The sequence below is a fragment of the Manacus vitellinus genome, unplaced genomic scaffold, assembly GCF_001715985.3.
Source record: "Manacus vitellinus isolate BGI_N305 unplaced genomic scaffold, ASM171598v3 scaffold_84_pilon, whole genome shotgun sequence".
NCBI lineage: Eukaryota > Metazoa > Chordata > Aves > Passeriformes > Pipridae > Manacus > Manacus vitellinus.
The window spans coordinates 1201006-1272484 of record NW_021940840.1 but is presented as its reverse complement, the minus strand read 5'-3'; positions in this window follow the sequence as shown (position 1 = coordinate 1272484).

The window sequence follows — 71479 nt, the reverse complement described above, 5'->3', positions numbered from 1 at the left end:
TTATGCTAGCACAGCTAACATACCACTCCACATGAGCTGTTTGCATATATCTCTTTCCTGTTCTTTATCTCTCCCCTGTCCTCCCTCCCTCTCACACATCCCGTCTGGAGCGCTGCTCAGTTCTTAGGAAGATCACCTGGATCCCTGGATCCAGCTTGAGCTTCATACACCATGGATAGGGGAGATAATCTCATTACCCCTGTAAAAGACCTCAGCAAATTTCTGCCTTCAGGAGCAGAAATCAGCCTCATCCCTTCCCTTGGTTCTTTCCTGAGTGATGTGGTGGTTCCTCACTTGCACAGCGATGAACACTTTGTGTGTGGCTTTCTGCCCAGAGCGACAGTGTGGGATAGGATCCTCCTCAGAGACAAGCAAGACCTTATCCTCTCCAGGGCATCCCCCTGCTCCGGTGGTGGCAGGGCTGTGCCGCAGACATCGTGGCACCAGGAGATGGGAATTAGTTCCTTCTTTTGTGCTCTTACAGCCTTGGCATTAATGACTTCCAAATCTGGAGTCCTGAAGGTGAGAGCTCTGTGATAACACACTGTGGAAGCCAGAGAGTGGCAATGTCAGAGGAGCTTTTTAGGATGCAGTAGTGTGGCTGGAGGATGCTGAACACCTCTGCTGTGCTGAAGCCTCTCTGTGGCTGCTGTTGGATGGGTCTCTCTTCTGCAAGCAAAGCCAGGAGCAGCCATGTGCCAGTGGTGTGAGTCCCATCCTAGCACTGCCCAGGTGAGTCTGCTGTGCCCCTGGAGAGCCTGAGGTGCAGACACAGACTGCTGAGCATGTGCTCTGGGATGTAGCTGTGCCCCTTTTGATGAAGACATCAGTGATCAGGTGTCATAAGGGATTATTTGGGCTCATTGTCTCTGTGTATCACTGCAGGTTTCACTGAAGTGACTCCAGTTTATGCCTCATCAGGGATGGAAAAGTCAGTTCTTGCACTTTTAGCTGTAGTAAATTATTTTTAACAACCACAGCATTCATCATGGAAGGCTCTCTGTCTCCTCCTGCAAGGAAGGAAGAACTGAATAATGAATGAACACAGAGCTGGGCTAATACCTGCAGCTCAGCCACGAGAGCAGGTTGGGCAGTCTGTTGGGGACTCTGCATCCTGGGAGCTCCAGCACATCCAGGAGCCCTGTCTGCCCCTTCCAGCCCAGCCCAGCACAACTACAGCCTTAAATCACTCTGACCCACCTCCTTTGGAGCTTGGATAATGAGGTGTATTAAGCTCAAAGGTGAGACTTTGACCTGGGTTATGAGTTGCTTTGCCTGGCCTGTACTTGCTGATTTGCCTTTGGATATCCCTTATCACCATGGACTTGCTTGGGCACTGTGAGACTGCCACATTGTCACCCTTGGTTTGTCTGTCCCTGAAAAACAGTCCCACTTGACCCCACATCCCTGACAGCTCAGGATTCCTGGTCCTGGCTCTGAACCTGTGCCCCCACAGCTACCTGTAGCCCAGGGCTGACCTCCAAATCCTGCAAGACCTTGGGAGAGGTCACAGCTCTGCAGGACTCAGTGACACTCCCTGCAACCATAATGACCCCTGAACCCTTCAGTGGGGTTTTGGAAAGACTTTTGGGAGTTTATTTATCAGATCTGGCTGATTTTTGCTGCCTACATGGAAGGACTGTGCAGAGCCAGGAGCTGAACTAAATGATCCTTGTGGGTTCCTTTCAACTCAGGATGTTCTATGATTTTATGATTCTATGTTTCAAATATCAGTTGCTCAATGAAAATAATGGATGGATGCTCCAAGGGCAACTAGACCCTCTTAAAGTACTTGGAGGCTGAGCAATCTGTCCTTCTTAAGGACTGCAAGAACTTGCTTTATGGAGAAGGCTTTGAAAAGCACTTCCCCATGCCCTGACTCCTTGTTGCAGCTGAGCTCCAGGTACTTGGAGCGCAGACCTTGCAAAAGTGCTGCCTGTAAACTTTGGTTGTGCCTGGTGTGTAGGACTGGTGACACAAACCCTGGTGTATCCTCACAGCTGATGCCCTTCAGCCAGGTTAGGTTCTTTAGTTTTCCATAACTATTTCAGGTCATGTACTAATGGGCCTGGAATCAGCTGCTGTGCAGGGAATGATAAATGACTGTACACTGCGGCTAACGAAGGCATGGATTATTGGGTTATAAATCAATTAAGTGGTTCTGAGGAAGTTGCAAAACACAAGAAGAAACCACAAAGAGGGAGAACAACATCCGATGTGTGGGGAAGAGAGGGAGCCACCAACTGCCATCAGCTATTCTGTTATCCCTGGAGGAGCAGGACACCACTGCCAGCAGTGACCCCTGATTGCTGGGGAGTGACCTCGGGGTGCTCTGTGGTTTTTGGTGGGTTACTGGCACCAGGCTGCCTCCAGGAAATTAATCCTGTACTGCCTGTGGAAATTGGACTGGTTTTAGTGTGGCCAGAACTGGCTGTGGTGGCTGTTACCAGGGACTGGCGCTGCAGACACACATCTGCCAGATGTATCCAGAAAGAGAGGAGACCTCGCCAGGGTCTACAGCATCCTCCTGAGGGACAATGCCCATCTCTGCCCTCTGTGACCAGGGACAGCAGCCAGGGAATGGCTGGAGCTGTGTCAGGGCAGGCTCAGGTTGGATCTCAGACAAAGGTTCTTCCCCCAGAGGCTGGTTGGGCACTGCCCAGGCTCCCCAGGGCAGTGGGCACAGCCCCAAGGCTGCCAGAGCTCCAGGAGGGTTTGGACAGTGCTCTGAGGGACAGGGTGGGATTGTTGGGGTGTCTGTGCAGGGCCAGGGGTTGGAGTTGATGATCCTGGTGGGGACCTTCCAACTCAGGGGATTCCTTGATTCTGTGATTCTATGATTATATGACTGTTCATGTTCCCAGCAGATCAACCAGCACCAAGGTTTTCACTGTCTGGCAAACTGCTCTCTTATGGGAGAATATTAAAGGTTAATGGGCACCCTTGGCACAGCAAGGTCCAGGGCTGGCTCAGGATGGTTGGGGCACTTGTGACCAGGTCCCTTCTGAGTGGCTGTGTCAGAAGGATGGGCCTGGCCAGAAGGACACCCAGCCTGTACGACAGGAACCAGCTGTGAACATGTCTCTGGAGTGCTGGATGAGGTCCATTAGTGTCCCACCACACAGTGGTCTCAGCATGGCCAGTCCCAGAAACCTGAGGGACCTGTGTTAGTCCTACCCACCCACCCCTGAAACAAACAGCCTGACAAAACCTCATTGTCTGGGAGTTTTACTGGGTCCAAACTCAGTATTATCTTTTACTGGAGGAGGGCAATCTCATGTATGAAAGTTTGGTTCCTGTTTTCTTTGCAATAAGCCCAAACTGCCTCCTGTGCAGAGTAGGACGTGGGTAGGATGGTGAGAACAGAGGAAAATGGGCACAAACACACCTCTTTGCCGGTATGGGCAGAGTGATGGGGCTCAGCCTTGGCTGTGGTCACTGTGGGGACCAAAGACAACCACAACACGAGCATTACTCAGGTTCCAGCAGCTGCAGGATTATTACTGCCAGACCATGAGGGCATGGGCAGGTTGATTAATCCACATCCCCTCACTAGACTGGTCCATGCAGCTTGTATCCATCGTAGGAAAGATTCTCCCTATGGCATCTGTAGAGCCCAAGGCTCTCAAGCAGACATGCAGAACATGAAATGTGTAACCTTTTCTTTCTGAGATGGTTTTCAATCCAATGCTCTTTAGGACAGGGCTGGAAAAGTTCCTAGTTTCAGACTAGTGGACCCTGACAAGAAACCACTGTTATCTAGGAGTCATATGGCTCCTCATTGTCCTCTAACTTCTTGTTTTGCTTTATGAACAAACCTTCAAAAAACCAGCAATGCAGCATTTTCTAAATTCTAATGAGCTGTTTTCTAATAGTTATCTAATGAGCTGTGGCAAACAGCAAAGAAGCCTGTGTTTGCTTTAATCTCTTTAACTACAGCCTATCCCAGAGGCAAAGCATCTCAGGGGAGAAGTGGACTTGAGGCTGAACAGACATCTCAGAGAGCAGGGCTTGTCTCTGTGCCTGGGATATGCCAGCATGTGCTTTAAACCATGTGTGTGTGCCTGAGCTGTGGGTCAGGAGGAATCAACCTGCAGAGCCCTGATCTCACCCACAGAGGAGACAGTGTCTCAACTGAGGTTTGGCTGCTCTTGAACAGTTAAATTTTGCTGAAAACAGAACATCTTCAGGGAATAGAGGTGAAATGAGGAGCAGGGAAGAACACAGACATCAGGGAGGTCTCAGGAAGACCTTGTTGCAGCCTTAGAGTACCTTTAGGGGCCTTGTAAAAAGGAAGAAGGACTTTTCACATGGGCAGATAGTGACAGGACAAGGGACAATGGTTTTAAACTTACAGAGGGCAGGCATAGATGGGATATTGGGATGAAATTCTTCTCTGTGAGGGTGGTGAGGCCCTGGCACAGGTTGCCCAGAGAAGCTGTGGCTGCCCCATCCCTGGAAGTGTCCAAGGCCGGGTTGGACGGGGCTTGGAGCAACCTGGGCTAGTGGGAGGTGTCCCTGCCCATGGCAGGAGGTGGAATGAGTTGATCCTTAAGGTCCTTCTCAACCCAGCCAGCCCATCCTGTGATTCTGTGGTCTGTATGGGTTGTACTCATCCAGGTTGGGTGCTTGGACCTGTTTCTGCAATGCCCCTGACACAGATCATCACACCCAGACATCTTTAACCCTCAGGCTCTTGGTCAAACAGAGCTGCTCATGGCTTTCCAGCAGACACCTTTTGTATTCAGAGCAGCCTGGAAGGCCCCTCTAGCAGGAGAGGGTGACAGTGAGCACTGGAATGCATTTTGTCGTGGTGGGTTATTGTAGGAAGGTTATTATAGGATCAATCTGTTTAATACTTTGGGATATTAAAGAAGCCTCCAGAAGGGATGAGTTGATCCTCTCTTTGCCAGTGTTTACCTGCTTTATGAACAGTAAGAGTTCCACGTAATCAGACTATAATTCCTCCAGGAGGCAATTTTTCTTCTCATGATGAGAGTACATCCAGTCAGGCTGCAAGAAATAAAGGGCCTCAGCTTTCCTCATCTATATAGAGAGGCCCAGAAGAGGAGGTTCCACCTGCAAAATCCTCCAGGAAAGCCTTGAAGAAATGCTGGCATCTTCAGTATTCAGGAGCTGAACTTCCCACCAGGGTGAGTGCTCAGGTGATAACTCTTTGCTTTTGATCTATTGGATTTTGCAGTGACTTTGGTATGGTGATGAGACTGCAATATCCAGTAATAGATGGCTGTTTCTAGCAAGAACTCTGCTATAATTGTATTTATGAGCAGAATACTTATAGAGGCCTTCAGGGAGCTTCAAGTGTAAAAACATTCCTATAACAACATATAGACAGCCAACAGCCAAGCAATTAATTTCTTGCCTGCAAGTGGTGTTGGGGGCTCTGTCCTGGCATGGAACATCCATTAATGCTGCAGAGGCTCAGCTGAGGGGAATGAGGGAGCTGCTGGCTGGACACTCGGTCTTTCCTCTGTGCTTTGTGGATTTAAAATTGCTTTTAAATAAAGTTCACCAAAGCCAAAGGAGACCACTAAAGTTTAGGTGTGTTCTGGGGGAAACACAGATTTTTGTCACAGAACATCCCAAGTTGGAAGGGACTCCCCAGGATCATTAAGTCCAACCACTGGCCCTGCACAGGACCATGCCCAACAATCCCACCCTGTCCTTGAGAGCATTGTCCAAACATTTCCTGAGCTCTGGCAGGCTGTCTGTGCAGTTTATATAGTAACAACCCTCCCTCCCAACTTGTCCTCCCAAAGGAAGAGGCAGGTACAGACCCCTGAGGTCCAGACACCAAAATAGAAGGTGAGATCAGTTTTCTAAACCTGATCCTGACTTGCTGGGAATCCTCACCTCTATATTTCTCTCTGCTCTTTCCCTTCTCCCTCCCCGGTTACAAAGGTCCAGATGATACCATTGTTAATAAGCTCTGGTCAAGTCCAAAAGAAATATCCATCCTTTGACAGGAATCTCAGTGCCTGTGTTTGTCACTACTTTGGCTGAAAGTAACTTACTAATGGGATATCTCACACCATTGAAATCTCCCAGAGAGTGACATTAATCAGCCTTGTGTCTGCAAGGAAAGAAATTATATTGCTGTTAAAGATCACTTACTTAGAGTTTCTGATTAGTAGGGTGAGGGAAGGAGACTGTTTTCATCATTTTATGGAAAAAAACCCCACCCAATGGGCTCTTCAAATAATTATAAAGTTTTAAATTAAAATTGTTGGGAAAAGTTTCCTTTCAGTGGACAAACTCTGTCATGGAAAATTGCAAGGACTTGGCAAGTGTGAAAGGGCTTCAAAACGTACATAGTAGGATTACAAATAATTTCTGTTCTTACAATATGAACAGTTCCAGTATTATAAAAAAAGTGTACTAAGAATTGAGTTGTATCCTTCAAACACCTTGGGAGGTGTTCAAGCTTGCAAGCAGAGACTCCAGATACACCAAAGCTGCACAGGCCTTCCCAGAGCAGATGTGGAGAGAGTTGAGCCTGTGCTGCTCAGTGCAGGGATTAAACTCAGGGATTAGGACTTTGTTGTGCCCTTCTGGTTTCTCCCATAGCTCTGACTGTGGCAAAGCAGAGGAAGGCAGAGAAGTAGAAAGTGCTGTTTTAAGGCTGAGCTGCTCATCCAGAGAGGAAGAGAATTAAAGGTCCCTGGCTCCCAGGTACAAACCCGGGTGACACATGAGCCTTTTCTCAGAAGGATCAGCTCAACTTTGAGAACATGTCTCTTTAATAATCACACGTGTCTGGGCTTCAGCTGGCCTCCTGCAGCTGCCAGGATGAATTTTCCTGCAGAGACCCTGTTTTCCTCTTTCAGGGAGAAGGTATTTCTCCTCATCTCCTCTAGTGCACAAGGATAACTCCAGCTGGAGACGCAGCGCTGGATGAGCCTTTAACTGGAGCACCACTACTTGGAAGTTCTTAAAGCCCTACTAGAGAAGCATGTTTGTGTTTATAACTGAGCCTGGCTTGACGTGTGCTCCCACCAAAGTTGTTATATTTACACAGAATATAGTTTGCAAACCCACATTGTGTTTTTGTTGTGTAATAAGGAGATATGAAACATTCTTAGGGATGGTGGGAGAAATAGCAAATGGAGCTGGAAGAGAGAACCGTTACTTCCTTTAGACTCCTGGTTCTGCTTTTCCGGGGCAGGATGAGCCCAGGCTCCTCCTCAGCAGATGACATCCCATGGGATAGGAGCTTCAGCTCCCATCTGTACCTACAGACCCCTGGGACCCGCGAGTGCCGGCACAGCAAACGGAGGGGCAGGATTTGTTCTGCTGACAGGGGGAGGAAGGAGGCAGCAGTGCCTGGAAGGGACCAGTGGGCAGTCCTGAAATGCCAGCTGGCCTTTGACATTTCCCTGAGTTTTGTGGCATTTTGAGTGTAGGAGTGGCAGAATGGTGTGGACTGGAGATATGTTCATAACAGCAGTGATGTCCAAAGGTCAAGGCTGGCTGAGGATGCTGGTGACACAGGAGGGAACAGCAGGTGCCTTCCTACCAAGGATAACAACTTCCAACCTTGTGGAGTAAATACTATAAATTGAATGTTTTTTTCCTTTTTTTTTTTTTTAATGATAGGGCATCTTGAAAAGTTTCACTGAGCCCACAGCAGAGATGAGCAGCAGGTTCTTGTGCTGAACAGGATTTGCCAAGAGACCAGCAGTACTTGGGTCAATCTCAGGTGGTTACTGGGGCCAGTGGAAGAGAACTGGCCAGATAAAAGCTTATCAGCTGCAGCTCAGGTGAGGCTTTGGCAGCCAAAGCCAATGGATCAGGTGGTACTAAGGGTAAGAGGAGGCTTGACTGAACAGGGAACTTATGGCTGAACTTGAGAGATAAAAGGGTGTGAAAGTGGGGAAGGTGATGAAGGATGAATAGAAAAAAAACCATTTCCTGCCATACAATGATAGTGTTGGGAAGGGCAAAGCTCAACTGGAAGATGATGCACAGGGCAATAAGAAGAGATTCTACCATATGTTAATGGCAAATATAGGTAATAAGGAAACTGGGTTTGATGCTCAATAAGAAGGATGTGATTCAATGGCAATGGGAACAGAGAAGGTAGAACTCAATGTCTCTTTTTGTCTTCTACACTGGCAATGTCTCCCAGACTTTTGGGCTTAGAGAAAAGGTTCAAGAAGAATAACTACCAGTAGTGAAGGAGGGCTGAGATAGGGATCTCTTGGGAAAACTCAACCCTACGAGTCCATGGGAGAGAAGAGGTTTCATCTGAGTGGGTATCTTCCAGGACAACAAGCTGGTGCTTGTGTGACAGATCAGGAGAGTCTGAGAGAACTTGCTTATTCTTCCTGGGGAAGAGAAGAATGAACCTAAAAACCAATCCTCCAGTACTTAGAAGTAGGCTTTGAGAAGAAAACAGGATCTTTACTGAGGCATTTGTGGGGAAAATTAGAGACTATGATTAAAGTCTGAAATCAGGGAGGTTTTAACTGAATATAAGAAAATAAATGTGTATCAAGACAGTGAAATATTTGACTTGAGCCCCAAGCAGATCATGAGATCTCCTCCTCTGGAGGATTTCAAGACCCAGCTGGACAAAGACCTGGCCTGATACAGGACCTGAGCCTGGAAATGGTGTAGAGGACTCCTGGTGTCCCTTCCTGACTGAGTCACTCTGTGATGCAGCTCACATTAAACACTGACATCTTTAGCTGAAGGTCTCTAATGGAAGCTTTAAAGGTGAGTCCTGACATGGGGTTCCTCTGTGCCCCTCCTTTGGGGCAGCTGGCGTTGACCTGGCTCAGGGGTACCTGCAGCTCTGCCCTGGCATCCCCATGCTGGGGGCCAAGTCCTGACCAAGGCTCTGCTTTTGCTGTGCCTGTTGACACAGCTGAAGAAAGTGCAGGTTGTAGAGGTCACTGGATCTGCAGTCTCACTTCCCTTGCCAAAACAACCTTCTCAGCATGAGCAGAGCATTGCAAATACTTTGGAAAAACTTTGCCTACTTGTGCCTTCCTAAGATGGCCCCTTGGAAGTGGAGTAGATGTCTTTATTGTCCTTCTCTCCTCTTGGGTGTTGGCCCAGCAGTTGACTTGAAATATGACTTTGTCCCCAGTAAAATGACCATCATTCCCTTTCCTGGCTGGAAGTTCTTGGCACACCTGTGTCAGTGCTTCTGTGCCAGGCTCTCTGCAGACACTGGAAAAAGCCCACACCCGTCTGGCTCATCAGGAGGGGATTTCTGCCTCACCAGCCCTCTGTGTTTGGTGTGTGTGTGCTGGAGGGTCACAGCACAGATGGAAGTTACCACACCAAGGTCTGTTCTTGGGCTGCTGGTTCAGGGGAGTCTGGGCAGACACTGCTTGCTCAGGGTACAGTGGTACATCCCTGAGTGTTTGCACTGCTGGCTCCTCTCCTCAGCCTCCCAGCTCCCCGTGGGGCAGGCTGGACACACGTGAGGTTTGACACATCTCCAGGGTGCTGCAGGGGCCCTTCCTCACCAGAGAGACCCTGCAGGGACGTGGGAGCCTGGGGGCCTTGATGAAGGGGCTCACCGAGCTGCTCCTGCCTCCTCCTTGGGGGGCTGCTGGACGTGCAGAGCTGCTTTCCACGGGAAACTGCCACTAATTGGACCTTATTAAAAATTTACTACTGTTTCACAATAAAGCTGGAGTATTTATCTTCCCCCAGCCAAGCCATTAATTAACGGCACGAAGGGGCTGCGCTGGCAGGAGCAGGGCAGAGCTCTGGCTGTCGTGCAGCCCCTCCTGCCTGTCGGGGGGAGAGGCAGCGCCCACGCAGCCCAGGGCAGCTCCACACGCAGATGAGGAGTTTCTGCTGCTCGTCCCTCGTAGGGTGCAAACTGTAGGATATCCTATTTCCTCCAGGAAAGAGGTGGGTGGGATGCAGGGATATGACCTGGAAAACAATTTTTTTTTTTTTTTTAACTGAGAGTTAATCACCTGATTGAAGCAACCTGCCCAAAGGTTGGAGAGTAAGAGGAATGAAAATGCCCAGGTATCCCTGCAGGATATCCCCTTCCTGGGGGACATCCCTGGGGCTAGTTTGCACTGCAGCAATACCATACTTCCATCCCTGTGGAGATGCTGAAGATTTGTCACTTATATTTTAACTGAGGTTTTTGGCTGTTGGGTAGAACTACAGAGTGCCAGTGCCTGAGCCTGGGAGACCTGTGGGATTTTACATGCAGACACGGGACTGGAGCATTATACCAGGAAAAATGTATCTTCATAGAATCATGGAATGGTTTGGGTTGGAAGGGACCTTAAAGATCATCTCATTCCAATCTGCCTGCCATGGACAGGGACACCTTCCACTAGCCCAGGTTGCTCCAAGCCCCATCCAACCTGGCCTTGGGCACTCCCAGGGATCCAGGGGCAGCCACAGCTTCTCTGGGCAACCTGTGCCAGGGCCTCCCCACCCTCACAGGGAAGAATTTTTTCCTAATATCTGATCTAAACCTACTCTTTGTCAGTATGAAGCCATTCCCCCTCGTCCTGTCCCTCCACCCCTTGTCCCCAGTCCCTCTCCAGCTCCCCTGGAGCCCCTTTAGGCCCTGCAAGGGGCTCTCAGCTCTCCCTGGAGCCTTCTCTTCTCTAGGTGAACCCCCCCAGCTCTCCCAGCCTGGCTCCAGAGCAGAGGGGCTTCAGCTCTGGGAGCATCTCCGTGGCCTCCTCTGGAGCTGCTGTAACAGGTCCATGTCTTTCTTGTGCTGAGGATTCCAGACCTGGAAACAATAGTGCAGGTGGGGTCTCAAAGGTGTCCTTCCTTTGGCTGAATGTTCCTTCACAGTTGTCCATTGCACTGTGGTGAAGCAAAATGTCTGAGTGTGAGTGTGACTGTTGAGTGGCCCTTTAGTGACTGTTATAGTCAATAGACCACGATATTTAAATTTGAAAATATCGAAAAATTTATTAAAGGCAAATAAGCAAAATGGCGCGCCGGGGGACCGGAGGAATCACCGGGTTCCTGCCGTGGTCTCCGACCGTTACAGGCAAAACCAGCCCTTTTATACCCTTTGCAATCACCTCCCCCTTAGTACATGTCATCCCATCATTGGTCCTCGTTTCGCGGGCCCAGTTCTGCTTGGTTCCCCTTTTTGCAGGCTTGTTCTGTTGCTGAGGGGAATTAGCCAATAGTTCGATTGTCCATAGTTTCTAAGGCTTGCCGTGATGGAATTTTCCACTGTAGGTAATGGTTCCTCTATTCAATCCTCGTGGTCGACCCCCTTCGTCTTACTTTCTCCCTTTAATTCCTTATAAGTACACTTAGAACAAGCACTTTTTAAAACAACAGGATATAACATGACACTTCATCACAGCGTTGTGGTTTTGTTAGTCCGCAGCTAACAGCATTGTGGTTAGTTATTACACAACTTCTCAACTTGTAACTCAAGCAAAGTGTTAAATATAACATTACAAACTTTATTAATCCAACTTTATTTGATTAGCAAATTTTCCATAGTCTTTGATTACTTATTACAGTGACCAAATGGTTTTGCTGGGTGGGGTTTGGTACTCTCTGTTCCTGCCTCCTGAAAACCATGCCAGTTCTGTTTCCATGCAAGATTCAGAGTTGAATCTGCAGAAGATGTTGGGGCTCAGCCTTGCCCTTCCCGTGCAGCCTGGCTGGCTGTGTCCATGTGCAGAGGGGAGCACGGGAAGGGAGCTGTGTTTTTCTTTTTTGCTGGAGCAAACTGTCGGATCCCAAATTCTCCATTACCCTGGTAGATGGTTCAGTGACTGGAAGTGGCATAACTTCACGGAGTCATGGAATATCCTGAATTGGAAAGGACTCACTAGGATCATCAAGTCCAACCCCAGGCCTTGCCCAGGACACCCCAACAATCCCACCCTGTTCCTGAGAAAATTGTCCAAACCCTCCTGGAGCTCTGGCAGCCTTGGGGCTGTGCCCACTGCCCTGGGGAGCCTGGGCAGTGCCCAAAAACCCTCCAGGGAAAGAACCTTTTCCTGAGATCCAACTTAACCCTCCCTTGACACACCTTCATGCTGTTCCCTCATAGATGCAATAGCCCTTTCCCAAGGCCCTTTCCCCCTGCTTAGACACTCAGCAGCTGCTGTTTGCCCTCCCACAGGAGCCTGTTACCCACAGAGACCTCTATCACACCAGCAGAGCAAAGGCATCAAGGAGACAGGTGAGTGCAGACTCCCCTTGAACTCCCCAGGCCAGGTTAAGTGGCAGAACACGGGCCCTGGGCAGGGGGTGGTGACATGGGCTGCTCTGCTTCATTCTCCATCCCATTTCCCAGCTTGGATTGCTCTTGGAGCTGCTTCCTGCTCTGCAGCCAAGAGTGAAACCATCTGGTGCTCCACTGCAGCCACAAACTGCAGTATCTTTTCAGCCTGGGGGAGGAAGGGAAGAAAATTCCTCCAGTTACACTCGTGCAGCAGCAGTTGTGGGAGAGATGCTCCAAACCAGGTTTCCAATTAGGAGCAGCTCCGTGGCACCTGTCTGGATGTGACATGATAATGCACCTACTAAACATTACAAGAGGCTTCAGAGATTCAATGTGACACATGCGAAGCAATAGCTGGAGTTTAGTCAACACTCCATCAGTTAAAAGTCTATATTTCCAATTACCTGCGGACAGTTTGCCTTCAAGGATAATTGGCTTCCCACAGCTCTCTGGAACAGATGTCAGGGAGCTCCTTCTCTTCCATGGAGGAAAATCTGGAATGGTTTATAGTGTGCAACGCATGGGGGTGTCAGTGTCAAGGATTTGGGAAAGTGTCCTGGTGCAGAACTTTGCAGAGGCACCAGTCTAAAACCTGAGGGGTGTGAGTTACCTCACCTGGTCCTGAACTGTTGGGCTTGGGAGCTGTGCTGGTTTAAAAGTTAACCAGCAGGGGAAATGAACTCAACTCAAAAGAGAGATTATAAGTCAGAATAACTATTTAATAAAATAATACAATAAGTACAATTATACAGACAAACAATTGGTCTTAACCCACAAACCCCAAATGTATAACCCAGTACCCTGGGGCCTGAACAAAGTGGTGTTCCTTGGCCCCCCCCCGAGTCCAAAGTAAAGGGAGAGGGGAAAAACCTGCTGGTGGGAGAGCTGTTGCAGTCTGGTCAAAGTGGTGATTGCGGTCCAGTTGAGGGTGGTGGTCTCAGGCTGGTTGAGAGCGATGAGCTGCAGCCTTCCTCTGGATCCCACGAGTGGTAAAAAGGTTCCAAGACTCCAAGTTTATATATTCTCCAGTTCAGGCAGGAATGCTCAGTGCTTCCCTCAGAGCGGGGAATTCCATAAAAGGGTGTGAGGACAGGAACATCCTCCTATCTCACAGGCCTCTTAATGCCTAGTTTATAGCCTGAGGAGTCAGGCTGCTCTGGGCAGAGGGTGTAAATGCTCTATTGATAACAGTTTCTGGGAAATGGCATGGAAGGCTATAGAATACACAGTTTTGGGTCACACCCATCCAGTGATGAATTGGTCCCAGCTGTTCTAACTAGGACAGGAGCTTTCACAGTGACAGACCTGGGACAATGTCCCCATCCTCTGAGGACACTGCCACGAGGTTTTGGTCCTGGGTCACTTGGCCAAGGTGGGCTGAAGTGACATCCTGACAGGATGACTTTCCTGTCTCCCTTCTTGATGCTGCCCATGGAGGGCTGGAAGAAGAGAGGATATTTTATTTGAAAATGGGTATTTGGGGAGCTGCACTAACAGGTCTCCTGTGCCCATGCCTGGGGCAGAGTTCGTGCCTGACAGGCTCTGTGCTGGCTCTTCAACAGCTTCAGGATGCTCACACTGACCTCCAGCACATTGTCACACCTGCATAGACAGGCTGCACAGGCCAGGCAGGAGAACCTGTAGAGGAAGCAGAAAAGCACAGCAGGAAATTACATCAGGACTGTAGAAAATGCCCAAACTCCAGTAGGGAACTGAAGTTTAAGAATTTTCCTTGCAAAACTTATATATCTGCGTGGAAAATTGGGGTTTTATTACAACTTCCTACTGCTGTGCCTTATGGGAATCCACCACTCCAGGCTCTTGATATTCTCTATTGATAAAACTTGTTGACTAATCTCCTGTCTTCTTTCCAGAAGCCACAGGACCCCTTCTCCAGGCTGTGTAGAGGCAGCCACTGTCTGATGCAGTGGCCCCTGTGGGTGTTGAGAGATGTAAACCTGCTCCAGTGTGAGTGTCCAAAGAAGCCCAGAGGGGGGCTAAGGGGGAAGGCCCCCCAGGAAGACTTGTGCAGTACTTCAGCTCTGTTTCTGAATTAAAAATTTTGATATTCAGTCCCTGGACTTTGTTTTTAAGATGAAAAATGTGCAGCTTGCAAGGGAAAAGGATGGGAAAATTTACAGCCCTTTCTTTTTCCCCTTTGGGAGTAAACTCTGGTTTGTTGGTTTGTTTGTTTGTTTTTGTTGGTTTTGGTGAGTTTTTTGGGTTTGTTTTTTTTTCCCCTAACAAACAGCCATTTGCACAGTGACATCTGAGACCGTTCCTTCACAACAGCTAGAGAAAGATCATTTATGGGTGGGAGGCCTTCCCCAAAAATGCTGGGAAGCTTGTGGTGCCACTGGGAAGGAGTACACCCCAGCACAGGCTGGGAGTGCTTTTGGAATTTTGGGTGACAGTGGAGGCTCTGAGCTACCACAGAGGGATCTGGCTGCTGTGGCCATGGGGAAGGGTGACAAGAAGGGCACAGGGTACAAGAAGGAGCCCCAGGCCGTGCACACCCACAGGGTGCAGGAGCAGCTCTGACTAAACACAGGCCTTTCTTCCAAGGAATTTCCAACTCGTTTGTGACCCATCCCTTTGTACATCCCACCCCAAGGCAGTGGGTTTGGGCACAGCACAGTGTGTGTTTGACTGTCATCTCTGAGGAGCTCTGGGTTGATGCTCCTCTGCAGTTCCCTGGAGAGCCAGGGCAGAGTGAGGTGCCCCAGGGCACTGAACACACCAGTTCTTAGTGGTGGGTGTGGGATCATGACATGAGCCACAGTGATATCACACCTAAGCAAGCAGAGGAGAGGCAAGGACATGTGTCCTTGTGTTTTGTGGTGCTCTCCTTCCCACCTGGCCCAAGCTGGCCCCCAGCTGGCTCTGGACCTGCTGTTGTGTCTGAGGTTCGGTGCCTGGCATCGGGAGAGGTTGATCTGTGCAGCAGCTTTGTGGTCTCCTTTGTAGTCTGAGCAAGATCCTGCATCCCCTGCCTTCATCAGCTCTGCTCCTTGTTCTGGTTGCTGCTGGACTGCTAATGAGCCAGTAATTGGATCCATGTCAGCAAGGCAGTGACAACCAGGGACCACAGGCTGCATGTTCCCAAGAGGAGGAGCCTTGAGAGAGCAGCACTCTGCTGTCTGGCCATGGCTGCAGCAAACCAGACACCAGGATTATTTGCTGTATAGTGACTTCCTTCTGACCACGTTTCAATGCTTCACACCAGGGGGAACAGGCTTCTGGTGGCAACAGCACGAGGGTTTCCCCCAAACAGCTGCAGGGCTTCCTCTGGACAAATCCTTCTCCAGCCATGGTGTTGCTGGGCTGGGGCATCTCTGCCCTGAATTGTCATGTAACTTCCAGAATGCTTTGGTTTGGAAGGGACCTGTTCCACCTGGCTCATCGTGTTCCTACCCCTGCCATGGGTAGGGACACCTTCCACTAGCCCAGGTTGCTCCAAGCCCCATCCAACCTGGCCTCGGACACTTGCAGGGATCCAGGGGCAGCCACAGTTTCTCTGGGCAACCTGTGCCAGGGCCTCCCCACCCTCAGAGCCAAGAATTCCTTCCCAAAAATAAGAAGAATTCCTTCCCCATAATAGCCCTGCCATCTGTAAGTTTAAAACCATTCCCCCTTGTCCTGTCCCTCCAGGCTGTTGTCCCCAGTCCCTCTCCATCTCTCTTGCAGCCCCTTTAGGCCCTGGAAGGGACTCTCAGCTCTCCCTGGAACCTTCTCTTCTCCAGGTGAACCCCCTCAGCTCTCCCAGCCTGGCTCCAGGGCAGAGGGGCTCCATGTCCCCTCTGTGCAGGCAGCAGTGCAGGGTGTCAAGTGACTGCCCAGAGCAGGCAGCCCCTCCAGGAGGGTCTGATTCCAGATTATTCACAACTGATTTTTTGCTTCTGTCTGCACAACTCCACCATCTGGGATGATCTTCATTCCTGCAATATACTAGTGAGGTTCCTGGGCCTGTCTTTCACTCCAATTCATCACCAGCAGGAGCAGGATCATTCCATAGCAGTTTGCCTGGGCATTTTGGCTCCCCAGCATGGTGATACCACACTATGAACCTTCCAGTGCAGACAGATGTGCAATGACTGCACTAAGTGTGCCCAGCCTGCTTCCCATGTGTGCTGCCTGTAGCAATCCCATCCTGTCCATCCATTGGCTTTGCTGTGTCAGAGCAGTGGTGTGGAATTCAAAGTCTTTTATCTCTCAGCAAAGGGGCTCATGCAAAACCAGACTTTCTGTTCCCATCCTTTGCCTATTTTTGCACCAGGAGAGTAACATTTAGCAACGTGTCCTTTTCTGTGTAATCAAACTGTTTCTCTTACATAGCCATGTGTTCAGAGAAACCCAGGTGTTTCTATAGGAAATGTGTAAAATATTCCTGAGGTGTAACCCAGTGCAGCACAGCTTGAGAAATGAAAAACCACCATTAAAAACCAGGGGGGAACACTCTGAGGCTGAATTTCCCTGTTTTGGGCATGAGAGACTGAGCTGAGCTTTCTCTATCAAATACGGGAAATCTTTATTTGTGATGAACAAAGCTGAACAGGTTCAGCTTGCCTGGGAATTAAAAGTTTTCTGTGGGCAGGAGTTATGCACATAACTGATAATTACCAGAGCCGTGACTTCTATTCAAGGCAAACAGGAACTGGGGTGGAAAAAAGCACTTCAATATGTGGGCACTTCAATAACCATTTCCTTGCTGCTGCCATTCCCCAGGTCCTGCCCCCTCAGCTCTGGGAGTGGGAAGCACAGGCAGTGCTGTTCCTCTGGCTCTGACCCCCAAAGGCTGAGTGAGGGCCAAGCACAAGAGTCCCCCAACTCTGTTTTGCAGAGGGGCTTCAGGGTTTAGAAATCAGGGCCCTCCTGAGCTGTGGGTGTCACGGGGACACTTTGGGACTCCTCATGCAGCTGTGTCTCCAAGGGATTCATCCCTCTGGGCTCTTTGGTGCATGTCCAGGTGAGCTGGTCACCTCCACTTGTCCAGAGGCACCTTCTGTCAGCCACCCTCCCAAGGATGAGGAGACATTCTGGCTCCAGTGCAGATGTGGTGCATTGACAGAGGGCAGGGTTAGATGGGATATTGGGAAGGAATTGTTCCCTGGGAGGTTGGGGAGGCCCTGGAACAGGTTGCCCAGAGAAGCTGTGGATCTCTGGATCCCTGGAAGTGTCCGAGGCCAGGCTGGACGGGGCTTGGAGCAACCTGGGCTAGTGGAAGGTGACCCTGCCCATGGCAGGGGGTGGGAGGAGATCTTTAAGGTCCCTTCCAACCCAAACTCTTCATGATTCCATGATGCTGATGGGGACATTGCAGTTGTTTCCATGAACTTCAGGACTCCAGGGGAGAAATGTTGATCCTTGGGAACAACACAACCCAAAAGCCTCCCGCTTTATGCTGTATTTAGGCTTCACGAGTGTTATTCTAATTCTTCAAGTCCTTGCACCCCGGACTTCCCAGAGTTGTGCTTATGTCACTAGGACATTGTTTCTGCAGTATGGAGCTGAAAAGAATTTTTTCCAAAATGAAAATAGAAGACTGAGCCAAATTGCTAATATTTGTACTGACCTCCAGATGAAGGCAACACCATTCTCCAAGTCTAATTATGCTTGGAAAAGGCCAGGTTTTATTCATTTTTCACAAATCTGATGGATATTGACTTAAATGTTTCTACTGGTATGATATAAAATAAAAACAACTCTGATGCTAATTGCTATTTAGTCAATCAAAATGCTGTGACTTTGGGAAATAAAATTCAGAAATTAGCTCCGATTGCTTCATAGTATTTTGGAGTGTTAAAGAGACCCTCTGGCAAATGAGGAGAAAAATAGTCTCCAAGCTGAGCGTAGGCTGGACTTGGAAACACCACTGCACCAGCGAGCCCTGAGAGTGGCCTTTTCCACGGCTGGGCTGGCAGGGGGAGGAGAAGGGGCTCATTAGACATTTGCAGATTAACTGTCACCATCACCATTGCTGGAGTCAGTGCCAGCATCTGGGGGCTGTTACGTCTCCTTTGGAAAAGATCTGGATGTTTCTATTTTGCCTGTTCAGTGACTAGTGCAGCTGACCTCAGATGGCCTTTGGTTCCTTGTGCTGACAGTCTCCAGTGCCCAAACATCCACAGTTAAAAATCCTCTTCAGAGCAAGGTTCCATTCCCAGTGAATCCCTGCCCTAAGCTGGGCAAACAGTTAAGATTTTACATTTCTTGGGCCAATAAAGGCATAATTTTGGGCTGAACAGAATATTTCACTAGAACATGCCATTGAATGTTTCAGCTGTGTGGTGTCAGGGCATTTTTTAACACCTTTTTTTTCAAAGCATTTAAAAATGAAAGGGTGGAACTGCAAGAAAAAATATGCAGTACAGAAAAACTGCAAAATTTTGGATCTTAGGGGCATTTTAAAAACTTCATCTTTTGACTGAAGCAGTTTGACAGCTTTGCAAACTGTTTACATTGATGGTTACATATAAATTTTCTGAGGGGAAAAAATTATCTGCAGCCAAAATAAGTAAGCAATCTGTAGCTGTGCCACAGATGGGTTTGGCACTGCTAATGCTCTGTGGTTCTCCTGTTTTTAGTGGCCTGTGCTTTTGTCACGTGGCGACAGATTGGGCTGATGTCTCCCATATCAACCATCTCAGTCCAGGTGAGTGTGTGTTTGCACTGAAAGTCTCACTAAAAAAAAGCAGTTCAGCTGTTCCTGAAAATGGGGCCAGAGGATGGACAGAGTGAGAGCAGCTCTGGGAGGTCTCAGGGGTGCTGGTGGCTGAGAGGCTGGACCTGCCCCAGCACTCAGAACCCCCCTGTGCTGGGCTGATCCCCCAGCGTGGGCAGCAGGGCAGGGGGGATTCTGCATCTCTGCCCCCTCAGGTGAGACCCCCCTGCAGAGCTGCCTCCAGCCCTGGGGAACAGCACAGGGAGGACGTGGAGCTGCTGGAGAGAGTCCAGAGGAGGCCACGGAGATGATTGAAGGGCTGGAGCAGCTCTGCTGTGAGGAAAGACTGAGAGAATTGGGATTGTTCTGCCTGCAGAAGAGAAGGCTTTGAGGTGACCTAATTGTGGCCTTCCAGGACCTGAAGAGACCTGACGAGAAAGATGGAGAGAGTATTTACAAGGGCCTGGAGTGACAGGACAAGGGGAATGGCTTCAAACTGACAGAGAGTAGGTTTAGATTAGATATTGGGAAGGAATCCTTCCCTGTGAGGGTGGGGAGGCCCTGGCACAGGTTGCCCAGAGAAGCTGTGGCTGCCCCTGGATCCCTAGAAGTGTCCAAGGCCAGGTTGGACAGGGCTTGAAGCAGCCTGGGCTGGTGGGAGGTATCCCTACCCATGGCAGGGGGTGGGAGGAAATGAGCTTTAAGGTCCTTTCCAACCCAAACCATCCTCTGGTTCTATTATTCTATGAAAAAAAGAATTCCTTTGCATGCTCCTGGTTTTAAGAGTACCCCATGGTACCTGGGCACTGCAGATACCAGGTAACCCAATAACTTTTGATGATCCTGTTTGATTAGTCTCTTGGAAAATTCTCATAACGTCTCATTCTAAACAAACCGAGTAGGAATTTCCTGGTATTCACAAGCAAAACTCCCTGAAAATCCCATTTTCACAAAGCACCAGTCTGTTCCTTCACACTTTCTTCACGTAGTGCTGTGGGCTCAGTGCGTGTCCTCGACTCGTCCCTGTCAGCACCAAGTGCTGCAGGGCTCTGCATGTGGAGGCTGCTGCTGCTGCCTGACCTGGCCTGGCCCTGGGTGTTCTCTCAGCCACGTGTGCAATGCCAGAGCCAAAACCTTGCTGGGATGAACTGGTGCTGAACCTTTCTCTCTTTCCCATCCCTTGTTGCAATTACAGTCGTCCCTTCCAGATCCATCTCCCTGCTCTCTGCCTGGGCTACTGCTGAGCAAGGAAGGCTCAGCTTTGGTAGGCTTGGCTGACCTCCCCAGATGACCTCCCTCAGAATCAGGGAACTTTCTGAGACAACCTTGTGGTTGTCCCCTCTCCCCAGGGCAGTGGTGAATTTACTGTCCCTGGAAGTGTTCACGTAACATGTAGATGTGGCACTTCATGATCTGGTTCAGTGGGCATGGGGGTATTCAGTTGAAGGTTGGACCTGATAATCATGGAGGTCTTTTCCAACCTTAATGATGCTGTGGATGTGCCTTATGGGGCCTATGGGATGAACCCAGCAGAGTGCTCATATCTGCACTGCAGTCTGCAGAGGGTCCTGGAGCAGGTGAGTTGTCCTGGTTTCCCTTGTGACACCCCAGCACTGTGGGCGAGAGGGTGCAGCCAGGCAAGTTTGGTTCCTGGCAAGCTGGGAATGACAGCATGGAGCTGCTGGTCCTGGAGTGGACTCAGGGCTCCAGCACCTCCATGGCTCCAGCACCAGCATCCTGGGGCACTGCCTTGGGAGCCTAGTTTGTACCTGCATAGCTTAAAAGCAAAGGGAGGGAAGGCAGCACCATGGGCACCACCAGAGCTCTGAGACCAGACCTCAGCTGGGACTTGTGCCCTGCTCATCCCAGCTCAGCCCTGCTGGGGAAGTAAAGAGCTGACAGGTTGCTCCCATGTGGCATTGACTGGGAATCCTGGGTGTCTCCATGCTCTTCTGGGCTCTGGAGGAGTCTTGGTCCTGACAGTGAAGTGAAGCACGAGGCTGGTCCTGCTCTCTGCATCCCCTGGTCCCAGTGAGAGCCCACTGAGCACCTCTGTGCACACCCCAGTGTGACTGCAGCCACCCTCCTGTGACACCAGGGAACCTCAGTGGGGCACGGAGCAGGCACAGAGCTGCAGGAGCTGCTGGACTGAAACATCCCTGGAGAGAGAGCTTCAGAACCTTCAGAACCGGGTGAGAGTCATCAGACACTGACACAAAGGGAACTGGGACAAAATACAGGAGTAGCAACATTAATCCTAAAGACTGATTCTGCAAATGTAGCCAAAGAACCAACTTTCTTATGGTTTTAACTCAGAGGCAAGTCTGGAGAATCTGCCCTTATCTATATATTCAAGAGAACAAAATGGCCCGAAACATGGTGCTACATTTTCTTAAATACTTGTCTTAAAATTAACACAACCATTAATTAGTCATTAGAGTTGTGTATTGCTTGAAAACCCTTTATTTGAAGCCTCCTTCCTATGTAAGGAGCTGTTTGAATTGCAGATTTAGGCCCAAAACTCAGCCCTAGCCTTTAGCTATGCAAGAGCAATGGCACATCCATAATGTAATAAATACAATATAATATAATGTAATATAATTTGTCTATGTAATATAATATAATGTTTATGAGTATAAAAGTTTAGTGCATCAATCTTTAAAAGACAGGCAATATGTGAAACCCCTGGGACTATGGAGCATTTAAGCTTCAAAGGAGAAAAAGATGTGATCAATTCATTTACCTGAGACAAAAACAGCTTGGCAATTTGAAGTCCTTGTCAGCTGGGGAGCTCTGACAGGGTTTGTTTCCTCATCACGTGCCCCAAACCATGATCTTTCCCAGGCTCTGGAGTGACAAGGAGGAGCACATGCAGATTTGTCCCTTGCCAGGGACATACCAGGAAAAAGTTTATTTAATGCAGAGGAGCTTAAAGTTGCCTTATCCATCCATCACTGCTGTCCAGAGTGAAACAAAGGTGCCCATTGATTTTGTGTTTGAGGGTAATTAATTGTTGTGCAAAGCCCGGTGTAGTTTAAAGGCCACATTACTACAGCCAGGACCTCTGGCTGCGTCGGCAGCATCTGGCAGCTGAGAAATGTTCCAGAAGGAGCAGAGTTTGCCCTGCACAGTTGCTCTGTGCGCTCCCCAAATAGGAAGAATTCCCAGTGAGATGATGAAGGATGGAGTGGGAAGTGAAGAGCACGTAAAAACAAGGCCTCAGGACTAACTGTGTGCTTGTGGCAGTGCTCAGGGCCACGCTGCTCCTGCTTTACTCCTGCCCACTGAGAGCAGAATCAGGAGCAGTAGCTGAGTGAGGACACTGAGGACACTTGGTGTGTTCAGCTGGAGCAGAGGAGACTGAGGGGAGAGCTCAGTGCAGTTCCAACTGCCTGGGCAGGGGCAGAGGAGGGGCAGGGACTGAGCTCTGCTCTGGGGGGACCAGGGACAGCAGCCAGGGAATGGCTGGAGCTGTGTCAGGGCAGGCTCAGGTTGGATCTCAGGCAAAGGTTCTTCCCCCAGAGGCTGGTTGGGCACTGCCCAGGCTCCCCAGGGCAGTGGGCACAGCCCCAAGGCTGCCAGAGCTCCAGGAGGGTTTGGATGATGCTCTGGGGCACAGGGGGTGACTCTTGGGGCTGGGCCTGTGCAGGGCCAGGGTTGGACTGGATGATCCTTGTGGGTCCCTTCCAACTCAGCATATCCTGTGACTCCGTGATTCTCTTTCTTCTCCAGCCTCCCTTTCATGACACATTTCTTTATCCAAAGAGCAGCACCTCCCCTGGGGTGACATGGAGCTGTGTGGCTGCCAGGCCTTCTCACCTCTATGGTCCCAGGGGTGCACGTGCAGGGGGTCCCAGAGCGAGAGGGAACAGGGTGGGTGGGGTCAGTGTGATATGGGGGATGGAAAACTAGAGCAGCCCCCCTGACAGGTGTTGGAAACTGGACTGACACAAACATTTAGCTTCAATCTCCCAGATTTTACCAAAGAATATAAGTTTGAAGAGAAATACAGAGTTACCTTTACTGTCATCCAGCAATTGAGCTGAACAGAAGCACCTGACTCTGGGTGGAACACAGCGGGAGAAGGGTGGGTGGTTCATCCTCTTTTTAGGGCAGCCCAGAGCCCCTGCACTGCTGTCCCTCTGCCAGCCAGACACCCACAGTGGGACTGTGAAGCCACCAGAGCCCAGGCTGGGTGGGCCCAGGACAGCATTTCCCATCTGCTCTCCTCCTGCTCAGCAGCACTGGTGCTTCCGAGGCTTTTCTGAGGTTATCTTCTAACCCATCCTCAGAGACCCAGAGTCACCTGGGATCCCTCTCTCCATTATGTCCATGTTCTGCTCCATCTGCAGGGGAACAGAAACTCCTCCCAGGCTGCGCCCACGCTGGGGGGCAGTTCCTGGTGGTGGTGGCAGGGCCTGTTCTCTCCAGCATCCACATGCTGTGCCAAGGACAGCCTCTGAGCACCAGCGGGGGACTGGCATCAAGTGTAGCTTGGAGGGTGGGCTGTGACTGCAGATGGCAGGGCATGGCCAAACAGCCTTGTCTTTCTGCAAAGGTTTCCATGTTCCAGGCAAGAATAAGCAATAATTTTTTTGCCATTTCAGGCAAATTTTAGGTTCATTTTAGGAACTGCTCAGCTACACCATCTGTCTCCCACAGCACTATCCTGCCTTCAGGGTGAGAAAACCTCTCCTCAAGGCACTGCTGAGAGTGCTCTGCATTCTGATGCAGAAAAAAGGCTGGTCGTGCTCCTCCTCAGGACACAGCTCTGGCAATGCTGAGCAAATCAGTCCTGCAAAGAATCACAGAATCATTGAGGGTGGAAAAGCCCTCTAAGATCACTGCAAACTGCCAAAGCCACTGCTAACCCCAAACTTCTACATGTTTTTTGAACCTTCCAGGAATGGTGACTCCACCATGGCCCTGGCCAGCCTGTGCCAGTGCCTGACCACTCTTTCAGTGAAGAAGTTTTCCCCAATATCCAACTTGAGCCTCCCCTGGCACAGTTTGAGGCCCTTTCCTCTTGTGCTGTCCCTTGTTCCCTGGGAGCAGAACCTGACCCCCCCCCGGCTCCACCCTCCTGTCAGGGGGTTGCAGAGAGCAAGAAGGTCCCCCCGAGCCTCCTTTTCTCTGCCACATCACTCCATGAGCCCTCACTCCATTTTCTCAAGTGTTCTCTGCCTGCAGTTGCAGGAGGAGGAGGAGGAGAAGGATGGTTCACCCACGTGGCTTTGGCTTACGGCCTTCTCTGAAGAGCAGATGGACCCAGAGCTTACAGACAGCTGACCTGCAAATCAGATGTCTGCCCCTGGCAAGGACAGCCCCACCAGGCAGTGCCAGGCTCTGCCCCTTGAGCAGCCCCAGCTCCTGCACTTGGGTGACCACTCTGTGTGACAGATTCACAAGGTCCAGAGTCCTTCCGAAGCTATTGCTCACCCAGGAATCCATCCCAGGAAAGGCAGCATTTTCTCTGGCTTCCTCATCCTCTTTTGACATCTCTTTTTGAGGCCCTGTCTTGTGAAATTACTGTGCTTATCTCTCAGTGTGGTGCACCCAGGGTGCACCCAGCACTGCTGGAGTGAGCTCTGCATTCCCAGCTCAGGCTCCTGCACTGTGTTCCCCCTGGACACAGCTGCTCCTCAGAGATCCAGGTTTTGTGGAAGCAGCATCACCTGAACAATCTCCAAACTCAGGGTATGAGACAGCAAAAATCTGGCTGGCTGGCTTCCAGGCTACCAACAACCAAACTGCAAATCACTCCTCCAGATGCTTTTCCAGCTGTCAAAGCCCTCAGAGAGGTTTCCTTGTTAAATTAGCAAGAAAATGGAATGCCAGGGAGCTAGCACGGGAGAGAGACCAGAGAGATGTGACTCGTGGTGAAAGAGAGAGGGAACGGGAGGATGTGTCTGGCTTTAAGGTTTGAACAGCAGAGCAGGTAAAAAAGGCCACTGAACAACCATCCCATTTTTGGTGAAGCCAAGTCAATCACATCTGTAAACCTTCACACTGGCTTTGCAGCAGCTCTCCAGATCTCACCAGGGTCAGGTCAATGCCAAGAAAAGTGTGACATCAAACTTCCTAAGTGACACCTTCTGTGGCAGAAGAGCCAAGGTATGTGGTAGCGGGAGTGGGACCTCGCAGGTGCTGCATCCCCCGTGTGCCAGGTCAGTGCTGCCACCAGCAAACAGCAAGCAGAGCATTTCACACCCTGGTGGGAGGCACTCACAGGGACTGCAGATGGGAGGCCGAATGGATCCATGGAAAGGAAGCTTCCACCAGATTCCCCCCATTGATTGTGCTCTGGAGCAGGTCCAGGGGCTGCCAGGGTTCAGGTCTGGTGCTGAGCACAGCAATGCCCAAGCAGCCTGTGTGTCTGTTGAAGGGATGCACAGGTCTCTTAAGCCTCCCCTACCACTGTTTGTGAACAGAGGAGACTATTCCTCAACACCATTCCCAACCCATGGATTTAACTTCTCCAAAGCTGCAGCTGAAGCAAGGCCCCAACACTGCAACTTGGGCAGCACATGAACCAGGGCTCTGCAGTGCATCTGCTGTGGCATCTGGTCCCTGAAAAAACTAGAAATCCTTCAAGGTAAAAACAGATAAATATTTCCCATTTCATCAGAATAAACAGAGAATAATTAACTCATCTAAAAGAATAACCTCAAAGCAATTAAGAAAGGCAGAGGAGAGATGGAAAAGGCTTATAAACAGCCTCTTGGTGGTCGTAGACTTTTAGGCAGGTTTTTTCTCCCTGTGTGAGTTGTAGGGAACTCTGACCCTTTTCTCCCTCACCTACTCCACCCCAGAGAACCTTCTCCAGTGGGAGCAGGCTTGGAAGCTCCTCAGGGAAGGACATCCCCATCCCTTCTCTATGCAGAGATGCAGCAGAGCTGGTGAACAAAGCTGAGCTGGCTGTCCCAGCTTGGCTGGCAGCTGGCTTCCAGGAAGGCTGTGAAGGCAGCGCTGGAGTCTCCCTGCAGATTCTCAGCTCACCTTTTCCAAGCCCCAGGCTTTAGTGTCCATCACGGTTTAACCATGTTCCTCAGGAAGGAGGTTCAGCTGGCTCTGCTGTGCCTGGCAGGGTGGGCAGCACAGGGAGGGCACCAGCAGGTACAGCCCCCAAAAGCTCCTCAGGATGGTGCAGTGCTCTCCCAGGAATTCCTCAGCCAAGGGCAGGCTCCTCCCTCTGGGGGTGCAGGGGTTGAGCTGCAGAGCTGACACACTGATTCCCCCCGTCCTTCATCACAAAGTGGCCCCAGTTTCTACAGCGTGACAGAGAACTGACCTGTGACAGCTGAGTCCAACCCAAATTAGCCTGGCTTAGGACACCTTCCTTTGCATCTCCAGCCAGAGAAAGTCGGTTAATCTGAGCTGTAAAGAGTAGAAATCATTAACTCCTTGCTGTTGAGTCTTTTGCGTCTGCCCAGAGCAGATGTGACCAGCTGGAACCCACAGGTGCCTGTGGCACTTGGATCACACCACCTTCTGCTTTGTCAGGGGCAGCAGGATGGCAACAAGTGGGGCTGGGACAGTCTGGCCACCAGGACCTTCAGCACCTGCCCCTGTTTACAGGCCTCAGGCCCTGCCTTCCCAGGTTGGCTTCCCACATTTTAACACCTCATGTGTTACACCTGTGTCACCCCTCCAGCTGCCCCTCTTTGAGCTGTGTTGGGATAAAGTGAAGTTTTCTGAACATTTGGTATTTTGAGTTCTTTCCCAACTGAAGGCAAATCTTGGTCAAGGTGAGCCAGTGGAAGGTGCCCAGGATGTTGATGGAGATGCAGCTGCAGAAGGGTCAGTACCTGCCTTGTGCAGGTGCTGCTTGTCCCAAGGCACAGCCCCAGGTACCCAGTGCCACCAGCCTTACACACGAGGGGTCAATCCATCAGTGGGCCTCATCACCTCTCCACTGCCACCAGCTCTGTCCCAGCTTACCTGGCTGCCCTCAGCAGGAGAAGACCCTTCTAACCTGGTGGTCAAACAATACCTGGAACCAGGTATTGTGATTCTTTCCCCTTCTTCCAAAACTTACCTTCACTGCAGAATCATTCTTTTTGTCTCAATGGGCATCTCTAGGGGAGTGTGAATATTTACTGGGAGCACATATGGGGTGTGGGGGGGAAGGCATCGATAAACCCCCGAAATTGAAATTTTTTGCTTTTAATTTTGTCATTAAAAAAGTTATAACTCACCACTGCACATCCCCAATCTGCTCTCAAAGTGTCCCCAAGTGGTGCTGTCAGATGTGAGGGGAGGGTCATGTGCCTCCCACTGGACCCAAGGGAATGGCTGGAGCTGTGTCAGGGCAGGCTCAGGTTGGATCTCAGGCAAAGGTTCTTCCCCCAGAGGCTGGTTGGGCACTGACCAGGTTCCCCAGGGCAATGGGCACAGCCCCAAGGCTGCCAGAGCTGCAGGAGGGTTTGGACAATGCTCTCAGGGACAGAGTGGGGTTGTTGGGGTGTCTGTGCAGGGCTCAATTGGGCTCAATGATCCCTTCCAACTCAGGACATTCTATGATTCTCATTCTAGAGACACATCCAGAGGTGTGACCTTTCTACCTAATTGTGGCAATGATGGCAATGAAGTAATTCAGGTGTTATTTTACCTGCCCAGCTCAGAGTTAAGATTAAAGTTAATTAAGATTAATGGCACTGGTCACTAAGACAGTAGAGCTCACCTAGTCTGGGCACTTCAGCCACCACCATCTGCACCTTCACCCTGCCAGCCCCCTTGGTGCTCCACAATGTGCCAGAGTCCTGTTCCTGCTGAGGAAAGCTTTGTCCTGGATTCACAGCTGCCAGGTAGATAGATCCATGCTCTGGTACTGGCTTTATTTTAACTGCTTTCTCCCAAAAAGCCTCATATCCAGCCACTTCCCTGGGCAGAAAAGTACTAAGAGAACATCTCATTTTCTTGTCATTTGGTTTTGCAACTGGATGTTTGGCATCTAATACATGCCAAAAATGAAAATATCCCCGGCATTACATGGGCTCAGAGAGCTGAGAGCTTTGCATTAATGCTGTATGCAGATGATGTGTTAATATACTTATCTGATCCAGCTCAATCTCTCCCTAATCTATTAGCATTAACAGCTGAGTTGGGGGATAGAGCCACACAGAACACAAGCTGTGCAAAGCCCGACTCCATCGCCTCCGGACACTCCCGACGAGGGGTTGGCAATGCCAAACTCCAGCTCACAGCACCTTGAACCTGGGACAAAGCAAATACCATGAGGAGCAAAGGACTCCTAAGCCAGACTTGCCACTGTGGAAAAATCTCTGGGCTTTGGGTATGGTCATTTTTAAACACCTTTGAGCTGCAAAATCTCCCTGGCACCTGGGAACATCCCTGTGTGGGACAAACCCTGCCCCAGCTGTGCAGGCAGAAGTTTCCCCTTTTGCAGGTCCTGTAACAAAACCGGCAAAAATAAGAGCTGAAGCCTTGGATTTTCCAAGCTGTAAAACATAGACAGGACAAAGCCCTTCCCCTTCACACTCCTGCACAAATCCTGAGGCTCCCAGGCCTTCAGCTGTCGAAGCCATGGATTTTCAGGAACATGCAGCAGCAGTTCTCTGGCAATAAGGACACCTGGGGATTTTGGGGAGTCACTTGCAGCTCATTTGCATAAAAAATATTGTCCCATAATGTGATTTAAAGGTCTGAGACCCTGTTATATGAAAGTGGGCTTCCTCTGCCAGTCCTGCAGGTCCCAGCAGGCAAATACCAGTGTCACATTCACCCCCACCACTGGCAGAGCAGAAATCTGCTGTGCTCAGATTCTGGGGCCTGGCTCTGTGTGTGACCAGCTCCCAAAGCAGCACCCTCCTGCCTCAGCCTGGGGGTAAATCCCTTCCAGCCCCTCCTGCCACAACACACTGCAGACCATGGCGGGGGGATGCATTACACCTGCAAAATCTCTCTTACTTCTGACCTGGGGAGGAGGAGTAGTGAACACTTTCCTGAAAATGTTCTGCCTTCAGTGGTGGGGTGAATCAAGACCAAGAGACAGGAGACAATGCTGCTGCAGTAGAAATAATTAGGATGTGATTGCTATGTTTATTGAGCCCAATTTCTGTGATTCTGCTCAACCACTGTGATAAGTTTGGCCCAAATGATGAAATCTCTCTCTTTGGCTCATGAATCAATGATCTGGAGATAGAATGATCTGGTTCTGCAGTGTGTCCTTCACCTGAAACCAAAAGTCAAACATTTCTCTGCCTTGTGAGTAAGATAAGCCCTGGGTGAATAATGCCTCTGTCTCTGCTGTGAGCCCTGACAGTTCCAAAAGACAAAATACAAACATGGGGAACTGTGGCCATTACATTTACAGGAATTATAAAGGTGTGGTTTAATCGGTTTGAGTTTGTTTTCCAAATGGTATTTGCACTCTGGAAATGACAAAAGTTGCATGGCCTGAAGGAAAAAACAATGTTGGAAGGTGCAGGCATCCAATCCTGACCTGCCTTTAGACACTGCTGGAAACAAAGACCTGCAATTAATGGCCAGGACAAGTAAAAAGTGATGCAATCAGTGGAAGGAATAAGCTATCAAAGCCCTCTGACTAAAGAGCATGAGAGGTATTTTGTGAGATGCTGCCTCTAGATGACCCCACAGGAGCAGTGCAGTGGGAAATGCAGATACAGGGGCAAACAACCCCCAAACAGTCTCCATAAACTCATGGCAATATGGAACCCTGTCAAGTGTGAGCAACCCTGTGGTTTCTAGAGGGGTTTGAGGCCAAACCACATTGTTGTCTTCCCAAAGAAGAGCAAAGTCCAAGAAGTTCATACCAGCTGTTTGGTAGGATGTGCATCCTCATCCAAAGGGGACAGCTGTATATTGTCCTTGCTGTCCTTTTAATCTTTGAAAGGTCTTTTTGTACCTGGGCCCTTGCTGGATTTCAGTTGGTGACCCTCATTTCATATCTATTTATTCTGTATCAGTCCAAGAAAACTTCCCCCAGATGACCTTGATCAATTGTTCTCGATATATTTAATAAATTCTTTTCAATTCAGCTCTTGTAACAGCAGGGTCCACACTCCCAAATGTGCCATCACAAATACAAGCTTCCTCCTTGGAGACCTGTTACAAAGGTGAAATATGTATCAAATATCAAAGAACTGAGAAATGGCAATTAAATGGGAAGGCAAACAGAAAGCTTCTAGATTTGCACTGTTTTCTGATAAAAAAGTCTCCAAACTGAATCTGTGTGCTCGGACAGACAGAACTGGATGTACCTTTATGTCACACCCTGTTGACTGGATTTGCAGACGGACTTGGAGGTGGACACATGCCCACAGACACACGTGGATGCTCCTGCTCATCCCAGCACACACCTGCAGGCACACCCAGCCCTCATTCCTTACAGGATGGCAAAGCCAATCAGCAGCTAACCCTGAGACTGCCTGCAGAATCAACAGTGAGGCCTCCTGGGAGTCCTTCTGAGGAAGTTGAGTTTAATCATATGATTATTCACCACTTTTTACACAAAACACCTTTCCCATTCAGCAGCAGAATGGACTTGCCTGGGAATTAGTCTGGGTTGTGTCATAAAAGGATCTGAAGATTCTTGTGACTCTGATGTGGAACAAAGGTTTGGAAAAAACAATCTGTCTCTGCTCCTCCCACAGGATCATATCTGCTTCCTCATTAGTGACTTAAGGTAAGAACATATTGATGTAAAGTAAGACAAGTGCTCTCAAAACATGTACCCTTCATTTTCTGGCTGACCAGCTTCAGACCCAGGTTTGCAGAAGAGCCAAGTGCTCACACCTGCACAAGTGTCAGACAGACTTGCACACTAAATAAGCAAAATGTTTTGAAAGACATACTTGTGAAGAATTAGATCCTCCACGTCTCTTATGTGAAGCTGTGTCAGGGGAGGGTTTGGTTGGATCTCAGGAATAGGTTCTTCCCCCAGAGGCTGGTTGTGCACTGACCAGGCTCCCCAGGGCAGTGGGCACAGCCCCAAGGCTGCCAGAGCTCCAGGATCCTTGTGGGTCCCTTCCAGGTCAGGATATTCTGTGACTCTTACCGAAAAGCAAGGAGAGGTTGTGATCTGGGTGCCTGGAGAGTGCCATTGTGTCCATGGGACAGTGCCCTCCTGGCAGCGAAGGACAAACCTTCAGCAATGGCACACACACTGCAGCAAACCCTGCAGGGACATTGTGAGCAGGGAAGCACGAGTGTATGCAGCAAAGGAAGGCCTGAGGCAACCAAAAGAGGTAAATTATTACAGAGCTGCCTCTTTAGCACCTTCCAAGCAACACACTGACTGAGGCAGAAGTTTGTGGGACAAATGGTCTGTGCCTGTGACATTTAAGAGTAGGGAACAATACATATAGATAAGGGAGCTGGGATTATTAACACACAGGTCACCCTAAGCCTGGTATTTCCCAACTGTTCTCACTCCTTTAAATCATATCTGGTAGGCATTCTCCCTTTTCAACTGGAGCAGCAGCCCACAGACCCACTGCAGACACCACCCAGGTTTTCTGCACTGCAGAGTCATGTGGTGGGACACAGCAGCTCAAACACTCCCTAAACCAAAGGCCATTCCTGAAACATTGACTTATGTCTCCTCTTTCAGCCTCAGTTCAGCCTCAGTTTCCAAAGGCAGAACCCTGCTGACCCCACTAGACAATCCCTCCTTCTAGCACAGTCCACTGGTGGCCTTTCAAGAGCTTGTCCTCAAGAGCTTTCTGATCATAGCCCTCAGTTCATAGAATAATAAAATCATGGGTTGAAAGGGACATTAAAGATCATCTCATTTCAACCCCCTGCCACGGGCAGGGACACCTTCCACTAGCCCAGGTTGCTCCAAGCCCGTCCAACCTGGCCTTGGGCACTCCCAGGGATCCAGGGGCAGTCACAGCTTCTCTGGGCAACCTGTGCCAGGGCCTCCCACCCTCCCAGGGAAGAATTACTTCCCAATATCTAATCTAAACCTACTGTCCTTCAGTTTAAAGCCATTCCCACTGGAATCAGACCCTGCCCCTCAGCTGGGGTGGCTGGGAGCTGTCCCTGGGACTCAGCAGAACAATGAGGGATCGTGTCCTGTTTTGTCTCATGACAGCAGCAGCACTTGGACAGGCAGCTGCCCTAAATACCCCCTGGGGTGTTGCTGTGGCCCAGCTCCCTTTGCTCCATAGGTGCCTGTGAAAGGCACAACACCAGCCCACACAGAGTCACCAGGGCACAGCAGAAAAAAACCAGAAACACAGAGGCCCCAGATCTGCCCCAAAATGGAGCTCCTTCAGCCTCCAGGGAGAGCCAGGGGGATTGCCAGGGTGTCTTAGTGGAGCAGCACACAACAGGAGAGGATGGACAGCAGAGCTTAGGGGAGAGCAAAGGGGCATTTACAACTCTGATACTCCAGACTAATGGGTGCCCTGCCAGCACCCAGAGCTTCTCTGTCCACAAAAACAGCCAAAGGATGGAGGGGACATCCCAACACTGGGCAAGTGACACTCAGCAGATTGAGCAGCCCTTGCAGCACAATGGGCTGAATAAAGTGATTTGCAAGGAAATCAAAGGGGAAATAACAAGGCCACCCTTCTGTCTCCCTTCTCCTTGGACAGTGCCTTGCATTACCACCAGCTGTAATCCTCCTCAACCAACTTACCATACTCATTGAGGGTTCCTCAGAGAGCAAATACCCCACTGCCCTGGTGGCCCATCCATCCATCCATCCATCCATCCATCCATCCATCCATCCATCCATCCATCCATCCTGTAATAAACCTGCTGCAGTGCTGCAGTGACAGAGTGATGAAATACAGAGCCTGCTGCCTCTGAGCAAGTGTAGTTTTGTGTTTACAGCAGAGAGCAAGCTCCTCACGTAGCCAAGCTGGGTGATGTGCTCTCCCAGCACAGCTAACTGCTGCATTTTGATGTGCTCCTCAGACACAGGCAGCTCCTCCAGCAACAACTGCCCAGGAATCGTTCCAAATGACAGGGAAAGGGTTATGGTTGAGCCTGAGTCTCTGGCAGATGGATCCAGGGGTCTTCCATGCTGGAGAAGAAACCATGTCCGTGTCCAGACCCCCACTCTACCCACAGCCAACACATCCCTCTTCTGTAGGGCTCTCTGGGCTGGGTGCAGGGGGAGATTTCCAGCCTTGCTAATCTGACGTGATGGACAACTCTCATGGCCTTTGACCAAAAGAGTTCATTGCAATATCACTTGGGGGTGCACAGACCAGGGCAGGCAACTAGATTGTCAGAGAGCAGTGGGAACCATTGCTGTGATGAGATACCAGGCCAGCACAGAAGGCTGGAGAGCCAGGAGTCCCTTTGGAAGCCAGTGGAACACAGACAAGCCCCCAGGCTCGCCGTGCTCCACCCTGCTGGCAGAGGCTCCCTTCGTGCCTCAGGCTGCTCGGGTCTGTGCCCGCACTGCCACGTTCCTGCCAGGACAGGAGACTTGTTGTGTGCCCTTCTGAGTGTGCTCAGAGGCAACTGGCTGCTCAAGGATGTCATCCTGCAGGATCAGAGCACGTTTACTAACTCAGAATTGCAAAGAAAGGCTAAATAAGAGAGTTTGGTCAGAAAGCAAGAAATGAAAAAAACTGCTTTTCTTTCATGAACTATGCGGACCTTGGGCAGTTACAGGGATTATTGAGGCTGGGCTGGACCTCAAGGTTTGTGAACCTGATGAAATGCTGCAGGATAGGGCCTGCAGGGTACAAATACTGGGCTGGACGCCCTTCTTTTTCCCAGACAGCATTGCCCATGTAAATCCCCCTCCTGTGTGTTCCCAGCACAAAGGCTATGCATCCAGAAGCAGATGCTGCTATAACAGGATCCCAGAATCTACAGACCCTTTTTGATGGCAGTGAAAAAGCTACAGCCTTTTTTAAGGACATCCCTTCTAAGTCTAACCCTGGTAAATGAATTTTCCCTCTTTACAGACCTGCTGGGAAAGGGTCTTTATCACCCTTGAGGCTCTGGATCCTGCGCCTGCAGTGAAACATCGAACACTCACTCGCAGTTACACCCGAGTTATCCTCTGGGAGTACAGAGGTCTATTAACGATGGATAAGTAATCAATAGGACATCACATTGCTACCAGTAGTAGGGCCATTAGCACACCAGGGGGGTTTGCTGAGATAGCTTTCCAAACCAGACCCCAGGGCTCATGTAGAATAAATTGTCCGTGACATGTTGTTGCTTTGAACATTCCTAGTCCAAAATACACTGTCTTCACAGGAAAAGAGAATGCAGCTCATTGTGCCTTTTGCATGGGGAACCAGCAGGTCCCTGCCCTTCTCTCTTTGCTCTTCTCCTTGGGGCTGCATTTATCAGCCAAAATCCCAGCTCAGAGCCAGCCAACATGGGAATTAATTTGCTGAATGACTGAGTTATTGATGGTCACACCTGTTGTCTTACAGAACTGCCCCTGCTCAGGAAAACAGGGCTGAAGTACCCACTTACACTGCACAGCTCTGATTTTAAAGGATTGCTCAAGTACTTGAGCTCTGCAAGTACCCGACCCCATGTGCTACCAAGATGCAAATGCTCTGGGGTGGAATCAGGTGACATTTAACTTTAAAAACACCTTGTAAAATGAAGAGAAGGTAGGGGAGGGCTCCTCCAGTAGAGGTTCCTGGGGGCTTTAATCAGGCAGAATGTTTTATGGCAGACTGGTATTTCAAGCAAAGCTTCACAGATGGTCAGTTTTTCCCTCTCCTGAGCTGTGCCAGCCCCTCCAGCAGTGCTACAGCCCTTGCAGTAACTCACTGGGGCAATCAGAACCTCCTCCAGACAACATGTGGCCATGAGAAGCTTCTCATCAAAGCCCAGAAATACAGAACAGGGTTTTTCAAAATCTTTCTAAAAGTGTGTTGAAGTCAGAATTCCATCTGCATTAACTGTGCAAGGGAAACCTCCCAATGAGCATCAACAGGATCAGGACTCGTGCCTGTAAAACCAACCTTTACATGTGCAGCAGAACGTGACAGCACTTTGGATGGCTGGGAAGGTGATGAGACATGAGGTAGAGATGGGAAAGAGAGAACTCAGAATCCCAGAATGGTTTGGGTTGGAAAGGACCTTAAAGCTCATCTTGTTCCCACCCCCTGCCATGGACAGGGACACCTTCCACTAGCCCAGGTTGCTCCAAGCCTCATCTAACCTGGCCTTGGGCACTCCCAGGGGATCCAGGGGCAGCCACAGCTTCTCTGGGCAACTTGTGCCAGGGCCTCCCCACCCTCTGAGTAAAGATTTCTTCCCAATATCCCATCTAACCCTGCTCTCTGGCAGTTTAAAACCATTCCCCTTGTCCTGTCACTCTCTGCCAATATAAAAGGTTGCTCTACCTCCTTTTTAGAAGTCCCCTTTAGGCACTGGAAGGAGCTCTCAGGTGTCCCTGGAGCCTTCTCTTTTCCAGGTGACCCCCCCCAGCTCTCCCAGCTTGGCTCCAGAGCAGAGGGGCTCCAGCCCTGGGAGCAGTTCCGTGGCCTCCTCTGGAGCTGCTCTGACAGGTCCATGTCTTTCTTGTGTTAAGGACCCCAGACCTGGATACACACTTATTCATACTTTGAAGCCAAAATGTGGACTAATTTGTAAGACACTAATCCTTCTAGGATAGGAGAATGGAGATTTCATCTAAAGATTATCTCATCTATTGTTTGTTCTTTCAGTTTATGCTATAACTGCCTGGGCAGGGGCAGAGGAGGGGCAGGGACTGAGCTCTGCTCTGGGGGGACCAGGGACAGCAGCCAGGGAATGGTTGGAGCTGTGTCAGGGCAGGCTCAGGTTGGATCTCAGGCAAAGGTTCTTCCCCCAGAGGCTGGTTGGGCACTGCCCAGGCTCCCCAGGGCAGTGGGCACAGCCCCAAGGCTGCCAGAGCTCCAGGAGGGTTTGGCTGATCCTCTGGGGCACAGGGGGTGACTCTTGGGGCTGGGGCTGTGCAGGGCCATGGGGTTGGACTGGATGATCCTTGTGGGTCCCTTCCAACTCAGCATATTCTGTGTTATTCTGTGATAACTTGAACAGATTAATTGCAGTGTTTAGAAATTCCATGAATTTCAGCCTGTCCTTACAAGTCAAACAAACTGTCAGATAGACAGTTTAATTGCCTATGAAGTGTCTGACATTCGACCATAAGGTGTTTTTCACAGGAGGTCCATGACATGGAGTATCCTTTGATTCATTACTATTTACAAGGGCATGTAGTGACAGGACGAGGGGGGAATGGCTTCAGACTGACAGAGAACAAGTTTAGATTAGATATTAAGAAAAAATTCTTCCCTGTGAGGGTGCTGAGGCCCTGGCACAGGCTGCCCAGAGAAGCTGTGGGTGCCCCTGGATCCCTGGAAGTGTCCAAGGCCAGGTTGGACGGGGCTTGGAGCAACCTGGGCTACTGGAAGGTGTCCCTGCCCATGGCAGGGGGTGGAACAAGATGAGCTTTAAGGTCCCTTCCAACCCAAACCATCCTGTGACTCTATGATTCCATGATTATATGTTCAGTCCCAGCTTCCCTATGTCCCTTTGAACATCAGGTGGTTGCTCACTAATTTTCTTACCTCTCTGCCTGGTCTGTCCCTTTCCCCTTCCATCTCCTCAAGAGTATAAACATACTCTTGGCCAAGTTATGGCTCAGAGCAGGCTCCTGAAGGAAAGTGAGCATCCCAGGAAGGGAAACATGCATCTCTCATGCTTGGAAAATCCATGCTGCACTCAGTGCTGCAGTACTTGTGCTATTCAAACCATGGGTGCCAGTCAAGCATCACAGCCCTGGGTCACCAAGGACCAGCCAATGCTGCCCACAGAAAACCTGCTCTGGGTCCTGCTGGGATCACAGAGTCACAGAATCCCAGAATATGCTGCTCCTGCTCTGGTCATCCCTGCTCCCTCCTCGTCTCCCTCCTTTCCCAGCCCAGGCATTGCAAGACTGGTCTATGTTACACCTCTCCTGGCCAGGACCTGTCTCGAAGCTCTTCTGTGTTTCACAACAGCTGAGAGCCAGAGGCTGAGCAAAGGCAAAGTCCTCCATGGATGGTTTGGACTGGAAGGGACCTTAAAACTCATCTCACTCCACCCCCTGCCATGGGCAGGGCCACCTTCCACTGGAGCGGGTTGCTCAGGACCCCATCCAACCTGGCAGGGGTGTGGCTACTGTTCCTGGACTGCTCCCCTGCTTCTGAGGAGGCCAATTGGGGAAGGCAAAGCCCAGCCCCTGCCTGAGGGCTCCCAGCTCAGCTCTATGCCCTGCAGAGGGGCCTGGCTGTGCAGCACAGGAATACCTTTCACTTTCCCATTTGCATCCCTTGGGAAAGCAGTTCAGAGGCTTCAGTGGCCTGGCAGCCTGCATCCTCATTTTTCATCAGGGTTAACTAGTTGCAGATCCTCTGGCCTTTCCAGGAGCCTTAGCACCCTGCTGACATGAACTGCATGTCAAACTGGCTGTCCCTGGAATAAAATGAGCCATAGTATCTAAACATCAACAAGGACAAGGAGGGTTCCCCGTGCCTGATTTCTCTCCACATCAAAGGAGAGATGCTCAGGGAGATGCTCAGGTCCTCAGGTTTCCCTACTCTCGGCCATGCATGGAAACCTGCTTGGGACTTGCAACCTTGGAGCATCCTGGTTTGGAAAGTCACAGAATCACAGACTCAGGAAGGTTGGAAAAGACCTTCAAGACCATCTAGTCCAACCATCAACCAGCACCATCATAATCACCCCCAAACCATGTCCCCAGGTGGCCCCAAGTCTTCCACTTTCTCATCTGTGTGTGGTTCAAATTCCGAGTGAGACTGCAAGGACAAGCTCCTTGGCAGCCCTGTCCCACCACAGTGCCAGCAACACCTTTGGCCCTGCTGGTTCTGCCACTTCCCATGGAGGGGAATGAGACAGGTTGGGATCTGACAGGACACAGCAGATCTCACAAAGTGAGATCTGAAAGCAAAAATGTGGCTGCACTGGGACAGATTGGAGAAGCTGCTTCTGCTGCTCTTACTCAAGAGCTTCTTAAACTCCTGTGGTCCAGACAATGCCTTATTCTGCTCTAACAATTGACATCTGTGTAGGAACAGGAGCCTGATGACTCAGAAAACATCCTCTCACACGGGTCACAAGACAATCAAAGCGATGGGAGCGATATGGGAGAAGGTGCTGAGCCTGGGAGGAGGGCTGGGCATTCCCAGCCCTGCTCCTCTGAGGGTGGGCTGCCATCAGCCCTGTTGGGAGGCAGATCTGCACTGTTGTCTGGAGCGCAGGGGGAAACTCCAGGGAATATGTTGATAGAGGTGGGAGCTCATGGTTAGGATGCTTTGTGAGGGGGTCAGGAGGAAAACAGCTCTCTCGTGCCTACAGAAGCAATTAGAGCAGAGGCTGCGCTCACTCCACTGAACACCAGTTACTACTCATCAAATCCAGCCCGGTGGCTCTCGGGAGTGATTGCCCGTGGGAATTCAGAGCACGTCCGAGCACTTGGCTCATTCCACGTGCTGGCACCAGCCAGGGGCTCAGAGCATCTGCCCAGAGACTCCCCATGCCCAGCCAGGCTTCTCCTTTTGGGATGTCCACAGCACTGAGATCCTGGGGTCTGCCCCAAAAGCCTAGTTTCAATAGAAAGGAGAAAGGTTGCCTTTGATGTGGATTTTGGTGGGATCACAGGCAGGCATGGAGGGAGCATGTGGCTGTGTGTGCCTGGATTCAGGCCCCCATGTGACTGTGAGATCACACTGGTCACAGATGTGTGGCTGGTCCAGATCAGCAGTGATCACATTGAGGGCTGTGAAGCCTGACAAGGAGAGGGGCAGTTAAGCAGCTGATTGCACAGATTTGGCTGTGAAACTGGGGAATGGGGATGCTGAACTTAGTGAGACTAATTGACTGGATTGATTAGAAACAGGGAGTAGTCCAGCTAAGAGGTCTGTAGCACTACCCCACAGTGTCCAGCCAGCATGGGAACAGCTGTGCCAGTGGCAGGGTTTGGGGCCTGTGCAGTGTGTGAGTGCCGAGGAGTCACATCCTGCACGCGGCGCAGAGCAGGGCAAGGGAAGCTGTTGTGCAACAGGTCAGAACTCACGGGTTTTGTCCTCCTAACCACAGGTCACCTGGGCTCTCTGGGTTGTACCTGGAGCTGGCAACTCTGTAAATGCACTGAGTTTGCAGGGGATGAGGATCTGGCAGATGAGATGCAGAGCCTGGGGCTCTGGCCAAAAGCAGGAGATCTGGGTTTGCCACTGAGGGACTTAGGATCCCATAAAACCCTCCGGTTCTCTATGTTGACCCATGCCTTCTGGCTCTGTGCTCCCTGGGAGTGAGTCTCTTTCCTCAAGTCCATATTTATAATCCCACACATCAGTCACAGTGCTGATGTGCACAGGGTCAGAGTGCCCATGGGCTCACAGCCTGTGGAAATGAGTACACAGTCCCAAGAAGCTTTGCTGGGAAACCAACAAACCTGATCCCCCGTTCCAGCTCCCCAGCATGGACTTGTCCTGGTTCACCACTTAGGAGAGACCCACCCCTCAGTGGGTGACCTCCCATGCCATGGCTGGAGAGAGGAATTGAGAAGGCTTCTGGAAGTCTCCAGAAGTCCCCTGGCAGCCATGGTGTGGTGTCAAACCAGGCTGGAGACCCTGGATGTTGCTGACTGCTGCCACAGCCCTTTCTGTGAGAAGTGATGTGTTGCTGGAAGCACATAGCACACTTGGAAGGTGACTCACCTCCAAAAAAATCCCTCAGAGGAGCTGACTGGACAACTACCTAGGGGATGTAATTTAGTCAGAGGCAAGACTTTGGTCTTTAGGCAGTGTCCTGATGGGATTATCTGCCTTGTGCCACACAGGAGCTCAGGCCAGATGATTGACTGTTCCTTCTGCCTTTGCCATCCATGAATCAATCACAGGTGCAGTTGAAGTATTTTTGCAGAGGATGTGTGACAGTGGTTCCATAGCAAAAGAATAGCTCAAAGCAACTTCGGAAAAATGCTGTATGTTATCAAAAGCAAGAAAGTTTTGAAATAAAAGATGACTCAAACCCTGGTCCATGTGTCAGTGCTCAACATCCTCACCCATTTGCAGCAAGCACCATGGTGCAGGTGATCCTTGAAAGGCAGTTTCTCCAGAGCGCCATGTCAGGCTCCTTCATCTTGCTCATCTGACTTGCTTGTCAATCCCTGAATCCCACAATGGCTCAGAGCTTCATCTGCTGGCTGGAAGTGACTCACAGGCCTTTGGAAGCCCCAGCATGTGCTGCTACCTGTGACATCAGCTGCACCATCCCAATGAGCCCCCCTGCTGCTCCTCCAAGTCATGGTTATAATTAGTCCCAGTGAAACAGCCCCAGCAGAGCTGCTGGCGCAACACATGGAGCATGGAAAATGGTCAGGAGCCTTTGCTGCCACATGCTTTCCTAGCAGGAAGGCTCTGTGGAAAAAGCACAGCTCGTAAGAAGCTTTAAAACTCTTTGCCTGTGGACTTCCCAGTTTCTCATGGGCTTTACTTCCCAGTGACAGCAGGGTGGAGGAGCTGGTGAGTGCTTACGTGTATCAATGGGCTTTGCAAAAAGGGGAAATTAAACCTTAAATTTAAAGGACCATTTGCAAATGCTTTCTTTTAGTGGGAAACAGATCTCTTCCTGCATCACCAAGTCGTGTTACACCTGATGCTCCCAGTGCCTCCTGCACAGCTTTTGGATGAATCAATCTGGGCCATGTGAAATGGAACTAAAATATACCCAGGATATGTCTCCCAGGGCATGGAGCTTTCCTCCAAGTGTGTGTTTCTGAAGGAGCTGCCTGTTTTCCTGCACTGGGGACCTGAGCATGAGCCCAGAGGTCCCCAGGAATGGGGTGATCACAGGTATGATATTCCCTCCTTACCCCATCTCTCCAAAATGCCATCACAGCCCCTCAGGGCTCCCTGGTGGGCTCCAAATCCCTGTTACCACCAGGAATGTGCTCCCTTCTCCCAGACAGCTTTGGTTTCTGCTCTGCTCTCTGCAAGTGTTCCCTAAGGATATATAACTGAGTTTTATAATGAAGCACCTCTCACCCAGCACATATTAAATAAATTTCAGTTGCCCTTTATTACACAATAATGATAGTAAGATTTAATTACCTCTACACCCAACGGAGACATGAATTTTAACTGATATGACTAAATCTTCCCAGTGGCGTAATTGGTGGTGTCTGCAATTGTGGGTCAATTCCAGTGCATCGGTGGGTGGTGACAGAAAAATCCTTCCTGAGGAGTGTGGATCCCAAACTGAGACTGTGGGTGGATTAAGAGACTGAGACAGGTAAGGAGCAGCTGATCCAAGGAAGCCAATTAAACAGTGATGCTTAGTGGAGTTTCTGATCCATGACAGAGGCTAAAGATGCATGAAAATGTGAGAAAATCCAGGAGCTCTTGGAGATCAACAAGGCAAGAGTCTCTGTGGGCTCTGCCCTAGGACTGTGCTGCTCTCCTCACACCTACCATCATTTCCCACAAGTTCAAATAATATTTTTTCAGGGTAAAGAAAACAAGAGAAAAGGCATTCTGTGAGTGACTCTGTTTGCAGGGCTCTCTGACACGTCTGTTTTGATTCGTGCTGAAAACTGTGTCACCCAGATACACCCCAGGCACCGACAGCTCATGCTGTGCTTTTTACAGTGCAAAGAGAAATGAGATCTCCAGGAGCAGAGGAACTGGGGAGAGCTGGGGACAGCAGGGCTGGGGTTAATAACCCTCACCCAAGCCCTTCTCCAGCAGCCATGGTCCTGCTCTGGGTGTTGCTGCAGCTAAAGCAGCATTAAGGGCTGGGGCAGTGTGTGGGACACTGCACTGGAGAGCACAAGGTCACAAATCACTGGGCTCAGTTTAAGCATTTCCTTCCCCCCCCCCTCAGTTTTGCAGGTACTGGTGTAACAAAGAACCAGTCTAAGGTTCATTCCAAACCCTTCAGACACCTCTGGGTTTGTCCTGCTCATCACAATACGATGCAAACAGGTCCACTTCAGCTTCTCTATTATTTCCATTTCTCCTGCCCCTTTTCTTTCGCCTTCAGCTTTGCCAGGTGTCCTGGGCTGACAAGAGCCTTGAGCTGAGCACTTCCCTGCAAGGCTCCCGGGGACCTGAGGCCCTGCAGCCCCTCGGGGCTCCTGTCCCAGCCTTCATCCTCCAACGTGTCTGTGTGTCAGTGCTCTCAGGTCACGCTTGGTTGCTGTTCCTCAGCAGACTCCCACTCCAGGTCCTCCAAGGATTTCCAAGAAGTTAAAAACATCATACTGTATCAGTAAACAAAAGGACAAGGCTGAGAGAAGAAGGTTGACAGGCTTGGGTAGTGTTTTCCCTTGCACACTCCATGTGATGGGAATGCTGGGCTGGACTCTCACAGGCTGCTGGGTCTCTGGCCTGGAGACAAGCCTGGCCTGTGGCTTTTTCTGCACATGAAACCTTTCAGAGCTACCCAAAAGGAGTCTGTGAGCCCATTTCAAACCTGAGGTTTCCAACGTGTGATTCATGCCATTTCATGCCAAAATTCACATCTTCATTTTCCAGTCACTGTTCCTGGAATGAATGAATTGTCCCTCCTGTTTTCTCCCCCAGGTCTTTCGCTACTTTCAAAACTGAATGATAAAGAATTAGCCCATCTGGTAACTGAGGCCTGAAAGTGCTGACAAAGATACCACGTAATCGTGTTGCTGTTTATCTCCTTCTCTATTTTAAGATGCAGAATATATTCTGCTGCCAAATCATGGCCATAAGGTCCTTCCAGTAGTGCACTGACACCCATCACCCCTCTGTGACATCCCTGGGCGACCTTTGTGGCAGGAACCACGGTGGAGGGGGCAGGCAGATGGAATTTCATCCTGCTCCATTTATGAGACATTGCTTTATGCTGGGGTCCAAGCAGGGCAGTGCTGGGGTGTGCTGGTATCTGCAGAATGACCTGGTGTTTCAGTACATGGCTTTCAAGACCTATTTTTTGGGAAGCAGTGGGAAATGTCTGCACGTTGCAGGCAGAACTGACCTGCCAAGACCAGTTGCCACATCAAATATTCCCAGTGCATGTCCAGCCCAGATCTACTCCTGTGGGTCAGCACAGCCTGGACACACTGACCACAGACCAGCTGCTGCTTCTGTTCCTGGAGGCATCAGCATTCTCTGGTCACTACATTTGACTCCACATGTTCTAATTCCTGAATCCCTCACTGCTCATTCCTCTTGCCACTCCACAGAGCATGTGTGGCTAAAAACCCCTGATGTATTAAAACAAGGGCAGTGCCCCATAATTTCCTCTCCTTGCAATTGCTGGGTAATTACACCTGAACTTCTGAAGCAATTCCAAAGTTAACGAGATAGCAGCCACCCCACAGATTATAATAACAACTCTTTAGGCTGAGGAAGAGCTTGTTCCTGGCTAATTACTGTAGGACTGATTAGATGGGTACTGGTGGTCATCTGGCTAATGATGGGGTCAGCTCTGCTGCACGATGAGCTGCCTCCAGGCAGCATTTCTCCACAGGTTCCCCATGGTCTACTCATTCCCTGCCTGTCCCATCCTGTGCAGTTCTTGCTGTGAGCAAGGACAAGTAGAAATCTGGCTGTGGGAGTACAAAGCAGATGTGTCTAACATCACCCACAGGCTCTTGGGGTCCAAATTTTCTTCAAAGCAAGCATGGCCTAGTTGCTGAAGTCGCTGCAACACAGCCAAGCCCATGGAGAGGACTCCCTTGTGGCAGCAGGACCCGGGGCACTGGGGACAGCCATGACCCTGCCCTCTCTCCTGCAGCAGTGACACTTGTGGCTGTTGGTCTGCAGTGTTACAGGGGTTAAGTTTTCTGGATGTTCTTGGCATGATTTGCTGATTCCTGACAGGGAGTTCCACCCTCAATGCACAAACTGCACCACTGGAGACCTTCAGCTGGTCCTTTATCTTCCCATGTGAGGCAGGCACAGGATGAGGATGTTCTGGAAGAATCACCAAGCAGGAGATTGGGTGAGGAAAAGAAGGGAAGAAGGTAGGAAACCATAGATGAACAAAGCAGAATCCTCTGAGCCCTGCAGTGTGCAGGGGGCTGCAGAAGAAGGCTGTGGAGAATGAGCCTGCAAGCCAGGGAGACACTTATTTTAGGGGATGCAGCATCACAGAGGAAATGCCTGCATTTCCCCTCACATCAGGAGGAACTGCTCCTTCCAGGCTCCTTTGCAAAGGTCCTGGCTGTCCTTTAAAGAGCCAAGATCCCAAGTACAGCAACATGAAGATCAGACCAGGAGAATCACGGGGAGTTCAGGAACCCACTGCCTCAGTGCCAGCAAAAAGTGGAGAGAATCTGGGGGCTAAAAAGCTCTTTATAAATCTCGTAAGGATGTTTTATAGTTTTTTATGTTCAAGGCTGTCCTTGGTGAAATAATTTCTGGCTGAAAATGCCATTGACTCCTCTGGCAGCTGCATTTTCTGCAGCAAGGAGGCAAGATGAGCAACGGGAGTTTTTCCTCCAGCCACTGCTCCTCTAAGACAGCCACTCCAACTGTGATCCCTGGTGTCTGCTTTGGGCTGGGAACAGGCATTTTGATGTCTGGCTGCAGAAGGAGAATACAGAGCCTTTTATTTACCAGTAGGAAATTTGTCTTCTATTTATCTTGTAGGAAATGACAGGCCTGACTCGCTTAGGGCTGAGGAGGGTCTGTGCTCACCCTGGCTCTGCACGGGCCACCCAGATGAATTGTTTGTTACTTGTGCCCAGACATGCTGTGAAAAGATGGTATCAGGGCTTGGTTCATTTGTAACATCAGCTTAGACTGGAGCCTCTTCAGCACAAGGGTTTCTGCAAGTTACTGAGACAGAGAGAGAATCAAGACTGAGCTGGACAGAAGAAGGAAATTAATCCCCAGAGACTCTTTGGTTAGAGGCTTCTTAATCAGAAAGACTAAAACTGGTACAGATAGTGAAGGAAGTAAAGGGCTAAGGAAATACAGAGCCAAGAAGTGGGATCTCTGTCTCTTCCCCAAGGTGGAGATTTTTGGATTTTCTGGTGGGATAAGCCCACTCTTATGGGGGTCAGTGGTTGTCCAAGCACTCCTGTCCTGCTCCCCAGCTCCCACATGGTCACTGTGATTTTAAAGCTCAGCCAACCTGCAAGGGATATTTATGTAAGGGAATGTGGAGTCCTGACTCCCCGTGGTGTCCTGCTTCCTGTTGTTTGCACTCCTCACAACGAGGGCTCCGGGTTTCTCTGAGCTCCCCCTTCTGACTCGGTTCCGTGCAGGCATTCCAAGGCTGGCTGCTCCCCTTCCAGGCAGGATTCCTGCAGCCCACTGGCGCGTTTGGCTGAGATTTGCTTATAAGGAGGTGGAGGATTCCCAGAGCTGTGAAACTGTCATTTGTGGGAAACTGAGATGTGCCAGATCCAAACAGAGCTGCAACTGCTGGAAAGTGTCTTCAGGGTCCCACATCTCTGGAACCAGCCCATTTCTCCAGTAAGAGGGTGGAACTGGCCCCAGCCTTCACAATCCAGCTGGGCAAGACTTTCTTCTCTTACCCACCCTCGAGGGTGTACTGAGGTTACCAAGGTCTCCAAGGGTCCCACTTTGGCGAGACATCCTCAGAGGGGATTTAATGCCCACGGGACTCTGCTCATCTCAGGAACCTCAGAGAAGCCCTTAAGCCACCCAGTGGACCAACTTGTGCTCACAGGAACTCAGACAAGAAGCTTTACCAAACTGTAAACAATTTATGGTTTCAGGTTCAGTAAAACAAGATAAACATTTAAAATGCTGTTATTATGAGCTGAAAAATGACCCCTCAGCGGTGCCCCATCAAAAGCTACTTCTGCTTTAAATTGGTTGCCATTGTTTTTTTGTGACTGTTCTTAAGGAAATGCAGATCACAGGGGTTTCTGACTGAGCAGAATATGCAGTAAAGATTCTGAAATTCATGGCAAATTTACATTAAATTATTTATTACAGACATCCTCAATTATCTTTGAGGACCTGTGGAGATTAAAAACCTACAGCAAAGTTAGTATCCCAGTTTTCTCATAATTTAAAGTTTTCTGCATTCATTAGTTAATGCCAGAGATGAAAGTCAAAGAGCAAGTGATGGCAGGAAGCTGGTCTGGAAGTTGTCTTGCACAACTCTCTTACTATTTCCACTCGTTCAGAAGTTTGTGCTGGCAGGATGTGACCCAGACGTGGGTCAGGGCCCTCAGTGCACTGCCACTGGCATGTAACCATCTCTCTACAGTCCCTTCTGCTCCCTTCCCCTCTGTCCCAAGGGTTTAGCTGCTACCCCATCACCACACTCCTCTCTGCTCATGGCAGATATGGAACATCCCCCAGGAGTCCTTGTACAGAAAACACAGATTCCTGCAGACCACCTCAGCTGGAGGCAGCTGAAGGCACCTCCTGAAACCTCAGCCTGGGAGAACTGTGCCCGCTGGAGGGGTGGGCTGTGCACTGCCCCGTCTGTCCCTGCAGCCTCCACACACAGGGCACTGCCTGGGAGGGCTCCAGGACACTGGAGCTCTTGGGTCCTGGAGAGAAGGAGAGTTTAAAACAGTTTAAGAAATGGAGTAGCTTCCCTGAGTGCCACTGGGCACATTTCAGTGTGGCTGGGGACTACAAAAATCCTGTTGAGGGGCTTTCCCAGGGCCATTCGTGCACATGTTTGTAAAGCACAGGACCTTGAAGTAGCTGCAACCACCCCCTTCTGCAGGGGGGCTTTGACAGACCCCAGATTGCAGCAGGTCACAGCAGAGACCCCTTGAAGGTCTCTGTTGGATGCCACAGGCTGCCACCATCAAGTATTTCTGGATGCAAGTACTTTCAATGGAAGCTTCATTTTGTTGTTTTGCTGGGAGTGCTCACTGTGCATAGAAGAGGAGCCCTGAAAAGATGTCTGTGTTCATCCCTGTGTTTGTTTCCTCATCATCCCCATGGAATCATCTCTCAACGAGCTCCACGAGGGACTCCAGTCCTGTGCACAGAGAAAGCCCTTTCTTGTGGGTCTAACAAAGGCCACATCCCAGAAAATAAAATAATTGCAGCAGAGAGCCTGAACTTTCCTGTTTCCATGCAGCACATCTTCCTGAACTAGCTGATTCTGCACTGAGAAAAGCAAAAAACTCTCCCTTAGCATTTCCAGTGCCATGGAGAATCAGCAAAGAGAGAAAAAGGTGACCTCTCTGAGTGGGTGTTTCCCTGTGGACCCCCGTCCTCTGCTTTGGGGAAAGAGCCACTCTTGAGTTGGGTCACCTGGTGTGTTGGGGGTCCCAGAGCTGTTCTGGCCCCTCTCTGGCTCCCTTGTAAAGGTTCCACTGCTCAGGCACACCCCATCACATCCCTGCAAGCCTGTTCTGCCCTCTCCCATATGTGTCCCTTCCTGTGGTCCCACCTGTGGAATCAACTTCTTGATCCTGGGGAGGTCTAATGCAATTTCCTGGGACTCCCACAGTCTCCTTTCCTTGGTTTCTGCTCTGCACCTTGAACAGCAGCAGTAGAAACTCTGTGTGTGACCATTTAACCCCAGTGATCCATAGCCTCTCTCAGCAGGAGAGCAGCTTCCAGATGCTAATTAAATACCAAACCCGAGCTGCAGAGCGTGCTCTGTGCTAAGCTCTGCATCTTATTCACTTGGGTAGTGTTGTACTTGGGGTTTCTGTGGAATGAAGTCTTCCTGAAGGGCTGCTGGTGTTGCTGCTTTGTCCTTGCATCCATCCAACACAGAGGAGGGAGAATTTACATATCTCTGTGGATTCTGGTGCAAGTGGTGGGGTCTATCCTATGGGAATGGGAGTAAAACCAGGTAGAAAATTCCTCCTGATGTCCAACGTGAACCTCCCCTGGTGCAGCTTGAGGCCATTTCCTCTTGTCTTGTTGATTTGCAGGGTCCCATCCCACTGAGCCTTCTCCTGAAGATCAGCTGCTGCTGCTGCTTCTGTGATTCCCTGGAGCCCTCTGGACTCCCCTGGTAAATGGGGAGCAGCGTTTTGCCCTATTCTCACTGCAGCAGCTTCACAAAAGGCAGAACTGGCTCTTTTATGTGAAGGGCTGAAATCTGATTGATCCTTCCCTGCCTGGCTCTCAGGGTAAGGCTGTGATTGTCTGGCTTTTAATTATGTTACCACTCTAGATTTTATTTCTCATTCTGGCAAGAATCTTTAAATTATACTCTTTGGACAATACTTACCAGCAGAAATGTGTCTTCTTTTCATGAATTTTAATGCTGCTCCTAAACCTGGATGCAGCTTCTCTTGGAGCACTTTTTCAGGAGACTTTGTCCCTGTAGTTTTGAGTTCCTTCTTCTCCCTGTGATTTTTGGGATGATCCCTACAAAGCAAACATGCAGCATTATTTCAAAAGCTTAACCTAAATCCTTGGCAGGGATATTTTCACCATTAGATTTGCTCTCATAACTCCACAGTTGTCACTCCACCTTCAGCAATACCCTTGCCTTCCCCAAGACTCAGGGCAGAGGGTCCAGTGTCTTTCCAGGCACTCCAATTTCCCTGCACTCACAACAGAGCAGTGAGACCTTCCTCTCCTTGCCAAGCTGGGATGGGTGGGAGAGGCTGTGTGTGCAGGAGCAGAGGCAGCTGGCTCAGGCAGCAGCACAGCCAGGCAATGCCAGAGAGCCTGACCATGGACACGTGAGCCCAGCTGGCAGAATCCAACAGGAAAGCCCCCAGCGAAGTGCAGTCAGTCCTCAGGCAATGGGCGGGTGGGAGGTGGGGCTGGGATGGGGTTTTCCTCCTTTTGTAACCGTAGTTTATAAAAAGACAGGTGTCTGCAGGTGAGATCCCTTTTGAAGTGCCTGGATGAAGCCCCAGAGCATACAGGATTTCTGAGCTCCTCCCTGGCAGCATTTTGTTCCAGGAGTTACACTGACATTTGAAAGCATTCCCTGCATCCAGGCCTTTCCAGACAAAGATTTGTCTTTGGACCTTTTCTGTGGCCCCCACACAAGATCCAGCAAATCCAGGCCTTTCTCCAGCTGTCAGTCCCTTGCTGTGCTCCTACTCCAGTCTCTCCCAAACTGTGCCTGTGCAGGATGATCCAGTCTCCCTGGGTTCACCATCAGAGCCTTGAAGTAGAGAGGATGGGCCATCCTGTGTTGTATTCTGCATAATACCACAGAATCACAGAATCCCAGGATATGCTGAGCTGGAAGGGACCCACAAGGATCATCCAGTCCAACCCCTGGCCCTGCACAGGCCCAGCCCCAAGAGTCACCCCCTGTGCCCCAGAGGATCAGCCAAACCCTCCTGGAGCTCTGGCAGCCTTGGGGCTGTGCCCACTGCCCTGGGGAGCCTGGGCAGTGCCCAACCAGCCTCTGGGGGAAGAACCTTTGCCTGAGATCCAACCTGAGCCTGCCCTGACACAGCTCCAGCCATTCCCTGGCTGCTGTCCCTGGTCCCCCCAGAGCAGAGCTCAGTCCCTGCCCCTCCTCTGCCCCTGCCCAGGCAGTTGGAACTGCACTGAGCTCTCCCCTCAGTCTCCTCTGCTCCAGCTGAACACACCAAGTGCCCTCAGTGTCCTCACACACCTTCAAATCAAGGCCCTTCCCCATCCTTGTGTCCCTCCTTTGGACACTCTCCAATGGCTCAATCCCTTCCTTCCATTGTGTCCCCCCAAACTGCCCCAATGTTGAGGTGAGGCCGCCCCAGGGCAGAGCAGAGAGGGACAATCCCCTCCCTGGTGCCCCAGGACAGGGATGTCCCTCCTGGCTGCCAGGGCACTGCTGACTCAGGGACAACTGGCACCACCAGGACTTGGCATCCTTGCAAAGGAGATGCTCACCTGCATATCCCAGGAATACAGATCTGGATAAGGCCCCAAAATGGCTAATTGAGATCCATGAGAAAACACAAGACACCTTTCTCCAAGGCTCCCAAATCTTTTGACAGGAGGTAGATTTCCTGCCCTACTATTGCTCTACAGCTTTAGTTTGTGGCTGTTTCGTATCCTCTGATTCCAACCCCAAATGCTGCCATGTCCAGGTGGTGCCAGAGGGCACTTGGGCCCCACAGATGTTTCCCAATTGCCCTCTGAAGAGCCTGGAGGGGTTCAAGGCTCTGGAAAGATTTAGCAGGCATCTCTCCCATTATCACCCTGGGCTCACCTGCCCCGCCAGGAGTGTGAGGAGCAGGGAAGGAGCAATGAGGCTGTACTGTCCCACAGGGAAAAGTGGTGGGATGTGGCTGCAAGCTCAGCTCAGCTCTTTCTCTTTCCCTCTGGAAGAAAAGCTTTGATTTATGAGCTGAACCTTGGCTTTAATCCCAAGCTGCAGGCAGGGCCCTGCAGGATATACCTGTGCTCTCTCCTGCTGCCACCCTGCCCAGGGGAGAGCTGCTCTGTCCTGAGGGAGCATGTGCTGAGCCTGCTCCCTCCATCCAGGCAGAGAAAGACAGAAACAATCTGTGATACTGGTCATTTGTTGAGAATCCTGCTTTCTTGCAGCAGAATTCCCATATCCTCTTCCCCAGAACTCAGTTTCCTGGGGTGGACAGAGAGTCCATGTCCCCTTGGTGTAAACCACATTACACACTTTTCCAGTGATTTCTCTAGCTGGAAATAGGGTCTCCACGAGGAAGTGTCCCCATTCTTCCTGGGGTGACACCAGTGAGGGGCTGGGCAGGCAAAGCACAGGACCCAGCCATCATCACTCCTGACCAGGGGACTGGGGAGGGCTGGGAGGGAAGGACAAAAATCTTTTGCCATTTCTTTTTTCTTTTTTAGGAGAGGAGATTCACAAGCCCCGGGGTAGTCCTACAGTCCTTCCCATTGGAAGAGTGGGCTGAGATAGTTTTCAGCCAGCCCCATTCCCAGCTCTGGTTGTTGTCCCAGCTCAGGTTGTTGTCCCAGCTCAGGTTGTTGTCCCAGCTCAGGTGTTCCTGGCCAAACAAAGGTGTGCTGGAGGGAGGGTGAAGGGAGGATCAGCCCCACGTGGGAGGGTGGCAGATATCCTCCTTTAGCAGCAGTATGTGCTTGCACCAGCCTGAAGTGCAGGTGGATCCAGGCCCAGGAACCACCAACGACCTTTTACAAGTAGAAGTGTGCCAGGTCTACTCACTAAACATGTGGTGGACCCTCCATAAGAGGCACCAGATGGTATTTTATCTTGAAAGTTCTAAAGTCATTACATTTAATGAAGTGATAATGAATGTCTGAGACTTGAAAAGCCTTAGGGGGTTAGGACACAGTGTCAGGAGAGCTGGCACCCCTTGGTGTGCGTGTAGGAGTTTCTGTGCTGCTCATTTCTGAGGATCTGGACTTCGGGAGGGACCCAGCCTGGTCTCTTGTTGAACACTCAGCGATCCTGCACCCACTCTCACCTAAACTGAGGAGAAAACAGACTTCTCTGAGATGGGCAGCGTTGATTTACAAATGGCAATTCATGGAAAACGTACTGAACCTTTGGCAACCAACCCCAATAATCAGCTCCCACCACTGGTATAAATTTGCTCCTCATGTTCATCTGGTTCCTTCAAGCTCCATCTTACAGCTATTGCATCTTGTTCTGGCTATTCATCCTGATTTAAAGCAGAAATCTCTTCCTCAGGAACATACCTTTGATCTTCTCTTCTTTTTTACCTTCTCTCAGAGTGGCACAGTTGAAAGACTGAACTGAATAAGGCCTTCCAATTCCTACAGGGGCTCCAAAAGGGCTGGGGAGGGACTTTGGAAAAGAGCCTGGAGTGACAGGACATGGAGGAATGGCTTCCCATTACCAGAGGGCAGGGATAGATGGGATATTGGGAAGAAATTCTTCCCTGTGAGGTGGGGAGGCCCCTGGCACAGATTGGCCAGAGAAGCGTGGCTTTGCCCCTGGATCCTGCAAGTGTCCAAGGCCAGGTTGGACGGGGCTTGGAGCAACCTGGGCTAGTGGAAGGTGTCCCTGCCCATGGCAGGGGGTGGGATGAGATGAGCTTTAAGGTCCCCTACAACCTAAACCATTCTGTGATTCCTGATTCTGTGAGTCAGTGACTTTCCTGAGCCCAGTACTTTAAAACAAGTCCTTGCAAAGTTGGTGACTGGGTTTGTAACATCATTCCCCTCCCTGTTCAGTCAGCTGCTCCAGGGCCAGGGGCCACTTCCCACCCCTGCTGGATTCCCAGGGCAGCTCTGCTCTCTGGCCCCACCGTGGTGACACCCCAGGTCCCCAGACACGGGACTTGGCTCAGCTGCTACGATGCTCTGGGGTGTGCAGCAGTTCATTTCTTGCTCTGTGGGTTTTACCAGAAATTACCTTTTTTGTTGTTATGATCCTGTTTCAGATCAATAAGAGATAATGGGCAGCACTGGGCTGGGAAAAGATCCCCTTTGAGAGGAGAGAGCACAATAAATACTACGAAGATTAATACCTGAATTTAGTAGTTAATTGTCCTGGAGGTCTCAGAGCTTTCATAGAATAATAGAATAGTTTGGGTGGGAAAGGATCTTTAAAGGCCATCTAGTCCCACCCCCTGCAATGAGCAAGGACATCTTCAACTAGATCATCAACTACATCTTCTACTAGATCTTGCCCAACATTCCTTGCCCAGATTTGCATTATCCCATAGATGACAAGTCCTGCAGAGCCCCAGCATGACCCAGATGCTGCTGAAAGGCCAGATTTGCAGACGTGGTTGTGGTGACTGTCAAACTCAGGATTCCCAAACTGCCTTGCAGCTCTGGATCCATCTGACACAGTCACAGCACAGCTCACACCAGAGCCTGGGCTTTGGCCCTGTGGTTGTGTCCACCTTAGATCCAACAGGAATAATGATAGAGGAGAGATTCCTCAGATAGGATGTGGAGTCCAGGCTGCCTCTTCCCAAGGGAAATGCAGAAACCTCCTGTGGGACACAGCACCACACACTCAGGGATGCTCCTTCTCATCTAACACTCATGAGGAGGAACAAACCAGGAGGAAGTCCCCAGAGGGTATAGCAGGAGAAATCCAGCAGAAAAATTATACCTAAACACAGGACTTCTCCAGCTGCCTGCTGCTGGTGGTGGGAGTTGTGTTCCCACCCCCGTGGGACAGACACAAGGCTCCTCCACTCCAACGTGCAGAAAACCAGAGAGTCTCTGATGGAAATTCCACCTCATCCCACGAGTCCAATACTGCAACACCCAAAGGCTTTGGAGCCAGGAGATGTGCCTGGCTGTGCCAACCTTCCTGTACTCTGCCCCTGGGGAATGAAGCTTCACTGCTGGGGAACAAGCAGCCCTGGGACATACTCCTGGATTCCCCAGCTTTGGGAACAGATGATGATGTTCCATCCACAGCTGATCAGCACCGGCCATTCTGTGTGGCTGGTGCTTGTTTGCAGAGCTGCAGCTCCTCTCTGAGCAGAGCAAAACACTTGCTCAGGTACTCAAGGAGGCTCAGTTGCTTCTTTCTCAGTGCAAGGAGCATTTGCAGGGGCTCAACCATTTGAGTATTTGCTTCCATGTTTCTTTCTAGATGTTCAGACCTGAATTTGCATTTTCAAGTCCCACACCTCTGCCTCTTCAGTGCAAAGTGCCAACTCAAGGATGAAAGCATGTGGGATCACAAGAGTATGTGTATCATGCTGGGAGGAGAGCAGCTTGTTCATCATCTTAAGTGCTGCTTAGTGTTTGTGATACTCTCTGACATGCCATGAACCCCCCTCAGGCAGGATGGGGAGAAGTCCCCATGATCTGTGCATCGTGTCTGGAGAACAGCTCATGTTGTCCAGCAGACCTAGAAAATACAAGAAGCAAGTCAGGGGCAGGGCCTCCTGGTGTGTTCCCAGGTGTATTCCCACAAGGGAGGGAGGAAGAAAGGAAAAGCAAAGGAGACCCTGCTGTGGGCTGTCATTTATATCAGCATCAGAGCAGCCATGGTAGATCTTGTTCTTTCTAAGGATCTTCCTGATCCTGCACAGGGATATTTTCCATGCAGTGGGATGGCGTTTTCCCAGCTGGGACAAGTGTTTGGTGAGGTGACAGAAAGGAAAAGATGTGCCAGGGACCAGAAGGGACTCAGTAAAGTTCTGTTACAACTCAGAAAGCCACTGAGCCAGATAAAACCAAACTAGAAGTAAAGACTCCTCTGCAGGGACACAGAGGAAAGGGAAAGAGTTGTTTATAAGCTTTTTTATTTCTATTCCATCTGGCCTAGTCACTGAGTTCCTCCTCTTTCAGAAATGTAGTTATTCAAGTTTATATTCTAATAAAACTGGATTTAGAGTTTAAAAGCCCCTTTGGCCTTTGGAGAGAGTTTACTGCAAGGGAAGGTGTGGGCAGAGGTATTCCCTGCTCCAGCCAGCTCAGGTCCCTGCTCCAGGAGCCCCTTTGCCCTGCAGGAGCAGCAGAGCCCCCCCTGCCCCAGTGCAGGCAGGTGTGTGAAAGGCTGGAGCAGGAGGCAGGAGGAGCTGCCTGACAGCCTGAGGAGGAGAGGGAGGATGAGGAAGCTCTGGGTGCTGCAGGGCCTGGGAGGCTGCTCAGGCTCAGATTAGCTGCTTGATTACTGTGCTGTGTTCTCATCAGAGGAGAAGAGGCTTTGATCAAAGGAAGATTACCTCCAAACGGAAAGAGGAGGTTTCATTAGAGAGGCTTAGATGATGTGAAGTAACTGAACTCATCTTCTGAACAGCTCAGCTTAACCATTCTCCAGTCCTGCCTGTTCCAGCAGGCAGCTCCCAGCACAGGCACAGCCCTGCCCTGGAGGGGGCCCTGAAGCTCAGAGGTGCTCCAGGACTGACACTCGGCCCTAGTGTCTGTCCTCACCACATGTACAACATCCACACAGACTCTGTCTATTCCTGCTGTGATTAACTTGGGCAGGAGCCTCTTCCAAACCCACTTTCAAAGGGAGAAATATAATGGGAAACCTCCAACAATCCTGTACACTTGCCAGCCCCAAAGCTGATTTAATCAGTCTTTAGGACTGTGTGTGCAGCATCCCTGTTACAGCTGAGCTGCTGCAGTGAGGCAGCTCTCTGCTGCTTCTGGAGCACCATCATCATCATCCTCCTGCTCCTCGTCCCTGTGGCACACAACCCTGAGGTTTGCCTGCACACACTGTAGCTCTGGAGCCATCATCTTCAAGGATATCCAACACCTCCTTTTGCTCAGCTTTACCAAAATTTCCTCCAGAGCATGTTTAGGAGTGGAAATAATTGGTTGGGTTTCATCTGTCCAAACATAGCTGTGTGTGAAGTAGATGCATCCCATCTTCTTCTGCTCCCCGGAGCTTGTTGTCTTGGTTGCCTTTACAGCTGACAGAGAGAAATTGGCACTTCTAGGGCACAGGGAATCTCCTGCTATCAGAAATGTCTGAAGAAATGCAGCTGAGCTGCTCCCAGGAGCTTCACTGCTCCCCACTGACGATGGGATTCCAGACAAGCTACTCTGAAGAAGCAGAAAAGAGGATACCCTAGTGTTTACACTGGACATCAGGTCAGGTTTGCAAAAGCAAAATGTAAAAGAAAGTTATGAAACAACAGGAAAGTGTAAAACAATCCTGGAGCAGAGCTGACAGCAGAACTCCTCTCTTTCCTGTGGGATTCCTCCCCCAGAGTCTCTGGGATGTGTATGAGCTGGGCAGTCACCCCTCTGAGCTGCACTGTGCTTCCCTGAGCACTCAGCCCCTCCACCTTCCCACCCTGTCTCCTCCTCCCTGCTTTCTTCTCTCTGTTAATCTGGTCCAAGCAGCTGCACAGACACCACGTGCCCAGAGCCCCTCCTGTGGGAGCCATCCCTGTGTGTTCTGAGGTCTCCCAGCCAAATTTCTTACACTGCCAACTATACAAGTGTCCACTGTGCACGTGTTCTGACAAGCAAACAGGCTTTAACTGGACTGTAGAGAGTGTCCTTGATCAGCTTTATGCAGGTGGCTTTAAGTGTGCTGAACCTTACACCCTCTACCTTGGAAGAGACCTCAGATCCTCATGCAAATATTCCCAGGTAAGGAGAAGAAAGGGCTCAGGATACACTGAATTATGATATTCCTTAATATTCAAAGGCTTCACCCTGCAGTGTGCTCTGTTTAGGCTTGGCCAACCTCAAGCTCCCTCTGCAGACTGACAGTAACTGCTCAAAGAGGGGCTGTGTGAAGATCTGAGCTGTCCATCTAACAGAGCGCTCCTGTTAAAAAGAAACCAATCTGGAAAAGAAATGGACAGACCTTGACATTTGGGTAGGGCTGAATTGTTGGAGAAAACATCTGTTAGTTGGTCCTTAGGTTGGGTGTCAGGACAGAGTTCTTCCCCCAGAAGAACAGGCAGTTCAGGGGCACTGACCAGGCTCCCCAGGGCAGTGGGCACAGCTCCAAGGCTGCCACAGCTCAAGGAGCATTTGGACAACGCTCTCAGGGACAGGGTGGGGTGTCCTGTGCAGGGCCAGGAGTTGGACTTTGATGATCCCTTCCAGCTCAGGGCACTCTATGACTTTACAATTCTAAAAAGAGATGTAAAGAAATGATCCATCACATAATGATGGACTGTAAGACATTTTCTCTGCCACTTTAACCTTCCAGTGCTAGGATGAAAGAATCCATACTTCCATCACCCAGCTCCTGAGAAACCTTGCCAGAAGTGATGAATTCAATACTCACCCAGTGTACCTGAACCAAGCTTTGGAGAACTTGGGAACACAGCCTTGTACAGCTCCTCTTGCTTCTTTGGCTTTTCTTTCCCTGCCCTAATTCCTTCCTGTCCCTCTGTGCTGGTTTAAAAGTTAACCAGCAGGGGAAATGAACTCAACTCAAAAGAGAGATTATAAGTGAGAATAACTATTTAATAAAATAATACAATAAGTATGATTATACAGACAAACAATTGGTTTTAACCCACAAAACCCAAATGTATAACCCAGCACCCTGGGGCATGAACAAAGTGGTGTTTCTTGCCCCCCCCCGAGTCCAAAGTAAAGGGAGAGGGGAAAAACCTGCTGGTGGGAGAGCTGCTGCAGTCTGGTCAAAGTGGTGATTGCAGTCCAGTTGAGGGTGGTGGTCTCAGGCTGGTTGAGAGCGGTGAGCTGCAGTCTTCCTCTGGATCCCATGAGTGGTAAAAAGGTTCCAAGACTCCAAGTTTATATATTCTCCAGTTCAGGCAGGAATGCTCAGTCCTTCCCTCAGAGCGGGGAATTCCATAAAAGGGTATGAGGACAGGAGCATCTTCCTATCTCACAGGCCTCTACTGCTAACAATTTCTGGGAAATGGCATGGAAGGCTATAGAATACACAGTTTTGGGTTACACCCATACCATGATGAACTGGTCTCAGCTGTCCTAACTAGGACACCCTCTTTTCCCTATTTCCCTCCTTACATCAGGATGCTGGATTATCTGGCTGTAATTCTGTCCTTTGTGGTACTGATGAGGCCCTTGAAGGGGTTAAGCAGTTCCATGGGTGATGTACCTTTGCCAGGTCTCCAAAGAACAGCTGTTTGAATGTACTGAACCCCTGTTCCTCCAACAGTGACTCGCAATTTGATCTCTCACCAGAGACATATTTTCTGTTTTGCTGTTCTTTCTGGCCATGTTAATGTAGTTGGAGCCTTGTTTTGCCTCACAGAAAGCAGAATCGAATTCCAGCAGTGGCAGCACCTTGGCCGAGTATCATTCCATTGATTTATTCCTCCACCCCCAAAAGCACAGTTATTACTTTCTTTAATAACATCAAGAGTCTCTCAGACAAGGGACTTTTCTCTATCAAGGTTTTCTAGTGCTAAAGAAAAGTAAGAGATGCTGTTACAAGGGCAGACTTAATACATTCCAAATGCTTTAAATACTCTTCCTTCCCCCCTTCCCAAACTCCTCATTAAAGTTTATGTTGGCTCTGGATGGTGTTCATGGCCTTGGGAATGCCACAATGAGTCCCACTCTGGGGTGTGACATGGTCCCCTTTGTACTCAGTGGTGCTCAGATCCCAATTAATCCATCAGGAGAACTGAGCAGGAAGCAGGCTCCAGGGAGGGCATGGGAAGGATTTCAGCAGCCAAGGGAATTCAGCAAGTGTGGCAGGGCTGTGGCAGAGAGGCAGGACAGAGAAGAGAAGGTGGGACAGAACAGGACAGAAAAGACAAGGTGGGACAGAACAGCTGAAAAAGGACCAGGAGCCATAGGAAATGTTGGAATGTTCGTGGTCACCAGATAGTTATCTGGGACTGGGAACTCCTGGGAATTGCTAACCCTGAGCTCCCAGATAGCTTCATTCAGTGGCTTTTGAACCAAATCTTGCAATTTTCTCCTAAATCAGCCCTAGAACAGACTAGAAAACTCACCCTGTGTCCCTCAGCTTCTGGTCATTGACACCTCCCCCCCGCCTGGCAGGACTGGAGGGTTGTCCTCACTCCTGGTGCTCATCAGCCCTACAAACACATCCTCTGGAAACCAGACTGTCTGAGCACCCCTGTGTTCCCTTGGGAATCTCACAGGCTGAGCTCAGGGCTGGTGTCTTGTGTGCGAATCTCTCCAGAAGATGAAAAACCAGAGGAGGGGATTTATTAAATGGGCAGCAGAAAAGACTTCCAGGTTGTTCTGCCAGAGGCAGGAGTGAAGCTGATAGAACTGGCCTCGCTGCACCAGGGAGCAGATTGTGGTGCCTCTGCTGCATCTCCCCATCCTCTCTACGCTCCCTGACTCAGGCACTCCACATTCCAGGTCTCCCTGCCCATCCCTTGGACACAAATCATCCAGCAATGCCAGGACCAGGGCCCATGTTTGCTGGTGACTATGGGTGAGTTTAGTGGGAGACCTCAGCCAAATTCTCCTTTCCTTTCCACCTGTCCCCCAGACTCTGATTCCTGTGCCCTTCCAGATTGAATTAAAAGTGTGGCCAAGGCAGGGAGGAAGAAAAGCAGTGAAACTCTTGATCCAAGACTTTGGGACCCCTGTGGCAAAGAGGCAGCCTGAGCTCTCAACCCTGCTCTAAGTAATAATTGCAAACTATTTTTCCCTGTGGTCTCTGCAGTGCTGACATCACAGGAAGGAAGAAGCCCAAGGAGAGGGCAGAACCTTGGATTGCCCCTCAGCAGCACACATCGACAGTGTAAGTGGCTCATGCCCGCTGACCTGGGACAGACACAGTGATCACAGGCCACAGAAAAGCAAACTATTATTGCCAAGTACCCACACACCAAGAGTTCAAGTCCATCCTGGTCTCCATGGCTTTTCTTTCCTCCCTAAAGAACATGAGGAAAGAAAAGCAATGGAGGCAATGCCACTATAGGGACCAGACCTTTATTTCTGCCAAGGACAATGCCCATGATGTCTGATGACAAGGCAGGTGCAGAGGAGACCAGCAGCTGCTTTCTGCTCTGAGGATTGGACATTTTTTTCCCCAGAGGTTGATGGTGCTCATTGCCCTGAGAATAAGTACACCAAGACTTTTTGTGCTGAGAGCCCCACTACAAGTCCCACTCTGGGATGTGATGTGGTCTTCTTTGTACCCAGTGGTGTTCAGGTTCCAATTACTCCATCAGAAGTGTGTGGGAAGCAGACACTCTGGAGAGGGCATGGGAAAGATTTCAGTAGCCAAGGCAATTCTGATTTATCAAGCTGGACTGGTGGCTGCTCTTCATAGAATCATGGAATGGTTTGCATGGGAAGGGCCCTTAAAGACCATCTCGTTCCAACCCTCTGCCATGGGCAGGGACACCTTCCACTAGCCCAGGTTCCTCCAAGCCCCGTCCAACCTTGCCTTGGACACTTACAGGGATGGGACAGCCACAGCTTACAGGCCAGGGGCAGCCCTGGCCAACCTGTGCCAGGGCCTCTTGGAGCTCTCTGCTGTTCCTCAGCTCGTCACTCTCTGCCAGCAGTCTCCTACCCCTTTCCTCAACCATTAGTCATTCCCCAGACTGGATGTCACCTCTATCCTGGCCATAACTGGCAGGAAAATACAGACCAGAGATTTAAAACCCAGCCAAGGCTCTGGGAAGAGTCATCCAGGTCTGGGATCCCACCTTGGCATGCCTTGCATACTGAAGGTATAGGGACCCCTCTGAAGTCCCCAATGCCTGGAAAAGGTCTTTTCCTTTTCCCCTTCTTCCTCCTAATGTCCCCCTTAGTGAGAATGGGTTGGGATTTCCTACAGGACTTGCAGGCAGTTGAGGCAGGAGGAGGAGCAGCTGCATCCCCACCCCTCCGTGAGCACAGAGAGAGATGGCAGCCCTGGCTGTGCCCAGGCCAGGCCCTGCTGCAGCCAGGACTCAAACCTCGTTAGCATTACTGCACATTAGAGATGTAATTTCCTAACAGCAAAGGTACTGCACCCAACATGAAGTAATTTATTTTGGACCTCGTTATGATAGATAAAGATTAATTAATCAACAGACTGGAAGTTAGTGGTTGCCTAGGGACCCATGATCATGACCTGATTATATTTAATACAGGCAAAGAGAGAGCAGTCCTAACCAATCCTGTACCTATAGAAACACACACTCACATGATGCTCTAAAAAGACTCATTTCCCAAAGCTGGGGAAAATGATGAGTGGAATTAATTTGGAGGGAAATAGTAATCTAAAGAAAAAAAAAGTGAATGAAGACATGAAGCTCTTTCCTGAGAGCTTATTAGGTCAGAATTTCACCCCAAAGAAAGATGATTTTGCCTAAAAGTCCACACTGGTTTAGTGGCAAAGTGAAGGAGCTGTCAGAAATAAAAACTCCACAGGGACCGAATGGAGAAAGGGAAAATAGTCATGTTACTGGAAAGAAGTGCAGCAAGGAAAGGCAGGGAATGGACAAGGAAAACTGAAGACAATAACAATAAAAAATAATACATAGCTGGCAGTTTGGTGAACAATGGGGAGTTTCTAAAGTGGTGTATTGAGTTTGCATGGCAAGGTTTTGGTAGCGGGGAGGCTCAAGGGGTGGCTGCCCTGAGAAGCTGCTGGAAGCTTCCCTCATGTCCATGGAGCCAATTCCAGCTGGCTCTGGGATGGACCTGCCCGCTGGCAAAGGCTGAGCCCATCAACAACAGTGGCAACACCTCTGGAATAACATGATTAGGACAGAGAAAAAACAACTGCACAAATGCAGCCAGAGAGGAGTGGGAATGTGTGAGAGGAACACAGACCCCAGGGCAGTGCAGAAGGAGGGGCAGGAGGAGCTCCAGGTGCCAGAGCGGAGATTCCCTGTTAGCCCGAGGTGCAGCCCATGGGGAGGCAGCTGTGCCCCTGCAGGACCCCACACTGGAGCAGGGGAATGTCCCAAGGAGGCTGGGTTTCAGTGGGAAGCCCACCCTGGAGCAAGGTCCTGACAGGACCTGTGGCCCCATGGAGAAAGGAGCCCCCTCTAGAGTGGCTGTTCCAAAGGGATGCATCCCATGGGAGGGACCCACACTGGAGAAGTTCCTGGAGGACTGTCTCCTGTGGGAGAGACCCCATGGTGGAGCAGAGGAAGAGTGTGAGGAGTCTTGCCCCTGAGGAGGATGGAGCGCCAGAGACAATGTGTGATGAACTGACCTGAGCCCCCACTGCCCTCCCCCTGCACTGCTGGGGGAGAAGGGAGGGAAAAGCAGCAGAAAAGTGGAGCAGGAAGGAGGGGTGGGAGGAAGGTGTATAAAGGTTTGTTTTTATTTCTCTTTATGCTACTTTGATTTGATTGGCAAACTATTGAACTAATTTCCCAAGGGCAAGTCTGCTTTCCTGTGACAGTAACTGGTGAGTGATCTCCCTGCCCTTTTGGGACCATGAGAAGCCATAAGTACAAGTAGGGCCTTCCTTCCTTCCTTCCTTCCTTCCTCCCTCCCTCCCTCCCTCCCTCCCTTGTATTTCCCCGTGGATCTGCAGTGGAGGTGTCTCAGAAGGAAGCCTTTCTTTCTCAGCAGAGTTCATTTGGGTCTGTTTCCTCTACTCTGGACACACACATTCCTGGTGTTTGTAAGAACACGGGATCTCTGAGAACTCTGCCTTTCAGCCGAGCAGGATGAAAGGTGGCAACAGCAAGATTGGCAGGCAGTGATATCACACAATTGCTGCTTCCTTAGGAAATCTGGCTGAATTAACACCAAACTACCCCAGTCAAGTGCTCGATCAGTAGACTGAGAATGAGCTAACAGATCTCACAAAAAGAATTCCTGGAAAATCAGACTTTCTGCAGATCAGGATATGGATCAGTGCTTAGTCAACAGTTTACCTCAATATCTGGGGGCAAATAACAACTGTTTCCAGGTAGGTGGATGCCAAATCTGTTCAAGTAGTAGGGTCCCATAGGATCAAACAGAGCAACGGGAACCCCTTATTGTTTGTGCCTTATAAAGGAAAACCATGTTTTACAGTGGCTGAGTTCCCTCTGGGCAGGAGCTCAGAGCAGCTTATGCACCTGGGAAGGGGGTGTGGGGAGTGATGGTGAAGGTGTCATGCCAGAAGAGCTCACAAGATCATGGCTGAGTGATGGAGGATGCTCAGGAGGAGCAGGGACAAGGTGCCCTCTCAGTCTGTGCCACTGTGGGGAGTGGCACTGAAAAATACCCCTGCTCTGGTACCCTGCTCTGACAACCAGGTGCCCTTTGGTGAGTAACAGGATGCACAAACCTGCCTTGAACCCTCAAGGAGTTATGGTTTCACAGATACTTCTCATTCCTGCTCTCTGTGTTTGGTTGGCTGTAATGACATTCTTAGCCATCATCTACATTTCCATGTGTGCCAAACTGGCAGCACTATTTGTACTGGGGGGACTTCCCAGCTGGAGCAGCACAGCAGTTTCAGGCTACAGTCCTGTAAACCAAGGACCCTCACCCAGCACTTCTGCCAACTCCTGCTCCTCACCCCCTGCACATGGTCCTGTTCAACCAACCGACACATCACAAAGACTCTCATCCATATTATTTATGTCTCCTCTGTGCTAAAAGCAAACTTTTCCTGCTCCCATTCTGCCAGTCTTCAAGTTCCTGACTATTCAGGACCTGTGAGAGCTCATGTGCTCTCCTTTGTGCCCTCCTGAAACAGCTCAGCTCCCTCCTCCAGTGAAAACACCAAGGGCCACATGAGAGCAACCTCTGTCTTGAACTGTTTGTGTTGTAGAATAATCCCCAGCCCTTATGTGCTGGGCACAACGTGGTTTATCGTGCTCCTGCCAGGGACATGTGGAGCAGGTGATTCCTGACGGGTCCAAGCACTCTCTGTCCCTCCAAGAGCCCATGGAATGGTGCCACGTGGCTCTCGGATCGTGGCCAGCTCTGGCATCAGCCACAGGGAGCTCGTGACAGCCAGGTCTGAATCCTCACTGCTGGACCATTGCTGGTGAGGAGAGAGCAGGATCTGGGTAGGTGAGTGCTGGCAGGGCCAACAGGGCATGACAGAGGAGCTGTGCTGGAGAACAGTGAGACAAGGTCCAAACTCACCTCCAGCAAGGGCGTGGGTCCCCTGAGCTGAGTGTGTGTGCCGTGGTCTGGGGGTCTGTGCAAGCAGAGCTGAGAGGTACCAAGGCTTGGCACCCTGGGTGCCAGGGGTGAAGATGGTTTGGTGCCTGGGATAGGAAGGTCGTGCAATAATGGCTCAGGAATGATGCTTTTTCCTGGTGGGGTTATTCTTGTGGGTCATTCTGGTGGTAGGAGATGAAGCTGAGACACTCAGCAGGACCACAGCATGATTTAACCCTCTGGGCCACTGTCCCACTAAATCCAGCTTGGCCTCAGAGAAGGGGAAACAATCTTTGGTTGGGGGATTTCCTGGGAGCTGCAGCAGAAACCTCCTTCTCTGCCAGCTGTCTCTCTGAGGGTTGGGGGGCCTGAACACCTCAGTGCCTCCCCCACCAGGGCCCACAGTCCTGGTCCCACAGCAGGGATGCTCTGCCTCCTTCCCCCGTCAGTGCTGACAAGGGGAAGCTGTGTTGGGAGTGTTGCCGAGCTCTGGGAAGGACAGTTAAGGAGGTGTAGAGTGAAAATAAACCAGTGGAAGCAAGATGGGAACCAATAGCAAATATTCACAGCTTGTTTTGTACTTGACACACTAACCCACAGTTCTGTCACAGTCTCAGTACATCAGCCAGGCCCCCCAAAGGTGTGCATCCTTCCCAAGGGACCAGTGGGATGTGGGACAGTGATCCTCAAAGAAAAGCGTTCTGATTCCCCCCAGATTTTCAGGGGAACCATGATTCCTGCTGAAGTGTTTCCAGGCACTTGCTGCAGGAAACCCTGGGAGTTCACACACACACCCCCAACTCTGGCCTGCCCTGAAAACCCTGGTGTTTCCGTGCTCCATAATCAGCAGCCTGGAGGTTTTTCAAGGAAAACAGAGATTCATTCATGACCTTGTTGGCTTGAGCCAACAACTTTCCCTCTCCAGCAGCTGCAGTTGGGTCTGTGCTGCCATCCCCGGGCAACAGACCCAGATGGGTCACTCCGAGCCAATTTATTCTAGAAATGGCAGAAAGGCCCAGGGAGGAGTTAGGCTGGAGCAGGAGAGCTGCAAAGTGCTGCAAAGGGCTGACCCTGCTGGCAGCTCCTGCTGCGGTTCCAGTGGGGAAGGGGCAGGGCTGTGCTGAGGGAGGAATTTTCCCAAGCCTGCTGGCAAATTGTGCTGAGCAGAGGTGGAGGAAACAGCCCTTGCAGCCAAATCTGCAGCCTGCTGCCATGTCCAGGGGGAGAATGGGAGTTCCTGGGAGAGGTGAGAGCCCTGGGTTGCAGCCTGTACCTTTACTGGGCCACCCAGTCCCACTCACGGTGGCTGTGCGTCCAGCACACGGCTGGATGATCGTGGCCTCAGGACAAAGGGCTTCCCCATTTGGTCCAGGCCAGTTCACTTCCAGATGTGGAAGGACCCAAAGAAGCTAAATCCCAAAACTGATTGAGACTAATCCTGAAGACTCTGAAAGCCCCTGTGAGCTGCCAGGCTGGCTCAGGAGATGGGATCAGAGCAGGAGGGCTGCTCAGGCTGGGGCTGTTCTGGCAGTGCTGCAATATTGGCCCAGTCAATCCCTGACAGGAGGCTCTGGGCTGTGAATTGCCAAAACAACAGGAATGGGGATGGCCCAAATCTCAGGGATTAATTATTCACAGGATGTAGCTGGAGAGGCAGCACCTGAGACATGCAGAGGCCCTCTACAGCAGGACAGCCTGGGAGGTGTTAGCACTGGGTCCTGGCAGGTGGAGAACAGACCTCAGGGGACAAACTCCTCAATTCCCCCAGGGCTTAGGGTCTGCCTGCCTCCTCCAGGCTACTCTTATGCCTAAAATCTCATTATGGGCAAAAGGGAAGAGACCATATAGAGCCAAGTCCAGTAATGTTTTGGCAGTCGAGGTCACCTAAGTGATACAGAAAACCCTATTTAGTAATGCCATCAAAGCTGTTATACAAAAACTTTCCAAGTCTGTCCTTTTGTCTGTGCTGTGCTCACCCTTTCAATGTCCCTCTGGGTCTGTGTGTACTTAGACATGGCCCAGAGTGCCTGGCTTCCTCAGACAGAGAGATGGGGAGACCACAGGGAGGTGGTGGGGAGTCACAGAGAGGTGGTGGGGGTCACTGGGAGGTGGTTGGGATCCCAGAGAGTCACCAGCACCCTCAACCCTTTGCTGGCAGGAGTCTGGTGTTCAGGGTGGGGTTTCTTCTGTCTTGATTTGAGATACCCCAGTGTTATTCTTTTATGCTCCCTCTTCATAAGCTCACAGCTAAAGTCTGAAAGCTTCACAGTAGCCTCCCACAGCCCCACTGAACACAAGGGGCTCTTTTCATTATACAGGACACCCTGGCTTTGTTATACCATTACCATAGCATGCACAGAGTTTAACCACAACAATAATAGCTCCTTAATTGCTGCTAGGCTGCTGTTAGAACATGCTAAAAGCAGCACAGGCCAAGGCAAGACCAGACCAGTCCTGATCCTCCACACTGCCAGGTCAGTAAAGGGCCTTTGGCTTTCAACTGGGATGACAAAAAGGATGTTTACTGGGCTACATTGCCCTCATGGTCAAGGACAGACACAGACACAGACACAGACACACGTTGCCATGACCTGGCTGCTGATTTTCATGCCACGGAAATGCTTCTCACCCTGGGTTATTCACAGCCCCTATTCCACTGGATGCTGTGGGCTCCCTGTGTTACCCTACAGGCCCAGGATGGGGCCAGGATGGGTGTGATCAGCACCAGACTGGGACAGGGTGCCACTGAGCCCATTTTCCTGACAGTGCAGGAGTGCTGGGCAGGGAGCTGCATTCTGGTTGCACCAGGTGCTCGCAGAGGGCTGGGCACAAAGGTGCAGGTGGGAAGTATGAACCTTTCCATGTCTTCCCTTCCCCACACTTTCATTCAGAAATGACCTATAAAACATGGAATCATGGAATTGTTTGGCTTACAAGGGCCCTTACAGCTCACCTTGTACCACACCACTGCCTTTGGCAGGGACACCTTCCACTAGACCAGGCTGCTCAGGGCTCCATCCAGCCTAAATCAGTCTTGGGCCCCTGCTCAAATGGTCAATGCTCACTTCAAACCCCCTTTAAAAGTGTACAGTTCTCCTTATCTATTATGGGATATTCTCCAGTTCATTTTCACCCTTCATTGAAGACCTTTCACCCCTCACTTTGACACACAAAGACTGTCTGATAAAAACCTGTATGTTGTATCCTGAATAATCCTCTTCAGCAAAACACCCAGACCCTCCTGTGAGCTCCAGTATGACCCAGGAGAGCTCAGACTGCTCCAGCCTTGAGGGCAATTCCTACTGAAAAGACCCCTTATCTTCCTGCTTGTTCACACCAGGGCACGAGTTTCACACAGAAGATGGAGCTGCAGAATAAGTTCATTTCATGTAAACGTGACACTCCCTGAGTCATCCCACTCATTGGGATGTCCTCACATGAGGACATTTGCCCAAGGGCTCTGCCAGCTCCAGGGGTCCCAGGGATGCTCCGGGAGAGGTGAGTGAAGGGAGGCTCTTCCTTTTTACAGGATCACAGGACATGCTGAGTTGGAAGGGACCCACAAGGATCATCCAGTCCAACCCCTGACCCTGCACAGGCCCAGCCCCAAGAGTCACCCCCTGTGCCCCAGAGCATCATCCAAACCCTCCTTGAAGCTCTGCGCCAGCCTTGCGGGCTGTGCCCACTTGCCCTGGAGCCTGGGCAGTGCCCAAACCATGGTGCCTCTGGCGGGAAGAACCTTTTAGCCTGCAGGATTCCAACCTGAGCCTGCCCTGACACAGCTCCGCCAATTCCCTGGCTGACCCTGTCCCGTGTGCCGTCCCCCCAAGAGCACTGAGCTCAGTCCCTGCCCCTCCTCTGCCCCTGCCCAGGCAGTTGGAACTGCACTGAGCTCTCCCCTCAGTCTCCTCTGCTCCAGCTGAACACACCAAGTCTCTGCTGCATTTCCAGGGCCTGCAGTGCCTGCTCTCCACAGCTGCTCCTTGAGCTGCTTGTGGTCTTCTCCACACTGATGCTGTCTGTCCACCATAAGGCTCTCAGGCAGAGCTATCAGGCAGCACTGGGGGCAGAGGAGGGGGCAGGAGGAGGAATCCCACTATGTGTCCTTATGGACAAGTCTCAGATGGCAGAACATCAGCTCCTTGCCCTGTCCTGCCCTGCCTCTCACACCACGGTCTTGCCAGATTGGGGCTGCCCAGCTGTGCCAGCTCCTGCCCACGAGGATGAACTGCTCCTCCAGCCAGTAAGTGAGCCAAGCTAAGAGCCAAAAATTCCATTTTCCCAAGACTTAATTTCAGCCTCTGGGATGCTGAGATGAGTGTGTGGATGTGCCACGCTTCTTGATCCAACTCCTTCTACAACCTCCTTGTGGAGATCAAGCTCACCATCACACTAACTCATTAATATCCACCAGCACCACTCCAGCCACCCTGGCAGGGAACAGAGAGCAGTGGCTGTGAGAGGAGCCTGCCTGGGGCTCATTATCTGATTGCAGGGAATGTGGGCAGCAGAGCACTGAGACACCACAGCTCCCTCATCAACTCCCGGCACTCGAAACACTTGACTCAGGTCTCCAAAAACATTATGGTGTCCAAAAATAATGAGATTTTAAAAATTAATAAACTCTGGCTCTGTTTATTTGCCTTCTTCTCCCCCCCTTTTTTTTTTTGAGTGTTAGGAGTCATGTTTCCAGCTTTTCTCTGCAGTCACAAATTTGGCTCTAATGTGATTTTCATTCAAGACCAAGTGTCTCATATAATCCTCTGACTCTTGCAGCTGAGGTGGTAAGAGAAATAACAGCTCTCTGAGGGCTGAATCATCAGAGCTGCCAAACCTGGTCAGCCTTTTCAGGCTGGGAAAGGAGGGATGGAGATGGGGATGCTCCTAAGGACACTGCTGACTTGGACTTGGAAACTAGTGAATCACTTTTCCTGCAAATGCTTCACCCCTGGGTTTCATGATCCTGCCTATGACACAGGGGCATTTTTCAGCTCCTCAGCAGGGCATAACTGCCCGTGATGGGATGGCTCAGAGCATGAGCTGTACAACTAACTGGCTGAGCAGCGTTTGAAGCTCCCCCAGGGAGGTCAGGAGGTCCTGACTGGCCCTACCTGCCTGCTGGGGCCACAGCTGCCCTTGCAGGAAGGGAACTGGCTTCTCTGCCTGTGAAGGCAAAGCATGGCAAACTGGGCTGGCTTCTTGGCTGTGATGTAGGGCTGAGTAGATGCTTGGGAACCACCCAAACAACCACACATCCCAGAATCATAGAATCATGGAATGGTTTGGGTCGGAAGGGACCTTAAAGCTCATCTTGTTCCAATCCCCTGCCACAGGCAGGGACACCTTTCACTAGTCCAGGTTGCTCAGATCTCCATCAACCCTGGTTTTGAACACTTACAGGGATGGGGACATACACAGAGCTTGATGAATTTTAGCAAGTTCAACCATTTGCCCAGTGACTAACATCAAATTCTCACTTGTCCTTTGCCCTTTGCCCCTTTTCCAGTGACAGTTCCCTTTCTCGCCATGCCAGAAATGCTGCTGTAAACACACTGTTTGCCCGGAGAAGCAGAGCAGGATTCCACAGCCCTTGTGTCACGTGTGGTGTCCAGGTCTGATGTCTTTCAGAGTGTTCCCCAACCCAAAGGATGTAATTTAGTCACGTGCTTCTCCTTCAGCCCCGTGGTGGACAGATTTGCTGAAAAGCTCAACCAGAGAATTGGTGGGTTTTTTTCCCTGAAAGCTGAGGAAAATGAGATGAAGAGGTTGCCCAGAGAAGCTGTGGTTGTCCCTGGATCCCTGGAAGTGTCCAAGGCCAGGTTGGATGGGGCTTGGAGCAGCCTGGGCTAGTGGAAGGTGTCCCTGTCATGGCATGGGGAAGATGAGATGAACTTTAGGGTGCCTTCCAACCCAACCCATTCTGTGATTCTTTTAAGGGCTAAATACATAAATTTGTGTGTGCTGACACTCCTCAGTGTCCACTGCTCTTTGTGCTCAAGAAACAAACAGGTCTGGGGAAGGTGCTGCTGGCCCTGCAGAGCTCTGCTTTCCCAGGCATTACTGAGGTGTCCAGCAGGGTTTCAGGGCTCCTGGCCAGCACAGGGACCACTGCAGGATGTGCCTTCCCCAGGAGCAGGACTGACTCATCCTGCCCTGGATCAGCTCCACGATCTCTCCACAGTCCCTCGAGGAGAGACCTTAAAGAAGAGGATCTTTACTAAATGTCAACATTTGTGCACATATTTGTTTCCTGTTTTGTATCTCTGACAAACTGCACAGTCGAGGTTTGATGGGGCTTTGATGGATTAAAGTCAGTTTTATTCATCTTTTGCTTTGCCACGCTGTCAGAATGGATAATGCAGATTCTCACACGGTCCCTCTGGGAGAAGAAAACCCTGACATCAGACTGGCTGATTTCCACAGTGCCTGCCAGCCCATTGCAGGGCAGGCAGCTCTCCAGAGCTGAAGCACTTGGGCTTGGGTCTTCTGGCAAACAGAGCTGGAAAACCAGGAGTTTATAAAGTCCCCAAACCCTTCCCCTTTTCGCTGGGGCTGCTGGGGGTGAGCAGCACTCCGACCCTCTCAGTGCTCAGACCCTCTCAGGCTGACACAGCCCTTGCAGGAGGACGCATTTACACAAGAAACATTCACTAAAACCAGGGGTATCTCCAGGGGGAACCTCTGGGCAGCAGCAGGACAGGGAGCCTGCAGACACTTTCTCACTGTGAGATGCAGGGACAGGGAAAGGCTTTTTAGATCAAGGCTGAGCATGAAAAGCTTTGCAATTTATAGCCCAGCTCAATTCACAGTCTGAGAGGCCACACAGATACATATATATGCAATACATAAATACATCCATCCCTACAAAACAGAAATTTTATTATATATAAACATAAAATCAGAGAATAATTAAGGTCGGAAAAGCCCTCTGAGATCATCAAGTCCAACCATTAACCAACACTGCCAGGTCCCACTAAACCCACCCACCCCTGTCCCCAGGGGCCACATCCACAGGTTTCTTTGAACACCTCTAGGAATGGGGACTCCACCCCTGCCCTGGACAGCCTGTGCCAACACCTGACAACCCTTTCCATTAAAAATATTTCCCTAATATCCAAACTAAACCTCCCAGGGTACAAGCTGAGGCTGTTTCCTCTCCTCCTGTCCCTTGTTCCCTGGGAGCAGAGCCCGACCCCCCCGGCTCCCCCCTCCTGTCAGGGGGTTGCAGAGCCAGAAGGTCCCCCCTGAGCCTCCTTTGCTCCAGGCTGAGCCCCCCCAGCTCCCTCAGCTGCTCCTCATCAGACTTGTGCTCCCTCCTCCTAACACTTGTTATCCAAGTATGTATTGTATATCTAATAATTCTGTTTAAGAGATGTGTTAATTCATTGAAGGTAAAAAAAACTTTCCCCTCACCTCCTTATTTTGCTGCTGATCAGGAAAATGAGGAGGGATCTTATCCAGCACAGCCCCTTTCACTGCCTGATGAGCACAAAACGTGGGTCAAGCCCAGCCTCCCCCACACGCAGTGTCCTGGGCAGGTCTCAATTGGCAGCTTGGGGATAAAAAAGCAGGATTCAGTGCCCTGGATTTTGACCTGACAGGGCCGATTTGTGTCTTCATCCTGGCATTTCCCTCTGCACACCACAGACCTGTGAGAGCCTTTCCTGCTCCTGTAACTAATGTTCCACGTTCCCTCCAACACTGGCTGTTCTTGCGGTGCAGAAACAGAGGGGACACAAGAGTGAGATGCTGGCACAGGGAAAGGGGAAACAATTAGTGCTTAGCTATTTAGATAGGCCATATTTTTGGGACTGTTTGGGGGCCAGCAACTTTTTTTCAATCTTTTTTGTTGTTGTTCCCACCTGCAGTTTTTTTGTTGGGCATTTTCCATTGTTTTTTTTTAATTCATTTAGTTCAGGGAGTTTTGGCGTTTTTCTTCTCCCACACCTCCCATGCAGTTGTTCTATGGGTGCACTGGTTGAGATTTATCTGTCTCTCTGTCCATCTACCTCTCTTTTTCTCTCTACTTTTTCATCTGTTGTTTCAGTTTTGGTTTTTTTCTCAAATGTAATTTGTTGTTTCTGTTTTCTTCCGGTATCATCTGGAGGTTTCTCGGGCCAACTGCCTGTGTTGGTTGTTTCCCACTCGGTAGGTTCCTCATTAAAAAGGTTTGCACCAGTGGTCTGTGGCTGCAGGGAGGGGCTGGTGCCTCTCCTAGGGTTGGGTGATGGGGGCCCAGAGGGGAGGCACTGGCTGAGAGGCTGGTTTGGCAGCCAGAGGAGCTGGGGGGGAAGGAGCAGAGGCACTTGCAGGAAGGATGAACATGAGAATGAC